Raw genomic sequence first — 72,089 nt, 5'->3', positions numbered from 1 at the left:
TGATCTGCCCTTTAGGGACTTTGCTGTTTATGCTGCATCGAGATCTGAACTAGGGTTTATAGGATAATAAAGCTCAGATTCTATTTAGTGATTTTTGGATCAAATAATAAGGAAAAAGCTTCTTTGTTAGGTAAAATTTATTCTTTTTATTTGTTATCCTGGCTAAAGACTTGGAAGCCTGAAAAAACTTTCTCCCTTGACGAAAATTTGTGCCCCTCTATCTTTTATAAGTTAGGAAAGGACAGTGTATCCCAAAGTCATTTTTCTCTCCCTCCCCTACAGTTTAGACTTTAGAAGTATGTGCTGTTATAAACTATCAAGCAGAGCTGGTCAGACATCTGAATAATCATCTTCATCATCATTCAAGCCTTATCCCAACCATATGTGGTGGGCTAGCTGAAGAATCTTGGTACTTTATGTAAATGCCATGGATGTTTTAGCATTATATTGCTTGCACATCCTAGGCTGTGCTTAGTCTAAGCTACATTAACTACTTTTTGGAGACCCTGATGCATGACATGACATACAATGGGTGTTAGATGCAGTTATAACAGGAATCACCTTAATTAAATGTTTCTTTGGGTAACCTGGGTCAAGTGATAGTATGTTATGAATTCTGGCTAGTTTCATGGTTTTACTGGTATCTGAGATGTGTAGTGTCTGAAATTGAATGTGGAAAGGATTTCTAAATTCTTTTGTTGAACGAATAAGCGTAAGTTTATTTCTTTTCCTTCTGCTCATCTATTGCCACATGGTTTATCAGTCAATAACACATGGGGGAAATTGCCATTTGGTTCCAATTTAAGGAACTCTAGTGAATGAGTGATAGGGATCAATAATCGAAAATATACAGCTAACAGAAGAAGAACCTATATGGGAAATCTCAGTTCATAGTGGTGAAGACGTTACACCAATGAGTCCAAAATCATGGCAATGGCCTTTATAAAATTTTAAATATTCTCATCAATAAAAAAATTAAGATTTTCCTAAAAGAAATATCCTCTGTTGGCCTCCTGTTTTGCCATTGCATTGGCTCATCTATGCTCCCATTTGACTTTTAATGTTGATGTCCTTCTTAGTGGTTTAATCTCTTTAATCATGTCCCTGTGTACTGCCACAGAACTAAATCTATTTGTCTTAACCATTTGACTACCACTTCAGAATCTCCTTCCACTTCCAAGTTCCTATATTTAAGAGTTTTAGCCAGTTTCAGTCCTTATAGGGCTGCTGTTAATTCTGCTTTTGTTGAACTGCTCTTTCCAATTGGGCTAGAATATAATGCAGTGATGTCCTGTTCCAGTCCTTGTGTAGACCTCCAATACCTGAGGGACCAGGATTACCCCTACTAAACCCATCAAAGTTTAGTTTAATAGAATTCATTCATGAGGTTCCCACCTTCTTCTAGTGATATTGATAGCTGAAGATATTTTGCTATCCACTGGCCAATGCGAACCTCTTGTTATATCATCTAAGGTGAAAGGTGTTTCTACGAAAAAATGTGAAATGATGAATGAGTCTTGTCTCGAGAACCCAATTAGCCACTCTGATAATGATGCTTTCTGTGATGGAATTTCTTGATCTCTGTCATTAAATATCTTGTTTTGGTGTTTTATAAACCCCTTAGATATCTTTAATACATAATGTTGAAGATCAGTTCTTTAGATGCTTGCATGTTCTTCATTACATCTGATTGTTGAGGCTTCTCTGCATCTATGATTGTATGACATAATCTGCTTATGCCTCTGGCTGAAACTATGAAATAAGATCAGATTGATGCATACCAATTTTTGCTTTTCAAACTGTTGTCCATCTTCTATTGGGCTTCATAGAACTTATTCTACCTATCAAAATGAAGCTTTGATCTACAAAGTTTTATTGCACCTCTGCTTACGGCCAATTTTGATTGGTATGATATAGCATAGGCTATGTGACATTGACACAGTAGGCATTAACTTGTAAGTCAACTAGTGGACCATCTAATCAATCGAGGGCCAGATTATTGCATCACTAATAGTCAGTCGATGCTTATAACGCATGATGTGGTCGCTTAGGATGATTAAGCATTGACTAGGTTGATGATGTAATCAACCACAAAGTCATCTTGAGGCTTTATTTGTTTGTTTATATTTCTAATTATTTGAAATGACATGGAGTATATTTGTATTTTGTTATATTCATGGTGTTGGTTTAAATATGTTATGGAATATGATTGAATAATGGTATATACAAAAGGAAAAGACATAAAATAAAAGAAGATAGTGGAGTCCTTTTAAGTTTTCTTCTTTTCATTGGTTGTGCTGGTAAAGAGTTGCGACAAACAAAGGGTATCAAATAGTCATGGCTGTATTCTTTCTTTGGAAAACAAAGCTGATTCCACATCCTATTGTATCTAGCCTACTTTTGTTTTTTATAAATAACCATAAGCTTTATTAATTAATTATGAACATTAGTTATGTATAGATTTTACATTCAACATTCAGAGAGAATAGTAAATAACCATCTCTCCCCCTACACTTTATTACAATTGTGCCAAAAAAATGTTCTAGACCCACCTATTGTTTTGCTAAAGCATCAGCCATGCCATTCAATGATCTTTGTACCCATTAAATCTGTATGAGGTATGAACATATTCCTTGTTAGCCATCCAAGTTTCTTGGTTTCATTTCTCTAAATCCATGAAGCTGTCTCATTGTTGAGTAGCCAACTAATCATCATGTTAGAGTCCCCATCAATGATTAATTTTCTCAATTGCATTTCTTTTGCCCACTGTACACCCTGTAGAACCACCATTAGTTCTGCTCTTAATGAGTCCCCTATTTCTTGAACCTGAAAAAAATGCGATGTGATCCTCTTCGTTCCTAAAATCATCTGCAACTCCTCAATGTCTCAGATCCCCCATGCTATCATTTTTTTGATAGGAAATGGTAACTTAAAACTTGTACAAGATACACAGGTCTAGTCCCTAAAAGTAGGGAATCCGATCCCCAAAATTAAAAACTATTACAAATTAGCCCAGAACAAGTCACCCTGTTTGTCCCTTGTTTGGCTAAAGAATCAGCCAAACCATTTGCTGTTCTAATCAATCTAACCAGTAAACCAACTTCTCTTGAAAGGCTTCTAATCTCCCTCATGCTTTGCCTATGAACCCACATTCCTATACTACCTGTCCGTAACCACTCAATCACCGGCTACGAATCCCCCTCTACTTCAATCAGTTGGAGGCCCAAATTCTTGGCCAATCTCAGCCCTTGAAGAAGGGCTAGTACTTTTGCCCTTAGGGAGTTACCCTTTCCTATTGGTCTAGACTCTAGAGTATAAAGCCACAATCTTTCCTTGTCCACTTCTTATCACACCACCTATACCTAAAGGACCCGGATTGCCAAGGGAACTTCCATCAAAGTTTAGCTTATATCTTTGGCTTATTGGAGGTGTTCAACTCTCCTAAGTCACGGGCTTAAATGATGAAGAAGATGCCGCTGCAGTCCAATTCCTCAAAATATCATCAAAAGGGAAATCCTTGAACAGTTCCAAGGTCTTTAACCAATGTGCAACCTTAAAGGTAATGCTGTCAATAAACTCTTCTACTGAATTTGCAATTTGAATCCCCTTGTTGGTGCCACCAATCTTCTTTAAGTTGCATTATTTTTTGGTAGATGCCTGTGTCACTTCCCCCTATTTTCTTATCATGCCATCTATTGAGAAGGCTGAAAATGTAGCCATAAATTTGATCCATTGAGCCACCTTGATTGTAATGCATTCAATTCTCCTTAGGGTGCAACCTGGGTGGGTTCAGGTTGGGCTCTTGTTAAAATTTGAATGTGCCTGGCCAGCCCAAGGTGCACCCCTAATTCTCTCTTGCTCTTTAAAGATTCTTGCATTTCTTTCTTCTATACAGTTCAAATGAGTGCTGCTCTAGTGCATCTTGACATAATTCTTTCCTGTTTCTTAGGCCACAAGAAAGTTGATGAACAAAAGAGATCACTCATGTTGAAAGTGAGATTCCACCTGCACCCAAATAAAAAAAAGGAACCATTCCAAAATACAAGCAACAAATGGATACGGGATTAGTAAGGATAGCGAGTCTTACAATTTGTATTGCATAGAATACACCAGTTAGGAGACAAAGCAAGAAATTAGGCCTCCTTTTGTGAAGCATACCAAGTGTATTAATTTTCTCATGGAACACTTCCCAATAAGAAGCACCAATTCTTGGAAGAATAAGACTACTCTACACCTCTCTCATAGGGAAAGGCTGCAAAGTAAGGGCAGGGGGATTTAACCCCCTGAAAAAGAAGGTACAAGAGAAAGATCCTGAGGAATTAAGAGGCCAAATATGATTATCTGGCTTGGTAGGACCCAAGAAATTCCCTCTTATTATTTGCAACATGCTAATTACACTAGAAAGTTCAGAGTCCAAATGCCTCTTCTAAAACCCAAATTTCATTCAAACCCAATAGAAGAGGAAGATGAAACAATAAACTTTGCAAAAGGTTCTCTTTTACAAGTAGAAGGTGTAAACAAGGTGGGAAATTGATCTTTTAAAGGTGAATCCCCCTCCCAAAGAATACCATGAGTTGTCTTTTTTGGAGAAACTTCTGTAGCTCTAGCAGATAAACCAGCATCCCATCCATTATCCATCAAACCATGGACACTTGCCACCACTTATCACCTGTCCATTGGAAACCTCCCAGGTATTTAGCCTAACTTTTTATTTGTTTGCAAAATGAAGGCTGTAAACTAAATGTTCAATATCATTCTTTTCTTACGTAATTATTGGCTATATTAACCTGTTTATGAGATCACATTGGTATCTTAATTTTGGAAGATATCTTTTTTAGTTTCATTTACTAGTTAGCACCCAGGAACCAACTAATCATTGCATCCTGGAGAGGTTAAACAACTAGTTATCACCTAACTGCATTGATTATACTGTTGATGGTCTTGGTGAATCTAATGCATGCTAAATTTTCCTCGTTTCTAGAACTTACAAATATGCTAAAACCTAAAGCAGTCAAGGTGGTTAGACTCATTTTAGTTTTCTCCAAATAATGGTCTATTGAGGACAGTTGTTTGGTTGGATGATGGATATACTAAATATCTTCTTATATTAAATAACATCTTGGCACCTTCTTTTTCTTTCTTTTTTGTGGTTCATACAAGAGGCTCCTTTAATTCAAGAAATTTGTTGCTTTGTCATATGTATATTTTCTGTTCATTAACAATCCTTGATTGATCAATGATTTTGCAATGTCTGCTTTCCAAGACTCTACTGAGTCGTTGAGCATATTGAACTTGAATGCAGAGGATAAACCTGCCAATCCAGATAGCTTGAAGGAACAGGTATTTTACTTGACCCTGTAAAGTATCATTTCCGTTATGCTGCTAACTTCATTTCTTAGTTAAGATGCTTTTCATAATATTTTGATTTTCATATATGATCAGCCCCATTCAACTAAAGAAGAAAGGATGGTGCCTTCTAATCCTTCTCAGGATGCAGCAAACGTAGGTTCTCCAAGAGATGCCACAGGTCAGGCAGGATCTTTGGCTGCTGCTGGAGATTGTACTGCTGCCTACCCATCCAATATCTACGCTCCTCAGGCACAGCCATTCTACTATGGAGGTTAGTTTTTATTGCAGCAATGATCTGTATGGAATCTAGAAAATTGTGTTTTTATGCATCACTTGGTGACATCTGTAGGACAATGATCACAATGCTGAAATGTATATTTATTTGTAGGGACAATGCAAATCAGATCTAAAATATATCCATAGAAAAGAATAGAAAGGATATAATAACCTAGGAGTAAGCAGACTCAGCACCTATATAGTCAACACTTTCTAGCTTGAAGGAGCTGCACCTTCAAAAATTTCTGGAGTATGCACAAAACAAAAGAGGCAAAGCTGCTTGTAGGATGGGTAAAATGCTAAATATAAGGAATTTAATAGTGGAAGGGGAATCCAGGACTGCTGGGTTGTTTGAAGAATGACTGACAAAGAATTACTGAACCATTTGTTCTTGCATTGCAGATTAGATGATGGCTTGGGACTGGGTTAGAGGAGTATTTGGGGTGGATTATTGTCCAGAGTCTGTTGAAGCCTTTTTTTTTTTTTTTTTAAGAAATGGCAGTTGGATTAAAAAGAGGGTATATTGTGTGTATATTGCCCCCTTAGCTGTCTTCCGTGCAACTTGGACTGAGGGATACTAGGGATTTTGAAAATACATCTCAAATTGTATTTTCAATTCAGCTGAAGCTGAAGTCATCAATTTGGCTTTAGGTTTTGTTAGAAATTGGTTGTCTATACATATTGAATTTAAAGAGGTTACTTCTGATTGTAATTTTTTGAGGATGGCCTTTTTTTGAGGTCATTCTCTTTTGGTATGTACAGCTTCTCATTGTACAAAGGACCTTTTACATCAATACAATTACACTTCACCTTTGCTAAAAAAAATACGTCTCAAACTGAGGAAATGATGGTCAGGAAAATACAATACATGCTGTTTTCTTAGTCATTGTAGTAGCCTATTCTTATTTTCTTCAGAAAGATGCACTTTGTATAAATGAGGTGAACAATGGGCAGTAGCTTTATATATCCACAGTGTGCAGACCCATGATACTCATGGGGTTGTTGTAATTTTGTTTTGTTTCTGCAGTTTAATTCAATTCCATAAGATGGATAAAAAGATCTGCTAATGGCTTGATGGATGGATTATCTAAGCAAGGAGTTCATAAACAACAATTGTGTTGGGCTCAATTATAATAGGGTGATGGGTTTGTTGTTGTGAAGGGTTATCAGCACAACCTCTTGTTGTATTTTCTCTCTTTCTGCTCAAGTAATTAATAATTTTTTTTTTGTGTTGCTGAACAAAAAAAATCTATACCTTTATTCAAAAGAGGAAAAAACATGGCAAGGGAGGTGAAATACCTAGCAAGCAACAAGGCTGCGTCGCTGATTCCTTAGCAAGGGAATAGGTAAATAGGAGCAATCATTCTTTGGGGGGGGGGCGGGGTGCATAACCCATTAATGGTGTGCCAATTTGAATTGTTCAACTGGGTGTCCAGGTGTGCCAATGTTGTAGCACTCACTTGCAAGAGTAGGGGTGGGAAGAAACCAGTTAGATTGTGGATGTCCATGGCTGGGTTTCAATCTGCAATAATTTTACATGAGTTTGTTTTTGTTTGGCAGTGCTGCTGTTTGCTTTTTTTTGATAAATACTGTTGTTTGCTTTTTATTGCATTTGTTGGATTGTAATTTGTGCTCCAAACCTTGGAGCAAGCTTTGTACTATCTTTCCAGCTGCTTATTTTCGAGCGCGCTGGTTCTTTAATGAATTTATTGTTGATTATCAAAAAAAAAAACCCATTAATGGTGTTTGTGAAGAGTAGACAAGGGATTCTGTGCTAGGGGCCAACCTAACACGAGGGATTATCACTTTTGTACATGGCACTCTTTCAACATTCATAATTAATAAAAGCTGCTTGTAAATGTTTCAGCCTTATTAATTCCCTTACAAAAGTTTCATTATTAATTCCCTTACAAAAGTTTCAACCTTATTTACAGATTAATGGTGTTGAATGTTCTTATTAGTTATTACAAAAGAAACAACATATTCCTAACTAAAGGGAAGTAAATATATTGATTTTAAGATACAAAGAAACAACATTTCTCTATGATATTCTAAATTCAAAATAGGAAATAACTAAAGGCAAGTAAATATATTGCTAATTAAATTCAAAATAGGAAATAACCTCAAAGACTAACAAACTTGGCAACTGAGGGGGTATTTGCTAATATGTATGATTTTTGTTTTTTGTTTTCAAAATGAAAACAACTGCTACATGAGCAAAACCAAGCACCCTCTATCTATCAAAAAAAAAGCACCTCTAATATTTTTTTTTTTTGAAGAAAGGTAAGGTAATTTTATTAAAACAACAGAAATTACAGAGGGGCTCCAAAAACGGATCTAGATTACAGAGAACAAAGCCCAAAACTAAATTACAGCTCAAACAAACTTCTAGACCTCAGCTGTGCACCAAGATATCTGGATTGGAACCCTTTCACAGCTGAAGTCCAAGACACATTTACTTCCCCACACTACAAGATAAAAGACTGTCTACATCCTTAGACTTGTTTTGAAAAATTCTTCTGTTTCTTTCTGCCCAGATGGTGCCGATCACTGCTGCAGGAATAGACAACCACACTTTTTGCCAACTTGGAGAGGCCTTGAAGCTCCCAGCTTCTTAAGAGATCCATTACTTTACTTGGCATGGCCCAGGAAAGTTCCACAGAAGAAAGAAAATGATCCCACAAGGCTGTTGAGACAGGACAATGGATAAAAAAATGGCTGTTGTACATTTAACCATGCACGCTAAAAGCACCCTCTAATATTCATAAAAAAACCCAAACACCCTCTAAGAGATCCATGCACGCTAAAAGCAAATTTTATATTCTTCTAAAATTCTAAAATAGAAGACTTTGCAAATTTTTGCCAGCCAAAACATGCAGGTTGGTCTAATACACTGCATCATATAGAAACTTTGTACATTTAACTTCTACAATGGGGCCCATGAATGACATCATGCCCACAGCAGAATCCTCTTTTTTTTTTGTATGCATATGTTTTGATGTGGTTCCTTTTTTATTTAGATATTTGATATTTTCACATTATCAACAGATCAGGTAAAGGAGATACTACAGATTAAAACAAAATAAAAATAAAAATTATCACCTGTTAGGGTGATTGTAACTGAGCAATGATGTGTATTAGACAGCATAGAAATGAAAATGTTATGGTGATAAACTGATGATCTAGGCCCCCCATGAGAGATGCATTCATTTAGTACTTTAGCCTAAGGAACTTGGTGGGCCCACAACAGGATTTTCTTGATTCCAAGAATGTCCTTTTGGCTGTGTTTGGTAGAAGTGCAATTTTATTTGCACTAGTACAAATGCATGGGAGTGCAAGTGGAAAAATGCAAATTCTCATTTAATTTTGTTTTGGGTTTTATTTTATTCTGCTTCATATCTTAATTTACTTCATTTGTACTTCAATCAAACAAAATAAGCTAAAATTTGAAACAAAAATAGGTCAGAATTTACATTCAAATCATTTGCACTGCCATAGTTTTGCATCAGTGCAAAGTTATTTGCATTGCAACCAAACACTGCCTTAAAAACAGTTAATAATTATTCATTATGAAGCTATCTAAATGGGAACAAAAGTTGAGTGCAGATTTCATAAATGAGTGTGTGTGGTCCATTAATTAGCTGATTCTTTAAAACCGACTTAACTTTTCCTTGTTAATCAAACAAACTGCAGAAAGTGAAATTTCATTTTTTTTTTATTTAGCTTATGTTTTCTTGGCAACTAAATGACACCCTAGAAAACAATGGCTTAGTTGATTTAAGCTTGTAGGGTACCTTAGATGGGTCACATTACATGGGCAATGGCAACTGTAGTGTTTTTTTTGGTGTGCCTGTGTGTGTGTTTTATGGATTGGTGAATATAGAATTCCATCATTGATTGTGATATTTTAGGTTTATTGTCTCAAACAGGATATTAATATTTTCTTGATTTGTAATTACAGGTTATGACAATATTACCGGTGAATGGGGGGATGAATATCCTCCATATGTTAATGCTGAAGGCTTGGAAATTGGATCACCTGTAAGTGCAATCCATCACCTTTCCTTCTCCATAGTCCATACGATCCTTTCCTGATAAATCTCACCAAATGTTTCATGTTTCAATTTTTTTTTTAGGGCATCTACAATGACAGTCCATCTGTTGTGTTTCATACTGGTTATGGATACAGTCCTCAAATGCCATATGGGCCATATTCCCCAGTTACAACACCTCTGCCTTCTGTTAGGGGTGATGGCCAGCTTTATTCCCCCCAGCAATTCTCGTTCTCAGGTCCACCATATTATCAACAGCCGGTTCCTCCTAGCATGCCATATATTACTTCACCAACTCCAGCCTCCCAAAATGACCTAACAGTACCAGTTAACATTGACCAGCAAGGTGATGGCATGCTTTTTGGGCCTAGACCTGGCTACCCCTCTCCATTTGGATCTTTTGGTAGAGGAGGCAGCTTCGGTGGAAATTCCGGCACTCCTGGTTTCTATGATCTGCGGCAGGGTTTTGATGGTTTTGGTTCCAGTGGACCATGGTCAGATTGGTCAAAATCCTCAGATGGACAGAGGTCTTTTTCTCCATTGTCCTCACCTGCAGCTTCTCCACAACCAATTGGTGGCACACTGGGTTCATTTGGGCACAGTATTGGAATGGTTTGTCTCTAGTCGTTTTTTCTACATGTAAATGAGAATGTAATTCTGAAATTATAGGGTTGCTTCTTTTGAAGACCATAATTTGGGTCATTGTTATCGAAAAATATTACTTACAATTTTTCTCTTTGAAGCATGCAATGGTTTGTCTCTAGTCCTTTTTTCTACATGTAAATGAGAATGTGATTCTGAAATTATAGGGTTGCTTCTTATGAAGATCTCCATAATTGGGGTCATTGTTATCTAAAAATATTGCTTACAATTTTTTCTTTGAAGCATGCACCATTGCTGGTGAGTTTGAGAACTATTTTTTGATGAGTTAGTTTGAGAACTATTATGAATCCATTATTTAGAATTCCTGCAGTGTGCTACATTTACATCCTGGATGTAGGATGCCATGCCATGATACTTGTCAGGAGCTTTATCTATATCCTCCGACAGCTTCAGTTGGTACTTTAAGCAAAGAAGAAACTGATTGTAAATTAGCATATTACTTGGGTCACATAGCTTTTTATTCCTTCTAGATCATCAAAGATCAATGGCATTGTCTGTAATACAATGATTCCATAGATCTATAGGTACTTAATTAGAAATGGCATGGGGAGCAAAGCTGAGTTTGGATCTAGTCCCAACAATTGGTCCCAACCGCCATTGCAGCCATGCATTGGGAACATCTTCCTTGTCCTTCATCGCGAGATGTTCCCGATGTACAGCTGCAATGGCTGTTGGGACCAGATCCAGACTCAGCAAAGCCACTGCCATGATTACTACAGAACAGCATTTCTAGTGAAAAGACTGCTTGCCTTTTGAATGTACACAACCAATTAGGCTTGGTGTTTTCAGTTTTCAAAATAATATTAGTAATGATCAAAATGCAAACATTCAATAATAATAAAATATTCATAAAAAAACCTCAATATTAATAAAAATGTTATTATTGTTATTGTTATTGTTATTTTGGTTCGAGGGCAAAAATTTAGCTTACCATTTGATCTTTGACAGGCTCCTCAGCAACAAAGACCATTGTATGCATTTGGATCTGGAGCTAGCTCATACTCAAGAGGTTACCCAAATAGTGGTATTTATCAAGCTTCTGGTTTTGGAAGTGCACCTATTTCCACTTTGGAAACAAATGGTCGGAACTGGTTGGCAATTGAGAAGGGCAGACGGCGAGGAAGAGGGAGTGGTTCTTTGTGTAGCTGTAATGGCACACTTGATATTCTAAGTGAGCAGAACCGTGGACCAAGGGCCTCAAAGCCAAAAATCCAGACAACCAACGAACATGGATCATCTACAGATAATAGTAAAAGTGGTTTGTTAACTGTTGATGCCCATGGCGAGTCATATAACCACCCAGATTTTGTTACAGAGTACAAGGATGCCAAGTTCTTCATAATAAAATCATACAGTGAAGATAATGTTCACAAGAGTATTAAATACCGTGTCTGGGCCAGCACACCAAATGGTAACAGAAAATTGGATGCTGCTTATCGTGAAGCTAAGGAGAAACAAGGGACCTGCCCAGTTTTTCTCTTCTTTTCGGTATACTTCTTAACATCCAGATCTCAAGGTTTAAAAATGAGCAAGTTATAAAAAATTAATATCAAAATTTCAATAAGTTATTGAACAAATAGCTTTCTAACAAAAACTTTATCTTTAAGCCTTACTGTCCTTTTCTAGTCAGGCCCTCTACTGTTTTATAGGCCTTGGATGCTCTTGCATCATTTCTAAGGTAAAAAAGGCTGGGGGAAGATTATACTATTGCTTTTTTTGACATGAAGTGGGAAATAATTACATTAGATGAAGCTGGTATATCATTATTTCCACCTCTACTGATATCTGGTGTTCTATATTATGCAGGTGAATGCTAGTGCACAGTTTTGTGGGGTAGCAGAGATGGTGGGACCTGTAGATTTTGATAAAAGTGTTGATTATTGGCAGCAAGATAAATGGAGTGGGCAGTTCCCTGTCAAGTGGCACATTATAAAGGATGTTCCCAATAGTCAGTTTCGTCACATTATACTTGAAAACAATGATAACAAGCCTGTAACAAACAGCCGGGACACTCAAGAGGTAGAATTTCAATTCTCACCTCAACATTCTCAGAGTAGAAATGGACTGAAATATTTTTCATGGTCATTTCAGATTCATACTTATAATGATAGCAAGCCTGTGTCAACATTGATGGTCGTTTCTTTGAATGTTGTTACCTTTGTCTGCTTCGCTGCCACTGTTCTTGCTGGAAACAGTATCTTTGAGCTTCTGTGGCTAAAAGCAGATGCTAACGTGAGACTCTAAAAGTAGATTATTAAGCATCATGGTGACATCTAGTTTTTTATTGTAGCCATTGTTAAAACCTTTTCATTCTTGGTGGCATGACTTACCATATAAATATCATTAGTAGGGTTCTTTTGGGTCGCCTTGGTGTTCAAGTCAGGGAAGTTCATTGGGTCTCCTCTCACATTGACAAATCCATTTTCCCTGTATGTATAGGTTTTGGATGGGAAGTATATGGACTAATGAGTCAAGCAGGGAGGACCCTGTGGACCAGCACAGGCTGTCGTACATAGGCAGCCAATCTTTTCCACCCATGTGATGGGCATAACCTTGGAATTAAACCAATTGAATTCTCCTAGTTTCCAGTGTATGAATTCCCCCCCTCCTCCCCCTAAAAAAAAAGAAAAAAGAAAAAAAGTGTTCTATTTGAAGAGAAGAATCCCAAAAAAACTATTTTACTGCCCTGGCATAAGAGTCCAGCATAATACCAAATTCAGAATACAAGATTTGGCTTCTCACAGGAAGCTTAAAACCCTTTGTTTTTCCGTGGGAATAGATCCTCATTCTTCACCTCTGAGCACTTATTGTAAGCCTCATTTCCGAGGCTTATGTATGCATGATATACTGTTGGTTGTGTTTTATTTGTTTGCTTTTGATGTAGTGCCCATGTGGGTTTTCCTGTCGACCTTAGTTTCTTTTCTTATCTAATACCAGTATTTTTTGCAGGTCAAATTGGAACAAGGAATTGAAATGTTGAACATTTTCAAGAATTATGAAACTGATGTTTCCATCTTAGATGATTTCGATTTTTACGAGGACCGGCAGAAAGCCATGCAGGAAAGGAAGAAACAGCAAGCCAGCTTGATGACTGTCCCTGTTGGTGGTGGCAATGAGCACCGGAATCCAGTCTCACTATCTAGTGACTTCATAAAACAGATGTCCAAGAGCTTTGCTCAAGCTGTTAGGTTGGAAGAAAGTGGTAAAGAAGACCTGATAACAGAGAAGGGTGGCTCTGCTGTTGCTGCATCTGTGGGTGCTGGAGTTAAATCTGAGGATGTAAAAACAGCAGGGACGGTGGTTTCAACTGCACAAAGCAGTTAGGATGCTGCAATAGTGGGCATATCGGGCGGGGGCTGACTGGGATTCGACACTCTTGCTCCTTCCATTTGTCTTTTTTTAAATTATAATTGTTGTGTGAAGGTGGAAGCTGTGTCGTATTGGAATTCATTGGAGTGCGTTGGCATCTGCATGGAAGGCTATATGGATGTCTACAGGCTGACGCAGTAGGTTGTATAGTATGTGCTTGCCTGCTGCCTTTGCAATTGTAATTTTAGTTTTCCTTGCTTTTTGTTGTGGGTTGGAGCTGTAATTGAAGCTGCTGGTTGATGTAAGTTAATAAAGAATGCAGCAGGAGCCCCTTTTAGATATGGCGAGTAGTTCATGATGCACTAGTGGACCTTGACTGTGTTGCTCTTCCTTTCTTTGGTTCTCTTTTTCTTGAAGTTTATATTTTTTTCTTCTTTTATTATTAACGCTTACATATTAATAATATTAAATCTGATTGGATAATTGAAATATCAATTCTTTATTGTCGAAGGCCTTGACCCAGTTGGCCCACTATTCCACTATACCAAGAGGGGGTCTTATACTTATCCATTGTTAAACTACCGAGTGCCTTGATTTTCTACAACAATATTCGAGGGTTACAGACTTGCAGTGACGCTTCTGTAAGGGCTTGCTGACTTGGGCCTAACTGATTGTCTTAACTCCTAACAAAGGCCATAATACTGTTGTAGATGTTCAAATTTCAATTCAGAGATAATGTGTGGTGTTCGGTAGTCAAAGACTTGAAGAGTATCACAGCTTATTGATGATTATCATGCGACAGGTATCGGTTTTCAGGATCATCCAGGTCTGTAAATTGTTAGACAAAACATTCCGTATTCCGTATTGATATTTTGAACCTCCCATTTAGAACTCCTGAATAACAACACAGCTGAAAAAAGAGGACGATTAGTTTGATAAAAAACAGAAAAAATAAAGAAAATGATTAGTTTGGAAGTTTTTATTGGCAGAGTTGTGGTCATACAAATACAAATATGTACAGTGCAAATACATATAAAATAACACAAAATACATGATTTTGTACTCTACATATTTGCATTTGTACTCCTTCCTAACTGACCCTAAGCAGAAAATATGATTATATATAATTATACAGAAAATAATACTTTAATAAATACATAATCTCTGGACACGAGTGCATAGATAGTATTAAAAATTTAAGACATTAAAACCTAAAAAATAAAATATACATAGACTCATGTGATCCGTGACCCATTGTTTGGGTCAAAACTCAAAAAGGTTCACAGTTCAGCCACCTAGGTCAATTGGTCCTTTGATCAAGTCACGGTTTTTACCAATTCCTAGGTTTTGGGGTCAATCCGAACCAAAATTGATATCGAATGATGGATTGATCGGTTTGATTTCCTGAGTCAACGATGATGTAAAAATATTAGAGACATTAAAATAAAATAGTATAATACAATTGAAAATAAAAATTTATATACATAGTATATATAAATACGTGGTCCATGCATTTATATTTGTGGGCTGGGCAGGGCCGTGCCTTGCACAAGCCGTTCACCACCAAGTTGGCTTTGTGTTTTTCAGTGGAGCCTTCATGATTCCTTTGAATTTTGAATAATACCGATTGCACACTACAATGTTGTCGACACCAAGACCCAAGTGCCAATTGTGAACAAGGTCCAAGGTATCGATGAACAACTTGACAGATGGCCCTAATCTTTAGTATTTTGGTGTATTATCCGGTTCAAAAACAATACATTTTTTATGATAAGTTGCAATACTTTGGACTAGATCTGGCAACGGGTTGGATCAGGTCAGGTTGGGCCAAGTGATTTTGGGTTATTTCAAAGAGGATTAAGTTTTGGGATGGGTCAGTAAAGGCTAGATCTAACCCTAAATATTCATGTTAGGATTGATCCATGGGTCAGATGGGTCAATGGTTCAACAACCCGGATCAGTTAGTTTTTGATTAAATCAACGGTTTTTTATTAAAATATATTGGCTATTAGGTATAACCATAACAGTTCGAACAGTTCAACCATCCGGGTCAATGCCAGTTTGAAAATACTGGTCAGGGGTCCGGTTCTTGGGTCAAATGGTTCAACCGTTCGAACCGAACAATTGGCCTGTTCTGACAAAAAAATAAAAAAAATAAGATAATGGTCAAAACCGTCGAACGGTTCAAATGATTCAACCGCCTGGGTCAGCGATTTGCTGACCAAATCAACGTTTTTTTTGCAAATATCCGATTTTGAGAAAAAAACAGAACTGATCACCTGACTGATTCCCGGTTTATCCGGTCTGACCGTCTGGTCCGGTCTAATTTTAAAAGCCATGGAAAATAGGTGATCCAGTAGTGATTCATGACCCAACCCAACCCAATCCGACCCAATATCTTTTTGGGTCATGTCACCTAGTTCGGATCACTGGATAGAGATCCTAACCTACTGTTTTTTCGTCTACATTGAACCTTAATTGTAAATGAGAGTGGTGAACTCCTTTTACATATATGGCTGCAAATTATATACAATTGTTTGAATTTGAGTCCAGGCTTGTTAAGGGTGACATTTATTTGATCTATTTAATAGGTTGAATTTGAATCTGATCGTTTGAGTGTAATGTTTTGTCTCCCAAAGAATTGTAGGTTCATATTTTTCATAAAGTTACATTTTATTTATTTTTTAATAGTAAAAAAGTTTTTTAATCATTTTCAGTTTAATTTATTAATGGCATTGATATCCGGATTCAACTTGAATCCAAATCGGAATTAGCGAATTAGGATCTGCTCTTCACAGAGTGCACCTCATACCGATCTTGCAGGTACATCCTATTGTGCATTGAGAATATCTCCCATGAATAATAATATAAAAGTATGGGAAAAATTCCCAGATTGGCGCGAGAAGCACTGCATGAGGAGCAGATCCGGATTTGGATCTAGCTACATCTCATTCAATTCCTATCCATATATTAACCAGTCAAAATTGGATCTATCCAGGGGCAGAGCCAAGTTATTGGGTGGGGGGAAGGTCCTTGGCCCCCCAAAACTTTTTCCATCCCTATACCTTTAAGGGGCCATTCTATTTTTGGCTTTTGAGAAGGGGAAAGTTGATCAATAAGATTTTCAGAGGAAATGTTATTGGGTAGGCAAAGTCACATTAATGCTTATTTATCTCAATCATGACTCAATTTGATTTCTTGAAATCTTAATTTTAACTTTAACATAATCCATTATTTTTTTTTTGTATATTAATCAAATCTGTTTAAAATGGATTTTCAGGTTGGATTTGAAATAGAATGACTTATTTACTTTATCCAGGGTCGGATTGGACATTGCCTCAATCTTAACATAGCCTGAAGTTAAATAGGATTCATGTTTTTTTTTTTTTTTTTTTTTAACTTTAACCTTAAGAGAAACTTCAAACCGAACTTTTTGGTTGAATTTTAGTTGGAGAATACATCTCATAGGCACATAGAAAATTTCATCTAGTCTCCAATTTTCATTCTCCCTCATCTCTCATTCTCTTGCCCCCTCCCCCCAAAGAAAAAGAAAAAAAAAAAAAATCCTGGCTCTGCCACTGGATATATCTATATCCCATTCCATAAGACTTATTTCAAAGAGATTGGGTATTTAGTGGCAACATAGAATTTTGGTTTCCTTGCAGAATTTGGGTTAGGGTAAATTATTGAAGCCTCCCAAAGTTTGGTAATTGCAATTATCTTCCCTGAATTTTCTAACATAACTGTAATTAGATTCCTTTTGTTAAAGTCTTTTAACACGAGACACGAGACACGGAGATATCAATAATACCTATGCAATTACTATTGAGACTAGTTTCTACAGTAAAAAAATACAAACTTTATGAACAAACAACAAAAAAAAAAACAGAATTTAAAATTACAATTTTACCTTAGAGTGATTGATATGAAAAACAGATTTGAAAAAAAATCAATTTTAAAAAAAAGATTAGATTTGGAAGGGCTTAGAATAATGTGTTATTAAATGATTCTGGGGTCTACTTATAACTAACTGTGTCGAAAAGTTAAGGGAAAGTATCAAACTTAGGAAAGATTTTAACAATTTACACATTGGGTTATAATGGGGTGAGTCGCAGATGAATTGGGACGTGCATCAATTGATTTGGTGGGTTGGGTATTTGGATTGTTAATGGTATTCATTACATCTGCTTAATGGGCCCACCGAATAGGGTCATGTAGTGATGGGTTGGTGTTGGTGTTGGTGTAATGGCGTTGGTTGATGGTGGGTCGTTTGATGGTGAAAGTGGCAGAGTGGTGGGCACCTGAACTACTGTAACTTTTCCACATGTAAACTTTGTTGTATCTCCAATGATATTCATCCATCTTTCATCAATTCCAGGCCAGTTGGCCTTTAATTTTGATGAATTTTCGTTGATTAGTTATCATCATGCTTTTCGAACCGCCTTTGACTCGAACGGTTGGACTGTTTAGCCTGGGTGTTGTTTAGGCAATCGGCTCTGTTTTATTCCAAGTCCAGTTCCTGGCAAAAAACTGTTGAATCAGTTAACGATTCGTTAATCCAAGTGGTTGAACCGTCGATAAATCGACCCATTTGATGGTTTTTGGTCATTTTTTTTTATTTTTTTTTAAATTTTTATCAGAATGAACTGTCTATTCGAATCGGATGGTCGAACCATCGATCTAAAAACCATTGATTAGAATAGTTCCATTTCCAGATTGTTTTTTAAAACCATAATTATCACAAAGCTTTGAGTTAAGAGATGGTCAGTTTTTTCTCTCCTTTTTCTCCTTTTCAATCTTAACCTCACAAAATGAAATCTAAATTACCTAAAAGCATTAGAATCAATAATAACAGCCTTAAGCTGGTCATAAATGCTAAGTGAGAGATTGAATGGTTATGGGAGATGGGGCCGATATCATTTTTAATTCTATAGTCCATGCCACAACAATCGTTGGTACTGTATGGGAAAAAAACAGATTGAAAATTTTCATTGAGGTCTGGATGCGGAGGTAAAGACTGACTCGCTTCGTGTATGTGTTTTTAACACTTGGGATTTCCTACTCACTTTTTCTATCTACTTTTTACCCGTAGTGAGTTGAAGCCACACATCTCTCAAAATCTGGTGCCTGTAGGGTTTTTTCTGATTGAGCCAATATCTTTTGCATATAAAAGAGCTTTAAGTGTATTGAGCACTAGGATTTGTGTGAGGCTGCTCCAACTGGTACTCCAGTTCTACAAATTTAGTAGATTCTGTTCATCCCTTACCCGTGATATTTTATGTGCGGTGGAGTTATTTTTCTGATTCTCTTATATTTCTCTATTTCCCGATTAATTTAGATATTGGGTTTATCATTACACCACACAACCACATTGACCATCATTGTTGCATGATCAAAGTCTTTGCATTGTCCTGTAATTTCTGGTGCATATTATTGACTCTAATAATAAATCTTGATAAAGCATGCAAGAGAACATTCCACAACAAACCACAAGTTGAAGAGGAGTGGAAGGCCAAAACTAGAGGAAAACAAAGTGAGACGAGAAAGAAGTGATAGACCATGGAAGCTACTCTATTTCTCTAGGTCTTCCATCTCCAAACCCTAATTACCACTGTAGTTCACCTGTTTCAGCAGTCTCTTCAATCACTTCTGATGAGGCCCAATAGGATGGCCCAGTTTCGGCCAGACTGTTACCCAGGTGGCCAAGTTTTTCTCTATTTCAATGAGTATGTGAGTGTGTGTGAATATTATGTAGCAAGATAAATAACAAAGGGTTCATTTGGTTTACAGTCGGAATCGGAATCAAAATTCTGTGGAATCCGAATTGGAATGGTCCATTCCCATAATCTGTTTGGTTCAGACAGGAATGAGAATGGGAATTAAAATCAGTAGGAATGAGATTTCATTCACAAGGGAGGGGTAGGGAATGGCCATTCCCTCAAATGGGGAAATGGCATTCCAGCAGGAATGAAAATGGGATTCTGATTCTGCCCAACCAAACGGTTGGAATTGGAGACCCATATTCCCATGAACCAAACGGGGCCTAATTGTCAGCACAATAACATTGAAACTTGAAAAGTGAAGAAAGATAAAACAAGAAAAACCACAAATAGAAGGCATACAAGATTTTTATAGAGGTTCAACAAAAACCCATGCCTATGTCCTCTACCTAGAGGACTTTTGGGCACTAGCAACACCTTACCACTAGTAGACTTCTAGGTGCCTGCAATACCTAGGAAAAACTTACAGGGGTGCCTACTCCTATTCAATCGATTGAGGCTTGTTTAAACATGGTATGTTAGGGTTAGTTGACTATGCATTTTTGGTTAGTTGACTACGTTTCTTAGATAAAGCATTTCTATGCCTCAACTATCATAGTGAGTCAACCATGCATTTTGGGGTAGTTGGTTATGTTTCATAGTCTGACATTTCATGCCTTGATTATCACAGTTAGTGTTAAACAACTTATGCCCTTAGCTTCAATCGCATTGTGTACAGATACATTTATTGAGAATGAATAAAAGTACATTATTGTTTCATGTTGATATTTGTATTTTTCTATGTATTCACCCCTTAAATTAGATACTTATGAGACTCATGTTAGTTTAGAATGTTCTTTGCCGTTGGATAGACTTGGGAGTTTATCCTGCCAAGGCTGACACTGATGTGCTGCCAAAGAGATTGGAGCAATTTGCCTCAACTGCTAGGGTTAGACCCGAAGCACATGTAGTGTGTGTTTGGATGAAACACTGAACTCAAATCATTTTCCATTTATGCCTTGGACCTTGGAGATTGATGGGCAAAACTAGAAAGTTACGCATAACCCCTAGACTTGATTATGGTACTACACTAGGTATTGGATTGGGCTGTCTTTGATATGCCAACCAGTGAAATCCATCAAGGGTCAAAACCTGAGTATGTTGGGATAGTATGAGAATTCATCTGAGTGAGTGATCATAGTGATAGGATTGGTCCCTTTGTCGGACAAAGTAAATGATATGGCTTACACTTTCTTTGATAGAAATCTAAACTACCGGTAGTGGATTTCAACTGTGTTTGAGATTTGGTTTTCCAAAATATATTTATCTGATATATATTAATGTTTTATGAAAAATGTTTGCAAAAAGGTTTTAATTCTCGGGATTCATCTGAGTAGAAAGTGTGAAACTGCACCTTGCAGCTAGAGGAGAGGTCCTTCCCTATTGGACAGTGTTTGATCATTATGAGCCGAGAGGTTAAGTGTAAGAAACCATTACAAGACTGATTATCTGGTGGGCTTTATCTTACTTAAGTCCATTATCCTTGGGTTTTCATAGGATGACTAATTTCAAGGATCATTTAGGTGTAAATGTTGGGCCCATATTGAGCCCATAATGATGTGCTCAGGTGTTTATTGCGTTTAAAAGTGAACTTGGCCAAGCCTTTTATAGAGGCTGGGCTAAACCCATGTGGACTTATGTGAAGTCATTGTGGGGTCTCACACCATACAAATCAGGACTAAGTTGGCATGCAACATCTTGGGTTGTGAGCCTTTGAAGTAAATGGGCGTAAGGCCCATAATTAATAAGATTAAGTAAACTGTCACATGACAACTTAAGTTGTCCTATTCTCTGGGTCAAATATGGGTTTGGAAATGTTTATGGAGCATCCATCCTCTTAAGAGGATAAGACTTATCTCTTAATAGAGTCCAGATCCAAATTAGATTTGGATAATCTCCTAATTTGATTAGGAGAGTGCTCCATAAGGAGATAGAAAGGAGAAGAGGGCGAACCAAACTTGAATACCACTCTTTCTTGTTCTTTTTTCTTCACTTTTGTCTTCTAAGAAACCTTATCACAACTTAGGCTTTGAAGGGATTGATAGAGATCGGTTTTTTTCTAATTTTTGCAAGAAAAATTCAAAGAAATTTTAGGCTCACCTCCTCCAATTTGATCCAAGCAGTTGGGTTGCAATTTTGCTGAAAACTGTATTGTTGAATCAGCTTCATTATAGGTGTCATACACTGTGCCATCTTCAATGGAAGTTGGTTTGAGGATTTGAGCGTGAACTTTCACCTTGGTATCTATATTTGTGGTATCTGTTTCAGGTATACATCTCCTTTGTTTGGTTTCAAATCTAGTCCGGTTCAGTGCAAGATCGATATGAAAAAATGCAGTTTTTCAAAACATAGGGAATTCGATTCTCATAATGGTTAGAAAAAAATTTGAAAATTTGCCCCGCCATCTAGCATGGTTTGGCCATTCATATATGGATCCTAACCCTTCCAATAGTGGTATCAGAGCACTAGGTTCATCTCTTGGACTAAACCAAACCGGATTTGAGTAGTTAGTAGAAACCTCTGAGAATTTGGTTCTTAGAGTGGGCCAATGATCTGAATTTTTTTTTATATACTCTGATATATTATAGAACCGTTCTGTTTTGGATTCTTGAATTTTTGGGCTAAAAGTATGATGGAGATGGAACTCTTGATGGTGGCAAGATCAATGTACACTAAATTTATTAATTTGATTATTTAGTTTGTAATTAATTATTTTTCTTTTTCTAGATAGAATGCAATAGGTTTTTATGATGTAAGAGATAGAAATTAGGGTTTCTATTTTTTTTACATCAGAAAACCATCGGAGCTTGAAGACAAGATAGAGATTGTAGATGGAGATCGATTTGCAAATTGTAGTTTCGCAGGGATGCAATTTTTGTCTATATTAGATTCAAACCATCAAACTATCAGCCATAGCCATTTATTTTTGATTATCTGCTATTTATTTGCTGCATGATTGTGAATCGTAACTGGGAATTTTAGATATGTGAATTGATGCATGTTTTGGACACTAAACCCTAGGCTGATCCGACCTAGTTTTGGTCCAATCTTGTTGGGCCAAACCAATGGTTCTTTGGGGTCTGATCACAACCCCTATTATGACCACTATTTAAGTGACCCAAAATCAATTTAAGCCAAGGGTTTGATGGCATATTGCATGGACCAATTCAACCTATATTTGAAAAACCCTTTTAAGTTAGACTAAAACAAGACTAGCCCATTTCAGCATAAACAACATATGGGTCGGACTACTTTTTGCATTTTAGCCCATATATCAAGATAAAATTATTAGATAATTTGGTCAATTGATGGGTTGATCATGTGTTAATCTAAATGGATATGTGTTTCACAAGTTTATTGATATATATCAATTATGTATGTGTATGTGATGTGTTGAATGGATGTGATTCGTTCATGGGCCATAAGTGCTTGACCCCTGTATTGACTTATGTGACTTTCCACGATCATCATGGATGAATGTACATCATTGCCATGATTCCCATGGATCATTGCATGATCTCCTTTTCTAATTGACCCCCTCAATAGCTTCCTCCCTAAGAGGAACCTCGCGGGAACCCTAGCCCATTAAGGGCCCATTTGAATCTGACTTTATAAGTCAATGTGAGCCACTGTGGTATGACCTAAATCTCACATAGAGACTGATATACACGTTCTCTCATTATTAATATAACTACAATGAGATAGCGGATGTCATAAGATGGAAGACTCTTCCCTGGTACCTTGGGGCTCCCGATATGACGGGTCTACACTTACTAGTTAGAAAGGTTTAACTTAAAATGACAATAAACCTTATTTGATGGAGGTCAAAGAGAAATCTCATTGGATGGGTGGATATGTGATCCTTCATAGAAAGTGATGGGGTTATGCAGCTAAAAATGTTGGCCCTATGCACCTATGTGATTTCTTACATTTCTAGGGACATGAACTATGTCCTCGTCACTGAGATAAGATGGAAATCTCAGAGATGAAACATTAAGAAAAGTCTATTGTATGAAAGATAACATGAAACAATATTAAGGTTGTGGACTAATTAATCGTGTCTTTTATTAGAAATGGCACATGGACAGCTTGCTGAATTGTTGGACGACAACAAATTGAAAGGACCCAATTATGCAAATTGGTTTCGTAACCTAAACCTGGTGCTCACGTCTAAGAAATTGGACAAGGTTACCAAAAATCCAACACCAGAACGTTTGGGTGTTAGGGCTTTTAAGACAAGAAGAAGAGAATTTTAGGAATGATAAGAGAAAATTTCTTCTATCTGGTGTTATGTTATAGCCTCCTTGGATAATTATATCTAAAGACAGTTTGACAAAATTGATATGTACAAATATATCTTGGATAGTCTAAAAGCCATGTATGAGGAGCATAATTGTTCTACAAGACAAAATGTTCTCAAATTGTTGATAACCACGAGAATGATCAAGAGCTAACCAATTCATGACCATGTCATGCGGATGATAGGTTATATAAATGAATTGGGGGCTCTTGGCTCCCAACTTGATGATGACATCAAGACTGATGCCGTTTTGAACTCTTTACCCTCGTCCTTCAATCAGTTTGTTATGAACTAGAACATGAGCAAGCTAAAAGTTGGCTTACAGGAGCTTAACAATATGTTGCAAAGAGCTGAAGAACTAATTAAGAAGGATAAACTGGTAGCCACGCTTATAGAATATGGAAAATCTGGCAAGAAGAAAATGAAGGGTAAGAAGAAGCCTTAGAAAAAGGGAGACAAATCGTAAAAGCAGAAGAGAGACAATCATTTGATGAATATCACTTCTATAAGTTGACTGGGCACTAGAAGAGTAATTGTCCTTAGTATCTAAAATCTCATAAGAACAAAGAAGGTAATTTCAAATCTCTTGTCACAGAGACCAATATATTGGTCACTTATGCATTCTGGTGAATTGACTTTGGGGCTTCCACCCATTGTAGGGGTTCAAGGAAAGCAGAAGGCTAATTGATGACGAGGTTATGCTTTACTTGGGGATAATGAAAAATGTGGTAGACCCATTGATTAATTTATTGACACAAAAAATGTTTGAGAAACACATGGACGGTATGGGATTGAGGCTTGTACCCGATTATACCTAAATATATTTTGCAAAACCAAATCTCAAACATAGTTGAAACCCACTGTCAGCAAATTAGGTTTCCATCAAAGATAGTATAAGCCCTATCGTTCACTTTGTTCGACAAATGGACCGATCCTATCACTATGATCACCCACTCAAGTGAATTCTCAGATTACTCCAACATACCCAGGTTTTGACCCTTGATGGATCTCACTGATTGGCATATCAAAGGAAATCTAATCCAACACCTATTGTAGTACCATAATCAAGTTTAAAGGTTATGTGTATCTTTTCAGTTTTGCCCATCAATCTCCAAGATCTAGGGCATAGCTAGAAAATGGTTTCGGTTTAGCATTTCATCCAAACACACACTGCATGTACTTTGGGTCAAACCCTAGCAGTTGATTCAAGCTGCCCCAACTTTTTTGGTAGCACATCAATGTCAGCCTTGGTAGGATAAACTCCCCAAGTCTATCTAATGGCTGAGAACATTCTAAACTAACACGAGTCTCATAAGTATCCAATTTTAGGGGTAATTACACAGAAACATACAAATATCAACATGAAATAATTATGTATTTTTATTCATTTACAATAAATGTATATGTACATCAATTTGATTAGAGCTAAGGGCATACACTGTCTAACAATTCCTAATGAGTAGAATGTCATCTATATATAGAACCAAGAATGTAGGCTTATCTCCCACAATCTTTTGTAAACAAAGGGTTCATCTGGATTTTGCTCAAAATCAAACTGTTTGACTGTTAAATCAAACTAGATGTTCCCAGCTTCCGGAAGCTTTCTTTAAATTTGACTACAAGTGAGAAGGTTTCCTCATAGCCAACTCATTTCTGAGTGTAAACTTTCACTACAAGCCGAGTTTTATAGGTGTTAACCTTTTCATTAAAGCCCTTCTTCCTCTTATAGATCTAATTGTAACCAATTGCTTTTACCCTAAGGGATGGATCAACAAGAATTTAGACTCTATTGGTTTTCATTAAGTCTATCTTGACTTTCATGGCATCTACCCGCTTCAGGGAGTCTATGTCTAACATAGCTTCCGTATAAGTCACAAGATCTTTCTCACTGCCCATTGCTTCCATCAAGTAACTTTCTTGATCATAGCTAAAATGTACATGAGGTTTAGATACCGGGGTAGATATTCTAAGCTAGACATTGCCATTTAGAACTTGTGGACTGACTCTTACTACCCCTGAGCCCTCCTCATCAAGAATGACTTCCTGATGATGATTGTTCATGATATAGTCATCTTCTAAGAAGTGGGCATTTCGACTAACAAATTCCTTTGTTCTCGTGGGTCATAAAACAGATACCCTACAAAGTCCTTAGGGTAGCCTACAAATAGGCAACGACTTATTTTGGATTCTAATTTGTCTGCACTTGTCTTTTTGACATGTTTTGGATAACCCCATTTTTTCAAGTGTCTTACACTTGGTTTCTTGCCAGTCCATAGCTCAAAAGAAGTCTTAGGAATCGACTTGGTTAAAACTCGATTTAGCACGTAGATCATAGTCTCTAATGTGTGTCCCCAAAAGGATATGGGTAACTCTGAGTGGATGAGGAATGATTGAATCATATCCAATAAAGTTTGATTTGTTGTCTTTGATAGACTATTTAATTATGGTGTAGCAGAGGAGACAACTGTGATATAATCTCATTGTCCTTTAGGTAGTCCTTGAATTCATCGGACAAATATTTACTTCATTGATCTGATTGAAGGGTTTTAATCAATCTCCCTAATTGTTTCTTGATTTCATATCTGAACTCGTTGAACTTTTCAAAGAATTCAGACTTATATCTCATTAGGTACGCATAACCATAATTAGAATAGTCCTCAGTGAATGTTATGAAATAAGAGTGTTGGTTTCGTGCCTTAACATTTATGGGACCACATACATTAGTATGTATAAGGTCAATTGTGCCTATTCTTTTTTCAGTCTTACCTATAAATGACTTCTTCGCCATCTTGCCTTGAAGGCAAGGTTCACAAATTAGTAGATTTTATACTATGAGAAAATCTAGAAAACCGTCATTCACCAATATTGTGATACGTTCTTTATTTATATGGCCACGTCGATAATGCCAAAAGCATGTGGAATTAATCATTTCTCGTGTTCTTTTCATGGAGATGCGTTTTAACGTTATTTTGGTTACAATTGTTTCTAGAGAAGGGTTGAGAACATAAATACCATTTTCAAGTTCTCCATGAGTAAGGAATTTGTTATTCAATTTAATTGTAATCTTATTACTAAATAGAATAACCATTCTTAAAATTAAAATCAAATTTCTTTTGAGTGATGAAACATAAAGGTAATCTTTCAAAGTAATAATCTCTTCTCTAAAATCTAATTCTACTATTCCTATAATAGTAGCTGCAATAGTTGCAGATGTCCCCAAGTAAAGTCCAACCTCGTCATCATTCAACCTTCTGCTTTCCTTGAACCCCTGCAATGTGTTACATGCATGAGTAGAAGCCCCAGAGTTAACATACTAGGAGGAAAAAGTGACCAACATATTGGTCTCTATGACCTGGGTTCCGTAATTACCTTCTCTCTTTTTCCTGAGGGTTTCTAGATATTAAGGACAATTCCTCTTCCAATGCTTAGTCCCCTTGTAGAAGTAACATTCTTCTGATGACTTGTCTTTCTTTTGCTTCCTTTGCTTCCTGCCCTTTCTCTAAGGCCTCTTCTTGCCCCTATATTTCTTCTTGCCAGATTTACCACCTTCAACAAGCATGACCACTAGCTTGTCCTTTCTAATCCGTTCCTCGGTTCTCTACAACATATTGTTGATCTCTTACAAGCTAACTTTTAGTTTATTCATGTTGTAGTTCATGAAAAACTAATTAAAGGATGTAGGTAGAGAGTTTAAGACAACATCCTATTTGCTGTCGGTTATCTTGGATAAAACCTATCATCTTCATGACATGTTCATGAACCGGTTGGTTCTCAGTCATCTTGGAGGTCATCAACAATTTGAGGACCTTTTGCTGTGTAGAACAATTCTACTCCGCATACATGGTCTTTAAACTATCCAAAATTTCTTTGCAGTTTTCTACTTTGTCAAACTGTCTAGATAGAATTGTCCATAAGGCAATGATGTAACATTGGGCAAGAGAGTTTTTTCTCTTCCCCTTCCTGATACTCCATTATTCTTGCCTCAAAGGTTCTATCAGAGGGGTATTTCGATGTTGGGTTGGTGGCAATTTTGTTCAGTTTTTCCAATGTGAGTACCAAGTTGAGGTTACAAAACCAGTCTACGTAGTTTGGTCCCTTGAGTTTGTTGTCGTCTAACAATTTAGTGAACTTTCCGTGTGCCATTTCTAACAAATTGGACGAATATATTAGTCCACGACCTAATTATTGTTTCACGTTGTGTACCATAGAAAGGACTTTTATCTATGCTCCATTTCCATTTGTTCATCTTTGAGATTTTCCTCTATCTCAAGGATGGAGACATTATTCATATTTCTAGAAATGTAGAAAATTAGAATGAGAATCCTCATCATTTATATATACTACATTCAATTTGACATCATCTACCTCAACATCTATGTTAGGGTTTTGTACACCCTAGGGACTCTAGGCCTCAGTCTCCCCAATCTCGACCTCGATCTCAAGGGCAAGACAAAGTGAGCACTACTCCAACTTTGAGCTCAATAACTCAGAACGAGAATCTAAAAAGTGGGAAGACAAAGAAGAGGAAGAAGATATAACTTAAAGACGAGGAAGGACGTACCAAAGATTTTAGAAAAATTGGTGGAGTCCTTGTCGCTTGGGTCTTCTCCTTATATAGGACCATCGACGACTTAAATTAATTAAGCAACAACGCTTCAGATCTTGCCTTTGACCTAACACTTGCCACGTGTCCCATAATAGAGGGGTCATTTTGACAAACACCTTGGAAAACAAAGTGTCGCATTTTGATAGACAAGGGGAGTTTTTTGTATTTTACCCTAAATTATTTTATATTAGGGCTAAGGGGCAATTTTGTAATTTTAAGAAAATTAGGGTATTTTTGTAATTTTGAGAAAATTGGGTCAAACCGGTCCAGGGGCTTAGACCGGGGTCCTGGTTCAATGATGGGTGGCTGAGATTTTGGGTCAAAGATGGAGGGTTGAGATGGGTCTAACTACAGAGGGGGTTTGTGTTAATGGCTAGTGAGATTGATTGAAATGGAATCTTTTTAAATGAAAGGGAAAATGTGGGTATGTTTGGCTAAAATTTGGCAAGGTGGAATTTTTGGGGATTCTAGGTTGATTAGTGGGGTCAGATTGGCCCGAATGGGCCCGAATCAGGCATATCTGGAAAGGGCTTGATTTGGCTAATCTAGAGCTTCGGAATGAAATCTATGTTCGATGAAGGGGTAAGCGAAGGTAGTTTTGGGTGAAGTTTCACAGGGTAGGGTTTTTGGGCACTCTGATGTGATTGGTAAGGTTAAATTGGGCCAACTGAGCTTGAATCGGACATATTTGGAATTTGGTTAATCTAGAATCTTAAAATGGAATCTTGGTACGATTGAGAGGTAAACAAAGGTGTTTTCGGATGAAATTTTACAGGTGGGTATTTGGAGGTATCTGGGATTTGATGATGAGGTATGATCGGTATTAGAGGTTCACGATCATAGGAATTTGGGTCAATGTGATGTTTTAGAGTGAAATCTTAATTTGACGGAGGGACAAATGAGGGAATCTAGGGTTGAAACTTCATGGGCAGGTGTTTTGGTGTGTCCGAAGTCTAAAGGCGTGGTCTGATCGGTTTGGGTTTGTCAAAATCAAGGTAATCTGGGTTCTGAGTGTTTAGGATAATGAGAGAGGTCAAAATGGAATCTTCATTTGATGAGTGGGTAAACAGGGGAATTTTGAGTTGAAATTTTATGGGTAGGTGTTTTGGAAGGTCTAATGGTTGTGTAAGATCTAGTGGTTGAGGTGTAAGTAGGGGTCGATTGGGGCCATCGGATTAGTATCAGACAGGTTTAACGTTGGATCTAAGGGCTCTCGGGGTGAAGCTTGGGTTTTTTGGGTTTTTGGGTGTTTTGGAGAGGTCCGATGGGTATGATCGGGTGTTAGGGTTAAATTGGAGGTTCAGGTGATGGACTAAGCAAAAATCGGGTGCTCACACTTCAAAACACACAAGGAGAGATAACTAAGCCTATTATATGCCACTTGTTGAATGTGATGTCTGAGCTAAAACAAGTTCGTTGAATCCTTGACAAAGAAACAATGATGATGAATTCAAATGTACGTTCTGATTGGTCAAAGTTCTCTTAGTATCATACCCTTCCACCATTTTAAATATTGCCTTTCACTTAATCTCTTATCGTACTTTATAAACCAAATAATATCTGTATTTCAAAACTTGTCTTAGTTATGATGGCCTTAAACTATGATTTTTTTTTTTTTTAACAAGACCTTTCTAAAACAAAAATACAGTTCAAGAACATATGACAGTTTTATGTGAAGGTTTCTAAAACAAATTAAAACAAAAACATTTCATGTTGTAGAATTGAGATGCAACTTGGGTCAGGTTGGATTTGAAATTTGTCAAATTTCCAATGGGCCTGAACCCTATTTGAGCCCAATGTTATGGAAATTCTTCAAATCATGCAACCCGACTTGCAGCTCTACACCACCCTAACCATCCACTCTAAAATATTTAGAAATAACTGATGGAAATGCTAAAAAATTAAACCTCTCCATATTTATTCCACATTGATTGGCTTGGCAACTATTATGTTTCTTCCAATCAAACACAACACATGAATAGCATATTAGTACATGAATCTATCTTTCTATTCATCAGCTCCAATATTAGTAATTTCTATGATGCCGGAGGGGTATGATAGTAAAAGAAATTTGACTGATCAAAATCCTCTACTTGAGTATTGATTTTTTAAAAACCAGAAATTCAAGAATACATTCTTGGTCTTAGCTTTGGAGGCAAAAAAAGAACATAAATTCTTTTCAGCTTTCCCGGTAAAGCTAGAAGGAATTTTCCACAAGAGACTACAATCAGACATTGGGAACATCTGAATTATTATTCATGGGCAGATGTTTCTGATGCATGGCTGTAGTTTCTCGTGAATAGTGTGCGTAGCATCTTTGTGGGTAGCCGATCGAATTTCAAATAAAAGAGGAATCATCCAAAAGATATTTGAGCAAAAAGTGTCAATTACTCTTGGGTGGTTGGTTGGCAATTGGCATCCCTTTGAGATGTAGAAAGGCAGCATCTCCAAATTGTGAATGCTAATTGGCCCGTATATTCCTGCTAACGGTGCAACTTGGGCAGGCTCATCCAACCTAGATTGACCCAATCTAAAATTTTGCATGAATTGAACTTAGATAAGCTTAGGGCCAATTTTAATACATTGAACTTATTAAGATCCAAAGTATTAGAATACCCCGAAGATTAAGGTCAAAACTATGAAGATTAATTCTCCTAATGGAAAAATGATTTCTCTTCCATTGACATTTGATCTTCAATCCTATTTCTACACTGACTTTTTGGTCAAAATTGATCTCCATTCTCTAACTTACATGGACTCTAGATTTTCCCTACTAGAGTTCTGAATAAGCTAAGGCTCCATTAGTGAAGAGTGCAAATACAAAAATGCATGGTTTATACACCAGCTTTGTTTGTATTTGCATTCAACATATTCACATTTACTCTTCCCAAACGGATAAAATCAAAATGGATAAAAGACAGGCATTTTGCTCTCTAAAAGATCTGAATTGCAACGGAAGGGCATTTCTGAATTCAATATAATCTCTAAGGCCTTGTTCGTTTTTCATAATGTCCCTTACTTGCGTAAGTACAGTTACCCAAGTAAATATTTCCTGGGAAACACAATAGGGTAAATTCACTTATCTATGTTCTTTTAATTCCCAAATAACTTATATAATAACTTTTATACCCATAAAAAGCAAATGTTAGAATAGACAAACTCATCCCATTATGTTTTGTAAACTTTCCCTCCACGTGAAAATAAGATAGTTAACTTATCCACCTAAGAGATGAGTATCACTTATGCATAAGAAAACTAACTTTACCATGGGGCCCAGTGCACTGAAAAACGAACACTGTAAGGACTCATTGACCAACTTTCCCCCTCCTATTTCCCCAAAAACGAATGGGACCTAAAAGCAACATATTGGTCTTCCCTATGCCCATCTAACAAACACAAAGGATTAGAGGCAGCTCTAACGTGACTAACCACCACAAAGATACTGGGAAAAACAGGGCTAAATATTCAATGATTTCTTTCTTATTCATCTATTTGTCCCTTATGCATAATGAATAAACATGGGCATGCCTAGCTATACTATGGTGTCATACCACAAAACTAATTTTTCCAAAATTTAAACGCACGGAAAGAGTAATGTAGATGGTATTGTCATTGGCAACTCCTTTTAATTCAGGTTTGATGTTTGGAATGACTAAGACCAGTGTAGGAAAGAGGAGAAAAGAAATGATAACAGACTGTAAATTGCGAATAACTTAGTACAGCAATGACACCACCATCCAACAGCAAACAAAAAAGCAGAGTAATCCGGTAAAGAACCTGCTTTTGTTAAAAGCAAAGCAACTAAGAATGCAGGCCCACATATAACAAGAAAGGGAGGATGCACATCAATCTCCTCTACTACTACTTCAGAAACAGCAGTCCAGTAAAATAAAACCAGAAACCAGTAGATACCAGAATCAAGCCCAGTACATACCAGAAACCGGAGACTGGTAGTCCTTGTAGTAACAATTCATTTTTGTTTCCTATCTGAAAAAAGAAGACTGGTAGATACACAGGGCTCACATAAAATCACCTTCTGCATTTTTATCTTTCCATTTTCCTGTTTTCTTTGTTCTTTTTTTTTATCTTGATTCTGGATCAGTCAGCTGTCATTGGTTGTGTCATGCAACACCTGAAACGGGCCTTGCGGACAGTAGTCATGATCTCCATCTCTGCATTCTCAAGCATCCTAACAACCTCAGTGAATGGAGGGCGAACCTCAGGGTTGGCATCCCAACAGCGTGTCATGATCTCACTTAGTGCAGGAAGACAGTCATTAGGGATAATAGGCCTGACACCCTTGTTCACAACGGCAAATGCTGCCTGCACTGCTGTCATATTCTGGAAGGGAAGCATGCCAGTGATGAGCTCCCACAGAACAATTCCAAAGCTGTACACATCAACCTTTTGTGTGTATGGCCTATGCTGGATCATCTCTCTGCAATAGCAAACAATAGAAGCACTCAAGTAGCCCCAATTGGAAATTATTTGTAATCAATCAACAACAAATCTGGAAACATAATTTGTTTGGAAACAAAGCAAAATAAACATTCAGCATTTGCAGGAAAAAGAAAAAACACCTATTTCACAACAAAAACAAATTGGAATAATGAAAACAACTGTTGTGTTTTGGATCCTGATCCCAAGAAAAATAATTGAAGGTCAATCAACAATATACGGAGAATGTTTCACCAAAACCAAGTCAATTTGGTTCACTTTAAACTGTCATTTTTTCAAGAATGGAAAGATTCAAAGAACCGAAGGTTGGATCTGCACACCAATTAAACCATAGCTTTCAGACTGAATCTAAACCTGGAAAATGCAAGGATAAAAAATTTCTTACTATCTCTAGTAGCAAAACAGAAGCTTCAAACATCAGTTTGAATGAAAATTCTGGTAAATGTGAAAACGGAATTAATTCATGGGAAGTCTAATGAAAGCTTCCAGGGCACCAGTATGGAGATATTTAAAAAAAAATTGTAAATATAAGATAAACTTTTGAAAATAGTAACAGAAGCATCCATTCATAATAAGACTCAATTTATAGCCATATTAGGAAACATAGGATTTAGTGTAAAGCAGATAAGGTATGAATATTTAAATCTGTGTATACTCCTTTCGTATTTCTTTCTTTTGACTACAAGGAAATTCTTGTAATTGTACTATATTTGCCTTTAATATCAAAGGGCATAAATAATATGCCATCACATAAGTTCTTACTAAAAAATGAACTTTTGAAAATGGTAGAATAAGAACGAGTACACACTTAAAACTCACTACATAACCAAAATAGCTAATTAAATATGAAGAATATACATCAAACAAAAAAAATACAAAGAATATAGGGCTAATAATATACACCATTACATAAATATGCATGAAGAAATGGTAATTGTAGAGAACACTAATGTGGACCCCGCTAAGGTGGTCCCCACTGTTCGTATGTCAGCAATAAGTTATGATTAGGATTAGTTCCTTATGATAAGAAAAGAATTTAGACTAGTCCTAATCTTATCATAAGGAACTAATCCACTGCTGACATACAAACAGTGGGGACCACCTTAGTGGGGTAAACATTAGTGTTCTCTACAGTAATAGAGTAATTTGCTACAAAACAAAGGTGACCCAAAGCTGGTCATAGGTTGGCTACAAAAAGAGGAGAATGGAATTTGGAAATTTGCTAATGAAAAACAGAAGTGGTTGACCCAGGGAATGGAGATTAAGTTGCAGTGGGTAAAGAGACGTGCTAATTCTTTTGCTGATACACTTACAAAGCAAGGAGTGGGAAGGGATACTTTGTTTTGGGCTTTGTAGTAATTTGATTTTCTTTTCAGGGAGGGTTAAGAGAGTTTACCTCTGCCCTTGCTTTCTTGTATCTGTTTCTTTAATGATATTTAATAAAGATTTCTATTATTGATAAAAAATGGTAATAGAGTAATTAACTTTGTATTATAAAGAAATACAAACACAAATTCATTTGAGGATTTATTATTTATCATGGACTTTCTCCTTTTATTAATTGAAATTAAATATCATATTTAAGTTAGAGATTCCTGACTTATAACAAAAAGACATCAGGCAAATATGTTATTTGTTTTAGCCTTTTAGGCTTGGAAAGACCTTCACTATATGAATTTGTTTTGTTTGTCTCTTAATTAATAAAAGAACAATTTCAAATTTCAATTTACAAGCTTCAAAGGTTTTAGTGAAGGCAACTCCAAGTTTTTATCCAATTATCAATGAACCCGGATGCTTGTACATGCCTAGCGTACTGGCATCAAACATGACACATACTTGATACATCATTAGATAATGCACAGACTCTTGTGTACTTTATAATTCTAAGACCTTTGAAATATGTAAATTGGTGTATTCTAACAAATCATACCATAAAAAACCAACATATTTTCATGTCCAATGACACTTGGTGATGTAGAACGGGTAGGGGTCCTACCAAATTAGGATCCGGTGATGGGCTTTGTGGGGATAAATGAGGGGACTGGATGATTAGAGATGAAGAATATGGATGAGAAAGCAAGTAGAATGCACTAAACAACCAGAATTCACTAAACAAGTAGAATGAGACAGATCACTTAACAGAAGAAATAAGAGAAAGAGAGGAGAAAAGAAAGAGAAAAACTTCTGACAACAAACTAAACCAATCTTTATTTCTTCAAATCACTCCTCTTCAAATCCAATTACAAGAGACTCTATTTATAAACTCAATTTACCAACTTGGATGTCTCTTTTCTGACTATTAGGACACTTAAATAAGGACTCCAACTCCTAAATTCTAATAACACTTTCCTAATCCAACTAAAACTACTTTAAATAGTAAGTCCGAGATTTACCGTGAATAGTAATTTCAAAATATCAATAAAAATCTGAAAAACAGAACCCTATTTTTAATCCACAACTAGAAAATAAAAAATAGAAACAGTACTAACATCCTATAACCCAAAAATAAAATTGGTTTGTTTCCCCATGAATACTTTCCTTGCTTCTGCCTCTTGCATCACTAAGCTTCAAAAACTAGATATAGAAGCATGGAAGAAGCATAAAAGGATGTTGAGTTCCATATCCATGTCTTGGATCTTGGAAAATGGAGTTGTGCTCCATTTCCCATAGTGTCTATGTCCATGTTCAAATCCAGTTATCATAACCAATAACCATAGTTCTCAAGGTATTGCCTAAGTGCCCTTGACTGGGTGACCTACCTAAATGCCTTGTTTGTTTTGTAGCAACAAGACTCCCATTAGGGCAACTAGGACCTGCCTAGGCAATAAAAATGACAAGGCAGATGCCATATTATGATATATTGCTACGTTTTATTAATATGTGTATGAATCATCCTTATCATCATAGCCTTGTCCCAACCATATGCATCTTGTTAAATTATGGTCATTAAATCATTTCCTTTTATTCTTACATCTTGACTTGTAGCAACAAGGTGCATGCTTAGGCAACAAAAATGACAAGGCAGGCGCCATATTACGATATCATTCCTCTCACACGCGTGCGCGCACATACATTATATAAAACAGCAGCTCCATCCTTGTTCTTTTTGTATTCTCTACCCTAAATTTATATCGTAGAAAACTATAGCCTCCTATAGTTTCTAATTGATATAAAATTGCTTTTTTAATTACATATTATATTAATATTTTTAAAAAATATTGAAATTAATATATGTCAAATATTTTTATCTTTCAGATATGATGATTTCCCTATTTTGAAAGAAAATCTCATCATCATCCATGTCTTATCCCAACTATATGGGGTCGGCTACATAAATCCTGTTTCACCAATCCACTGAGAGAAAACTTAATATTCTTAATTAATGACGAGAATTGCTATTTTCTGCTGAATGGTATATAAAACTAGGGAACTAGCCAAAAGTTAGCTCTTTATTTTATAAAATTCTTATCACCTAAGTGTTGCCTAGCTGCCCCACTGTTGTCCAGAATCACCTACACACCTTGACAACCATGGCCATAACATGAAAAATATTTGCAAGGAGAAAAAAGAGAAGGGCATGAATCTCCTGGAGGCTAAATAAAGAGAACCCTAGACAACAAACAAATGCAAAGAAACAAAAGACCTTGCCAAACTCAGAATACAGACTGAAACACTCAACTCCTATGCCAATTAAAGATGTAGACCAACATAGAATGTATATCCCCATTGGTCCCCCTGGCCAAAATGTTGGCAGAATGAGGCATTTGACCTTTTCCAACTTACCTTCTTAACAAAACTTAAAGACCCACTATTATCCCCTTTATACACACACACACATCATTTAAAACATACAAGCTTCAATTTCCAAAAGAAATCGAGCAGGGGGTTAATAGGGATCAGCTTTTCTGGGCTCAGTTGTAATTGTTTTTCCTCTTTCTTTGCTGCTGGTTGAGGTGAATCTCTCACCTCTCCCCAGGCTGATTGTATTCATCACCAAACATTGTTCGGAATGTTCCTTGCCTTGTTCTTCAGGCTTTAGGTACTCCTTGTACTTTAACTGCACTTCTTGCTTTTATAACACTGAGGTGTATACAAAAGGAGGCAGATCAAGGGAAAATAAAAAACTAAAACCCATTTACACCCAATCCCTAGGAAAGATTACTTAGTCTCTGATATACAAAGAAAGACTAACAACTACACCCTCAAAGTCCAACACAAATACACAAAAAAAAAAGAAGGAAAAAATCACATACCACAAACCACCACACAAAGATGGTTACCACAAACCTAGGAGATGATTGTCTCCAAGAAACACAACCAAATCACTCCTCCCAACAATAATTAATAAGTATATTTAATCTGCCCTCTTTGGCCCATCTTTGATTCTTCTCCAATCCTCTCTAGATGTATCTACCACCCTTGGGTATTCCATATCCTGCCTTGGGATTCCTTCAGTTTCTTAACTTGCTATTTTCTCTTCTCAATAATAGTTGGCATTTTAAGATTTTTATCCTTAAACATTAAATTACAAACTAAGAATGTAATAATATAATAACCAATTTACTTCTTTAACCTAATGGTGTTTTACCTACACCTTGTTTTATTAACAATGAAATAAATCCATTAAATTAAAGAAAGGAAGACGAATAAGATAAAGTATCCTCGTTTTTTTATCAATAACAGAAAAAAGAATTCATTAAACATGAAGAAGATAAAGTATCCTCATAGAAAAAAGAGCTCATTAATTCAATTACAAAACCCAATTAATGCTTTACAATCCTGTGCAAATTCTAATTAAATTAGTTTTATCACATCATTAATTCTTTCAGCGCCAAGGCTCAATCCATAATACCAGAGAAAATACTTGGCATATTAGCAAAAGAAAAAATCAGAGACATGGAATAAAACATCAACATATTTCCTAATGTTTTTACGACACATTTCCATTTCCGTGGGTTCTGACATGAATGTTACTAGAATAGACATTCCCCTTGAAAACTATCAATAATACATGGAGTACCCAAGTACATGAGGAGTTGGCAACAATATTGTAAATATATAGAGCAGCAGTATCATTGCCCAGCATAATGGAGATTAGGATAACTTGAAATTCTTTTTGGATAGGAGGTAGCCCCAATAGGTGATAAAATGAGAGAAAGTAGACTTGGATGGTTTGCTCATGTGCATAGAAGTGATTTGTTGCAAGTTGAAGGGGCTAGAAGGGCTAGGGGTAGACCAAAAGGACATGGGTAGTAGTAAAAAAAAATATTTAAGTGCCAATGATTTAACAGTGGATATGGCTTTTAACAGAACGGAATGGCGAAACAGGATTCATGTAGCTGACCCCATATAGTTGGGATAAGGCTTGGACAATGACAACAACAATGAAAACGATGATTATGATGTTTAGGTAATAGATTATTTGGTTGATCTATTAGAACCATTTTTTTTTGAACTTGCTATGTAGTTTTAATTCCTATAGACTTAAGCATATTATTTTGCCTACTAATGTCAATTTATTTGTTTACTTTGATGGTTAAGAACAAAATAATAATTTAAAAGGGTGCACCTATGCTTCTTTTTATCATTTCAAAAATACCATTTATATTTCTACATATTTTACAATGTTTCCTTAATGTTTGTAGTTTTTACAATATTTTCATAGATTTTTGTTTGATAAATATATTTTTCATACGACATTTCCAACATGTTTCCTATATTTGGATGAAGAGCATTTCCACAGACACTGACATTTATGTTTCATGGTAGACGTATCAAAAGATTATTCAATTTGCTTGCTTTCCAGATCTGTTGGAACTTGGAAGACTGTAAACAAGAAAAACTTCCATTTCAGTCTGTCTTCAATGGAGATGGAGGGTAACTGGATAACTTCAGGAGATCTATTTTGGAGTTGCTAATCCACCTTAAAAATATAGAAGCAGCAGCCCCAGATATCTAGCACTGATGTCAACCATCATCATCCTCCAAGCCATAAGAGCCACAAGGCCAACTTCAATGAACATCATTATTTTCTCTGTGTCTTTGAAGATGTGCCACTCTTGGATAACTTCAAGAGACCTACCTGGGAGACCCCAATCCACCATTATGATGATCATGAAAAAGAAGCTCCAGGTATCCTTGCCTAAGAGGCACTATCAGAATAGGCAGTGTTGTTCTCTTCCTCCAAACCACATGAACTACATAACCCAACTTAACCATCATTGGTGGTCCATTATTGATAACCCATCTCATTCAAAAAGAACTATTAATATCCCATCTAGTGCCACTAACCAAGTAACTGCCTCCACTTGGGAGGTTCAGAAAGGACCAAACCTTTTTCTTTGACATGTGAGCATGCATGACCATAAATCAACATTTCATAGAAAGAGCAAACCATGAACTAGCTCCTTCTAATTTTATGTGTCTATCTTCACTTTCTTAAATTATTTCTTTCACTATTTGTAATAATAACCATTATCATCGTTTGAGGACCCCAGACCAACCTACTTTGATGTTTTACTCCAATCTCTAATTCAAGTTTTAAATCAGCGGCATAAAATATCTACTAACAGTATATCGTTGAAGAGTAAAATTAGGAGAAGTATCGTCTATTTCAAAACTTTAGTTGCCTCACAACATGAGGTTAAATAAACCAAACAAGAAATGGAAGTTGTTAGAAGTCACAAACTTCAGATTTGCCCTCAAACTAATGAATGGGCAATGAGGAAAGACACTGAACTGGAATGTGAAGTAGGAAGGTCACTGGCTTGGGTTTGAATTACTAATCCATAACAAATCCAACTACAAGCCATTAGATTAGCATATGAGTGATCAAAAGATGTATCATATAACCACTACTCAAGATTGAAACAATGACCTCCTGCCTCCTCTTTCAAACCATTTTTAATGATATTAGGAACTTTATTCATTCAAAGAATGATAAGAAATACAAATTAAAGAATAACATAAGAAGTACAAGCTAAATAATATCCAAAAAAGACCAAATAGAACCTTTCATAATAAGAGGCAACAAGAAAAACAAAGAATCTGACACTATGCAGGAAAGGATGAACCCCAGTGCAACTTAGTCAAGTTTTAGCCAAAGAGTTGGTTGATCTCCAGATCCATCAAAATGATCCATTCCTTCCTCATGCAAGAGCCTTATATGAAAAAACCACAGATCCCCACTACCAATTCTAGACCACCTGATGCAGCAATATCATCTTGGCATAACGAGTTCAATACCTTTTGGAAACCTCAAAGAAAGACACACTTCTTCCAACCTTAATTTCATGAACTGATAAAAAAAATAAAGATGTAGCAACAACAAATAAAACAATATAAAGCCAATGAAATGTCCATCAGAACAAAAGCAAGCTAAAGCAAAGACTTCGATCATTCCCCATAGAAGAAATACAACAAATTTCTTGTTGATATGAATTTTGGTCAATTTGAGCTTTTACTAATCAGTTGATCAGTTTGAAATTTTTGAAAGTTACCTTCTAGTTTACTGCTGCCATAGGAATAGGTTAGTCATAAAAAAAGGTCAGATTAGTTTAAAGAGTTCTATTAAAGAGATTTTAGAATTTTGAAAGGTTATGGTTGCAATCACATCACTTGCCTTTCAGTGTACTCCACAGGGGTCTGATGGTGTATGTTGCTTGCTGACAATAGAATATTAATTAATAAGATTAAAGACGGGCATAGTGCAAAGAAAGAACAATTGAAGATGCTCCAGAATCCAAACGTTTCAAAATAAGTCAGACTAAGATGGAAAGTAGTAACAATATTGGTCATCGATGATCAAGAGATACCCCAAACTAATATTTTCAGGAACCTTCGATCAATTATCCACAACAAAGAGAAGCTCAAGAGGATGTTGCCTATAGAGTGGTTGTGTGATCAGACTATAGAAGTAAAGAGGTACATCTGGGGCATCATGTGGCCAGCATATACCAATGAGACTAAAGGAAAATTTTACTTTAATTCTATTAATAACATAGAATATACAAACATTATGTGGTGTATAAATATGTAGGCAATTGGGCAAAGTGATCCTCAAAGGGTGCCTTGTCACTTGGGCATCACCTTGACAACTATGAATTAGAATACTCAACAACTATGATCACAAACCTAACATACTTCCAAATATCCCCTTAAAGCAAGCCCATATACCTAAATATTTTATTCAATCCAACCCACAATCCTCATCCTCCCATGTACCATTAATTTTCCAACCTCCCCTTCAACTATCTAAGATCTCAGCATAGAAGCTGACCCAGGACAGAATTACAAATGTTCCCAAAACATATCTGTTCTTTGAACCCCTTGCTTTGCTAAGCTATCAGCCAAACTGTTGGCCGATCTCCTAACCCAACCCACCTGAATTGACATATTCCTTGACATCCATTTGAACCTTCTGAAATCATTCTTCAGCTGCCAGGTCACTCCTTTCCCTTTCTGCAACCATTTTATCACAGTTTTTGAGTCTCCCTCGATGATCAGTCTATTAATCCCCAACTCTTTCGCCTTCTCAACCCCATATACTGCAGCTAGAAGCTCTGCCCTGGCCACATCACCCTCCTCCACAGGACCGGAGAACAGAGCAATAATGGAACCATTATTGCTCTGTTCTCCGGTTCCATGATGGTTCCAACCTTGAACTTCTCTATCAATCACCTCCTCTATTATTGCTCTGTTCTCCGGTTCCATGATGGTTCCAACCTTGAACTTCTCTATCAATCACCTCCTCTAAATCTCTCTTCTTATCTGTGATGCTTGGCACCATTTATTGTAAACTTTATAAAACTTATACGTCAATAATGTGGACAGTAACCTATCAAAACTAAAAAACTTATCTTCTTCTCTGTCTTTCTAACTTTGTCAAATAGAAACTCTCATTATACTTTTGATGATTTGATTCTTCCTCGCTGTCTTCTCCAATATCTTCATTGTCATCACTCTTACTATTATCATCAGATATGCATACTGCCAACTTTGACATGTGTTTTTTTCCTGAATTTCCACATTGGATTATCATTTTTAGGTCCAATATTAATGTCACTTGGACCATTTATAACTTCAAATTCAGATGGCATCACCTTTTTATCTTCTCACATTTTCTGAAATCAGACAGACCATCCAAGTTCTACTATCCCATTCACCCTTTTTCTTACAAACCTTTTAAGTTCAAACATGCTCTTGGACCAGAGAACCCACTCTTTAGCAGAAAAAATCTTGGTTACATGTATTTTTTTATAGTGAATAAAAAAAAACAAGCCACCAAAGCAAGGTGCTAAGATGGCACCATGCCCAACAACTAACAAAAACAAGCCAGCAGCCCAGCATTTAACAGAAAGAGACCAAACCCAACAACCTTACCATTTGGTAATCAGCACCACTTCACCACTTTTTTGTTTTCGTTTTCATAAAAGGAAGAGACCCTCCCCCCCCATCAACAGCATCACCACTAGTCCTCCCCATCAAGCATTTCTTCCTGCCCTACACTTTCCTCATTCCAAGCCTCTCCTCCTCTTAATATAGCTTTTTTCATCCTCTCTTCTTCCTCCTCTCAAACTCTTCAAAGGCTCTTGGCAAATGCATTTCCACCCCAAAATAACAAACCTAAACACTTGCCAACCTCTACATTCTTATCAACCAGCTTCTCAATCTCCACACTTCCTCTCTTCTCTTTCCACTCCAATGAAACCTCTGCACCTCTTTTTTTCAGCTTCACTTCCACCCTCCTTTTCCTTCTCCGTAGGCTCTTTTCTTGTCTTTATTTCCCCATCAGGTAACGTCATCAACTGGTTCTCCATCTTAATAGACGTTTGATGTTCCTGAGCCAGCCCATTAGTGGCCTCTTGGTTCGTGCCTTTGAATTTTGCTCCCTTTCTCTTATACAATCTTTTGTACTTGTTAGTAGAACCTGCCCCAACCAAGCCCTCTTTCAACTGAGAGAAGACTTTTAGTGGCATGCACAATATGGGACTTGAACCTCGACACTTCTTCAACACCACCAACATATCAGCAACTTCGTCCTTGTCAGATAAATTCCTTCTCCAATCCAAATCTACACCTAACCTTCCAATTATCACTTCAGTGTTCACCTGCCTCTTGCTATCTCCTGACCAACAATTTTTTTCCACCTTTCTGCCATCACCCCCCCCCCCAATAGCCCCTTCAGACAGAGGCATCTTCCAGTTCCAACTTCCACTGATATCCTTGCAACATTCACTTTCTCGGTTTCTCCCACCTATTCCTGTCATTGAACCTTAGGAACTTACTACAGTAATCCCCAATCTCCTTGAAAGTCAACAAGCACCAAGCATGTGAAGGAATTCCCAAAATTCCAATCCACAATGCACTTCTTCTCCATCCATTATGAATCGTCCCTACTGCCATGAACCACCAGCTTAGCCTTAGGTCACAGTTCCTAATCCTCTCCCTTCTGCCTCCAAAACCCATGTTGCATCTCTTCTTGTGTGAAACATAAACAAAAACAAGGCCTCATATTCATCAAAAAAGGAAAAAAAATACAAGGCCCTATTCAGCTTTCATACACCCAAAACTCTCTCACCCCATTCAAGCACCACCCAGGCATCCACCTTTTCCTTTCCCAATTCAACGCAAACAAATCATCCCACTATGCTCGCATTCAAAACCTTCAACCTCTCGACCATCTTCTCTGCCTGCCTCACGTTGACCTGAACTCCATTTTGCATTTCCATCAGCTACCATACAAGGAGATAGACCACCCAAGTTCCTACAAATAACCACATCGTCCCCAATCCATATCAATCTGACTTTTGGCATGTTTTGATACATATCCCCAATCAGCTACCCCTTTCCTTATGTCTCAACACTGTCTAGAGAAGATGACCTGTCCTTAACTCAAACACTGTCCTTGAGAGCTGGATTTAGTACTCCTACAACCTAATCAATTCTCAATCTGTCTACAAGAACTTCCGAAAACCCATCTCTTGTACCTCCACCTTCAAGATACCATACACAAATCTAAATGCCTAATACCTAGGCTCTCCTCCTTGCCTTTTGAAACTTCTTTTTTCTTGATCAATCTTTTATTTTGGAACAGCAAGAAGGATTTTTATTAGTTTAATAACAGATTATAAGTACTTTCCAGAGTATAACAAAATTGAAAGTTCCCATAAAACAAGGATCGCTAACCCTCTTTTTTTGATACAGCCAGCTACAGTTTTGCCCAAAAAAAGAGAAGGCCTATCAACTCCCTGTTTTGCTAGGGTGTCTGCCAATCCATTTGCTGTCCTTTTAGTCCACCCAAAAGTAGAGTTAAAGCTCTTAGCTAGTGAGTCAATCTCCCTGAAAGAAAATCTTTACTTCCATGGTGCTAAGTTTATTTGCTTTGCCCAAGAGATGACCAAAAGTGAGTCCCCTTCCACTTCCAGCTCTCTAGTTTCTAACTGTACTGCTAATCTCAACCCTTGCAGGAGTGCCAGTATCTCTACCTGAACCAAGTCTCCATACCCAATTGGTCCTGAGAACAGTGCCACAATTTCTCCATGATGGTTTCTGAATACTCCCCCATATTCCAGCCCTCCCTGGGTTCCCGAAGGAGCTACCATCAAAGTTCAGCTTCAATTTGTTTGGTTCTGGTGGTTTCCAATCCATTTTGACAAATTCTCTATGCAAATCCATTTGTGCCACTTCCTTCCATTTTCTTATTATGCCATTTGTTGACATCTTTGAAGAAATCTACTGTTTTTACCCAGTGAGCAGATCTGATTTTTATTGTTTCAATTATTTTCTCCTTAGATCTGCTTAGAGGTGTAAAGTGGGCCATGCTGTGCCACGGCATGGCCCGTGGGTGGCCCGCACAAAGTGCAGGCCATGTCGTGCTGGCCCACAGGCTGTCACAGGCCGTGCCACTCTCCCCGGTGAAAAATTTGGGGATCAGCCCGGCACGGCCCACGGCCCAGGCCGGTGTGGGCCCGTGCTGTGCTGCGGGCTGGGCTGGCCCATGGGCTGAGCCTTGGGCTAGGTCGGGCCGTGCATCAAGCCAAAGCTATTTATTTAAAAAAATTGACAAAAGACTTAACATTTTAATTTTATATGAATTTTGTGTATAAAATTGCTTATATATGCAATAATTAAATAAATTAGTATAATAAAATTAAAAAATATTTATTTTATTAATATATTACATACTATATATTATTATATAATTTTAATTTATATAATATTATATAACTATATATAAAATATATAAAATATATATTTATATATATAATATATAAATAATATATATGGGTCGTGCTGGGCTGGGCCGTGTTGGGCTGCGGGCGGCACGGCCCGATTTACACCTCTAGATCTGCTCTTTTCAATGAAAATCCTTCGATTTTTTTCTTCCCAAATGGCCCAAACTATAGCTGCTCTTTTAGCATAGTTGTCAAGGCGACGCCTAGGCGGGCAACTAGGCGACTTTTAGAGGTCACCTCGCCTAACACCAATATGGTTTTCATATTACCCATATATATTTGTTTTATCTTTTTAATTCTTATGTATATTTATATCATTTTATTGGTTGGTTTTATCTTATTAACATACACCCTGTTGTATGTTACTTTTTTTATTAAGATAATTATTCTTTTATTAAAAGTATGCATATGTTACAAGTTTTTTGGGTTTGAGTTCTGAACCGAGATTGAGAAGAGAAGAGACAGAGAAGACCAATGACTAAGTTTCTGTTGTTTCAACCGAGTCTGAGAAGAGAAGACAGAAAAACTGACGACTGAGAAGAAAAGACAGGGTTGCGCTTCAACGTTCAAAATATTTTCCTGTACTTTTGCACTATTTATTTATTTTTTTACGAAACAGGGGCTCCGTCCCCTTATTTTTCTCCTTTATTGAGCTGCATTCAACCTTTTTATTGATCTGAAATAGGGTCTCTGCCCCTTAAACACAGTCCAAGTGGTCTTATTATTCACACATTTTTATTTTCTTATTTTTTTAAGAATTTTCTTTTGGGAACGAAACAGAGCCCCCTTATTTTTCTCTTTTTCTCACTGCATTTCTTGTTATTAAACATTGAAATTAATATACTATGCAAATGATGTATTTATGATGGTATGTTTATGTTTTCATATGAAATTTATAGTTAATTACTCATTTGAATGGTTTTATTAGTATAAAGGTATATTGGTTAGTATAAAAAGACTAATGAAGTAGCTTAGGAGTAGGGATCTTTAAATTTATGCTTTCAGATTCCATTGCCTAGGCACCTTGACAACTATGTTTGTTACCCTCCATAAACATTTTTCCCTTCTTTTTTCTGTTGCCGCAGAAAATTGGAACTAAATAGGCTGCCCACATCTTATGGGGGATCCCATCTGCACCCAAAGAGTGAGGAAAAGTAATCCCAAATGCAAGACACAAAAGAGCAAGAAATTAGTAAATGAGGAAGGGTTTTACCACTAGCCAAACAAAGGATGCGAACATGAGGGCACTTGGTTGGCCTTCTTTTTTGTAGCAAATCACAGGTATTAATCTTTCCAAATTCCAAGGGACAGGGATTTTCTTGATCAATCTTTTGAAAGCACTTCATTTATGGACAAATGCTGCGATAGGACAAACTCATCCTGTTCTTCAAACAAATTGCTTTCCACAAGATTCAATTACTTCAACTCCCTTGAGCCATCAAAAACTATCAACTTAGATTCTTTGTTTGGCACCATATTCATATCCTTCCTTCACAAATACATCCCACAATATCATTAAGACAGTCATCTTCCACTCCAACCCCAAAATCCTAGTCCTCAAAAGATGGAATGCTGGTTAAAGAACAATAGCCAAGGCTAATAACAATATTGACATAGTTTGAGGAAAGTTTCTAGCTAGGGAAATAGGAACTGCCTTCATTAAGGTTCAAATGACAGCAGTTTGGCTGATGCAATGGTCAAGCATAGGGTGAACAGGGATCAGCTCGTTTGGGAGTAAGCTTCCCAATTTTTGGTTAAAATTTGTAAGGAATTGAGTTAGGTAGCAGAAGCTAGCCTAAAACAAAAGGGTGCTTAGCACTTTGTTGTATGCATTTCATTTTTTTTTATAATTGTTGTATGCAATTCATTCTTCACATTGCAATTCTTAAAAATTGCATACAATAAAGAAGTACAAAATAGCTATAAGACCAGCACTATAAAAAACATATTCAGAAAATGAATGTGAAAAATCTAGAAAGGACAAAATTAGAAAAGAGCACATTAGATAGGACTTAAAAGTAGCCTCTACCAATGACAAGATAAGGGAAAGTTGACTGGGATTATTTGTACATGTGCATAAACTTGGTGCAAGTAGATGGCTCTAAATGAGAAAGGGGAAGGCCGAAAAAAGTATGGGCTAAAATAGATAAAAATAACCAGCTACTTAAATTTGGCAGAAAACAAGGCTCTTGATATAGCACAATGGCAGACAGGGTAGTTGAGCTGAGTATAACTAACATAAAATTCCCTAATACTTCAGATGGTTATATAAATGCATTATGAATAGATGTATAGTTACTAGTTTGAGTGGCACGTTAATTTGCATGTGAGGCCAAGGTAAGTATTGGCATTATATAACAAAGATTTCATTCACTTTTGTCACCTCACAGTGCTTAGTTGTTGCCTAAGCATCAACTTGCCTTTTCAGGCCAAAATGCTTAGGCATTACCTAGCCACCTTAATAGGTTATCCCCAATTGGAAGAGAGAAGTACATGGAAATTGAAGTGTACATTCAGCTTAGTAGTAAAGAAAATTAAAATGTCTACATTCATATGCATCCTGCACCAGAGGAATCTTTACTTCTTTGTTAACAAGCAAACCCTTCATATTGGAGGAAGGATGTCATTATTACATTTTTCAAACCACCTGTTGTTTACCCCCCCCCCCCCCCCCCCAAACCCAATGCAGATCCACTGGCTGAAGCAGAAACTACAGAATTCCATTATTTTAGCATGATTTACTACAAAACAATTCAAGCAGAAGAAGAGTAGTTTGTAAAATCCCAGAGACTTGAAAGAAAATTAGAGAAGTACTAAATTGGAAGTGCAAATAGCTAATCCACAAATTAGGGAAGAGAAATATGACAGTTCAAAGAACTATAGTGATGCAACAGTGTCCTATCTCTTTATAGCATTTCATGTCACTTAGTGTGACGGTGCAGAAGTACCAAGCACCTAACTATGATTGGTAGATATTTAACATGTTTTAACAACTGTGAACTGGTTTTTGTCAGCTATATGCTGTTAGTACTTGCTGTTTTGTTCCTTCCTGTGATATCTTAAAAGCAAGATATTTTCCATTAATTAGATCTCCTTTAACTATGGTTATTGATCAAAATAGATATTTGTCAGGCTGATCCAGGTTTCTAGATTAAAGCTCAGAAAAAGAATATGGGAATTGCTCATTTTACAACATTCTCATGTCTTGGTACAAAGAGGAGAACCGAGAGGAACAAATATTCATTAGGAAAATGAGTTCACTGATGAACAAATGGCATCAGCAAAATGTAAGGAAAAATGCCAATGCTAACATTAGTTACATGTCATTTAATCAAACCAAAACCTATAAACCTTTAGAAACCTTAACAAGGAAATTAACAGCAATAAATTAACTTCAGAAGTTAGGAACAACAAGTCTATTGGTGTTTTAGATTCTTTGGAAGTAGCCTCTTAAGCCCTAAATATATGTTATGTGGACCCTTTGAAAAACTGGACAAGGCATGAGTCCAAACTGGAGCCATCTCAAAGCAGGTACAAGAACAGCACAACTTTAAAATATATGATCATAAAACCACAGATTCTCATGCTAATATCTGGTAAAGATCAAAAAGTTGTAAATATTCAACTCATTTTGTGTATTAAAAGCTCATTTCATTAATTCAATTAAAACACATTATACAATATTGTTTTTATAAATGAGCTACCCCTTTTAAATGAGAGAACCCAATTAAAAATCTGCCCAGAAGAGAGAACTAAAAGGATGAGAGGAGACACCCAAAGACAATACATGTAACAAAACATAATTCTTAATTGTTTAATGTCGCTTGTGTTAATCCATTTACATTTAATTTGGTTTTTCATTAATAATCGCATTACTTATATAAATAAAAACATAGCACAAAAGAAATGAATGGAAAATACAAGTCAACAAATAAAAGGATGTACACTGATGAACAGGTCAAAGAGTAATACAAGATCTCCCTTATCCTATCAGGAACAGAAAGGACATATTAGTCTAATGGCTGATATAAGCATGGGGTCAATAGACATCAGTTTTTTGGGGGGCAAAAGCATAGATCTTTGTACTTGGGTATAGTTGGAATGCTCCAACATGTTGTACGTTTGTAACAAACTCAATGATCTCTATAAAATCATTTCAAAGGTTCTGTCAGAGAGGCTTATGCAGGTCTTACCCTCAGTGATCTCATCCTTCCAAGGTGCTTTTGTGGAAGGAAGGCAGATTGTGGATCAAATTTTAGTGGCTAATGAGCGTTAGAAAAGAGGAAGAGAGGAGAGAAAGATTTGATGGGTAAAGTGGATTTAGAGAAAGACTATGACCTAATGGACTGGAAAGTTCTTTTAGAAATACTAGAGAGGCTTGTTTCAAAGCAAAAAGGAGATCGCGGATTGAAGGTTGTGTTAGCTCAGTTCATTAGTCAATTCTTATCAATCATGTGGCAAAAGATTCTTCCCAGCCAAGCAAGTAATTAAGTAAGGAGACCCCTTATCGCCCTTCCTTTTCACCTTAGCACCAGAGGTCTTAAGCAGAATGGTGGTGAAAGCAGTTTTATAGGGCCTGATTAGGGGTTGGAGAATTGGTAGAAATCAAGTGGCTGTTTCCCATCCCCAATTTGCTGACAATACAATTTTGTTCTGTGAGGGTGTTAATCTATAAACGGTGAGAAACTAAAAGTTGTTGATTGACAACTTTATGGGTTTGTCCAGATTGAGGATTAATTGGAGTAAAAGTGGAATTGCAGGGATCAACTTGGAAGAAGGGGAACTTTTGAGGTTTGCTGAGTTATTGGGGTGTGAGGTTGGATACCAGCCTGTAATTTACTTAGGCTTGCCTTTGGGAGGGAACCCTAGGTCTGATGGGTTTTGGAAGCCAGTAGTAGAGAGGTTTGCTAGGAAACTAGCCCTGTGGAAAGTGGAAACACAATTACATTTTTTATCAGCTATATGACTAATTTTATTAAATTGAAATTAAATAAGATTAGTACAACTTGATTGGAAACGGAATTACATCACTGTAGGTGGAAGAATTACATTGAATAGAGTCACATTAGCAAATCTTCCCATTTATTTCCTCTCCCCACTTTCTGCATCCCAACTAGGATAGCAGGGCAACTAGAAAAATACATGAGGGACTTTCTTTGGGAACCGAGAGAGGAAAAAAAGGACCACATGGTAAATGGGAAGATTTGCTAATGTGACAGCCTCTCTGATGTTTATTTCCTCAGTGACATTTCTTACAATTACAACATCCTCTTCTGCTGTCAAATTGTTCTTCTCTTTACCCTTTGAAGACCCACCTGACTTTTCTTCCACCTCCTTAAAAGCTTCCCTTGCAAATTCCTCTCCCCCAAGAAAGAACAAACCCAGGGTTTTGCTTACCTCCACCTCTTTGTTAACCACTGTTTCCAAATCAATAGAACCTCCCACTTCATTTGAGTCCAGTATAGTCCGTTTATTTGCAATGGCATCCCATGTATTTAATACATGGCATGTAATAATGGGTACTCCATAGGTAATTCAGCCCAAGCATTTTGGTCAGTTAAATCTTGACTGGGTTTCCTCAGCTAATCTATACTACTTAATTATTCAAAATCTTTGCATGACTCCATAATTCCATATATTTGCTAGTTAAGTTGCTTAGCAAGCCTCCCTAAATGATCTAGGAATCTAACAGGTGGCAGAGTTTTGTTTTTTTTTGATGAATAGGTGGCAGAGTTGTTTAGGGCTCAAAATGTGTCCCCTGATTCCTGTCACTATCCTAAACCCATTGAAAAAGTTTTCAGCCCAAGAGACCTTACCACATGTTCTAGATAAGTTATAGTATTATGAGAAACTTCTACATTAAAAAATGAAAAGTTGGAAGGCTATTTTTAATAAACCAAAACTCTAAAGTTGGAATAGAGCTTATGTGGACTGCGGGGTTCAATACATATTCCTCTACATTGCTGAAGTAGGGCAGAAACATAGAGAAGCTCGTGTTTGTGTGTGCACACACACAACAAATTTACTATTTTATAAAAAATGTTGTATAACTTATTGCTACTTGCCTTACATCTATTTACATCCATATTACTGTGGAACTACGACTCCAAAAGATAGTACACTTTTTTCCTTATGATTTTGAAAATAACAAGAGATAACCTACACCTTGTTTTAAATAAGAAAGCCTAATCCCAAAAAATTAAAAAAAAAAAGGAATCAGTGTAACATAAAATAAAACTAAGAAAAAGAAATAGAAAACATGTGCTTTTTCATAGAAAATCACAGTATTTTCTTTTATTGGAAACAGTAACTTTCATTAAAAATAGCAGTTAAACACATACAATGTCGACCACTCAGAGCATGAGTGTTGACCCCAAATATATCTCAAAGCATACAATACAGCCCAAGAAAATCACAGTATGATTGCAATAACTATCCCTTATTAAGAAATAAAGTATTCATGTAACTCAATCAAGTATAGCTTAAATATGTATAACTCAAAACTTAAAAAATAAAAATAAAATGAGTATATTGTTAAAAAACGCACATAAATGGAATGTGACTCTTTATGGAGAGGCAGCACCTGGCGCCTCTCTAAGGGGATTCTCATGTAACCGATCTTTGAATTAATGGAATATGGCTCTTTACTTATCAAAAAAAATGCACATAAATAATCCTAAAATTACATGATAAATTGTGTACATCATTTCTGCAATCACCATTCAGACCATCTATACAACCTTGGCTACTGCTATGTAAAGGTAATGTTACGATTTTTTTTTCTTGATCAGCAAGATAATGTTAAGAATACTAATGCAACTAAATCTATTAGCCATGAATTTAGGTTCTCTGTATCGTTCCTGAAGTTAATGTAATTCATATCTGGAGGACAAATGCAAAACAGACAGCAAATAAACTCCCTATCATAGGGTGAATATGAAACAAATATTGAAATTTTATGCGTTCTAGAAAAAGCTGGTATGTTAGAAAAGAAAAAAAAAAGGAGCAAAGAAGCATAGTAGTTATCATTGATGCTACTGTAGAATTTGAAAATTATTGATAAACCAGTTACCTCAATTGAATGCATCACTTTTCACTTAAATCATTCTAACTGACTTTTCTCTTCTTGCATTTGGCATCTAGAAATGTGTGACTTTACACCAATTACAATATTTTTCCAAATAAAGTCTAACGTACAGGTACCAGCTACCTCATGTACTGCAATCTTTCATCTTTTCATTAAATTAACCAACAGGTATCAAGATCCTACAAAATCATTAATCAACTAAAAAGGTGGATGAAGCGATAATATCGATTGGGGGATATGAAGTGGCTTTTCAAGACAAGTATCATACTCAAACTGATCTTAAAGAAGATTCTGGATGTCACAAAAATAGGCATTATAAATAAGAATTATTGCCAATCTGCAGATGAAACAGCTGAATTCTGAAGTTGAATAAGCTAGTGGAGATTAAGGCATTTTCATAGATTCCTCTAGAAATAACTATGAATGAAAAGGAGAGCAGTCTGTAAACAATGAAATGAAGGAAAATCTAGAGAAACATTCAAAGACAGAAATAGGACTCTCAGACATTGAAGACATGATGCCAGTGAAAACTCAAAGAGAATTGTGGGAGCATAAAATATTCATACTTAAATTGTGTTGTGAAAATGTTAATGTTTTAATCTGATTACACCATACCGAAACCATCAAGTGGTGACATACAGATAAAGTGATAAGCAGAGTAATTTATAATAGAAGCATGTTATTTGATTAAAATGATAAGTAACTTGAAGAACCATCCAATAATTAAGAGAAAAGAAGATATCTCCATGAAGAGAGGATCAAGAATCTTACGGGGCCATCCAACGATATGTTCCCGTCTCTGGTGTCATTCCCTCTGTCTGAACCTCAATCCTTGCTACTCCAAAATCTGCAATCTTGATTGATTTGTCTGAAGAAATCAAGAGGTTGTCTGACTTTAAATCCCTGTGAATGAAACCAAGCCCATGTACATATGCCATCCCCCTAGCAACATCCAAAGCCTGCTTGACTGCCAATTTCAAAGGTACCGACCGATTATGCCGTCTCATCAAGAATTGTCGAACTGACCCACCCTTTGCATACTCTGTCACAATGCACCAAACCATCGGCTTACGGCAAGCTCCAATAAAACGTACTATGTTCGGGTGCTTCAGTGTAGCCAGCATCATGACTTCCTGCTGGAACTGTTGCTCCATCAACTGTGCCCTCTCTGCATTGTTCTCCGGTCTTTCCAATATTTTGATAGCAACATCCTCACCATTGTAAGTCCCTTTATAGAGCTTCCCAAAAGCTCCCTGTGCAAAAGCAGTCCCCATGTTAAGCTTCCTCAAATCGATTGTCCATTCATCATAGTTTTGTAGCCCTTCCGTGGGGAATCTGGTATCCATTAGGGCCTGGGCAAGGGCATCATCGCTCAGGGCATGTGAGACTCTTCCTGGACGAACACTGTAGCCTACAGAATTGTTGTCCATCTTCATTGGACGCAGCCCAGGGTGGCCCAAGATATGAGTGTGGGAGTCATTTGACCCAACACTACTGTTATCCACAGACATCGAAACCGAACCCCCAGCATTGCTGGTCTGCATGCTTCCAACACTGTCAATCGACATGTTGGAGCCTTCCCCAATTTTATGGTAGAACCCTGATGTGAAATCATAGTAATTGTGTTCATTGTTGTCGTCCCCTATAATCCCAGCAAATTTCGGACCCTCCACCATCTTCTCAACCAAATATAATAATCTCCTTCAAGTCCTCTTATTTCTTCAGCATCTGGTTTACGAAGCTCAAAGCCCTTCAAAAGAAAACCCTAGCATGCAACAATTTTTGATCTTGAGTTCTTTCTTAAGTTACATGCTGCAGTTTCCTCAGCATCGGTTCCTCCGAACAGAACTTCCACAAAAGCCCTAAAAATCAGTCATACAAAAATCCTTAGGAATAAAATTCTAAATTTCTATCTCCTTCTAGTCCAAAGGCTTTTCCTAGCATCAGGCATCATACCTTTATCAACCCGGGTTTACCAAGCCAGCAAAACCGAAAAACATGAACCGAAACCAACCGATGAAAAACTTGGAAAAAAGACAACAATAACAAAATCACTTGATAAGAACTAATCAAACGAACCAAAATCCTATTTTTTCCCAGTCGCACCAGAACAATAAACAAAGACGTCCCCGCTACATCTACATCAAATTCTATCAAACTGAAGCAGGAGAAAAAACAGAAACAAAAAACCCACCAAAACCCAAAAACCAAAATCCACGAAACCACAGTCAAGAACCCTAAAAACAAGCAAATTCACTGATCAAGACCTTCAATTCACCTACTATACTAATACATACCTCGATCAATAGGATTCTCCTCTATTGCTCTCCCAATTCGAGCTCCATGTACGATTCTGGGGGACGAACGAGGAGATCCGAGCTTTAAACACGAGAGAAATGACGTTTACGAGGAACGATTACCACCTGTTAAAGACGGAGACGACCAGTAGAAGAAGATGAGTAAGTCATCGTTACACATTTCCTTTTTAGCCTTGTTTTTTGATTTATTGGTTTATATATTTTTTCATTTTTTAATTTTATTCGTTATTAATTTTCTTTTTTTGTTATTATTTTATAATTTTATTTTCACCCTTGGACCAGATCCCATTTTTCTAAGCTACTACGATTAGTCTTCACGCACGCGATAAATTGGAATTTATCTCGATATATCGGGAACGATTCCAAGTTTTCGGATATATCGCCATGGAGATTCGACGTATCGGGGGATGTTAGAAACACGTAGTACTGTCCGAAGAATTTTTTAGTTGACCAGAATGTCCCTGTTTAATATATAAAATGACGCTTGTGCAACCACGAGATTCGTCATCGATTTTACCTTGAAGAGTTTTGGCTTTTTAGGTCAGTTCCGGAAACTTCGTGGGCGTTACGGGTTGTTAATTTGGAAATGGAATATGATCGTGGAGGGAAATGACCGTTATGTCCTCGTATGTATTTAATGCACACGATAAGACGAAGTTAAAAGGATTAATTTTTCTGAAAGATAAGTTAAAAGGATTAATTGAGCCCATGTAAGCAAGGCGGACCCAACGAGCGATGGGGCCCATTAACTTTCAGCAAACGTCTGCCACGTGTATTAATCATGAGCTGGCTTGTCACGTGCAAATGACTGGTTTAACCGCTTACCATCTTGAGTCCTGGTTTTGGGTCGAAAGCTGAGCTGGCCTTGGGAAGCTTGGCTGGCACAAGGTTGGGGACAAGCCCGTAATTGGATCTCATTGGAATAAACATTTGAGACACTTTTTTATTAATAATTAGTAAACGTTTACATGTATTGCATGTAACAATTTTAAATAACAATAATAATTTTATTAATTTTATAAGAATTCATGTAACAAAGATAAGTAATTAAAGCATGATCAATTTGATTGATTTAAATTTTAGGTTATACTCATAAGAAACCTTGCAATACAGGGGCTTTATTTATAAGCAAAATTGATGTCGAAGCTTCATGACACATTTTCAATTAAGGGTTCATTTAAGTCCAATTCAAGTATTATATTTTTGGGTTATGTCTTATTTATATAATCGTAATTTAAGTTGTGCTTTAGTAACAATGACCAATTTCATATGCTTTAGATAAATTTGTATTCTTTTTTATATCTTAATGTAGATTTTTTATTAATTTTTATTGGTTTGTTATTATTTTCGTATTGTTTTAAGGTAAAATTATAAAATACCTCCTCTTATACCTATAAACCACCTTTGTGGTTTGACCCTAATAAAGGCCTCCTTTATAGTTTTGAAAAATAAAAGTGCAAATACCTTATTTTCCTTGGCTTTTTAGTAAAACAGGACATTAAAGTTATCAAAATACCCTTATCATTGTTAAGGCATTATCGTACAAAATTTAATGTTTCAACTTAACCCACCATTAGTTTATTTTTTCAACAACTTTCAAAGAGTAATTCTCCCTACTCTTCTTGGATGAAGTAAGGTAAAAGGCCAAAGTGAAATAAAAGGAAGCAAATATTTTTTTTTCAATGTCTTTTAGTAAATTTACATGTGAACAAAGTTAGATAAGGGTAAATTTGGTATTTAAAAACAATGCATTGCATCAACATTTTTATTAGAATGCTACAATAAGGGAGGTTTTGTTAAGGTCAAAACATAGGGAAGTTTCATAGGATTGTTAGAAAACCCAAGGAGGTTTTTATAGTTTTCCCTATTTTAAATGAAACTTAAATTATTTTTTTTAAATGTAAGGTAATTTTAAAATTAACAGGTAATCTTATTGTCTGTTTTGTTTTTTATTAATGAAATTACCTTACCTTTTCAAAAAAAATTTTAAATTGATATTAAATTAATTAAACTATATTTAAAATTAATAACTTTTATTTTTATTAATCCTTATTATAACTATATTGAGTTTTTATTTTTTAGTGGAACTTAAGTTGGTTTTAAATTAGAAAAAATTAATTATAAAAATAATAATTATTAGATAGTTTGTACTAGTTCTATATTAATTTTAAATTGATATCAATTTTTAATTTATCTTATTTATTTTTATTTATTAAAATATTTTTATTATATTAATAAAATTCTTTTTATCAATAACAATAATTAATAATTATTCTTAATTTATTTAAGTAACTCACTAAATTATTTTTACTAGGATTAATTATTTTTATTATTAATTTCTATGATGTTTTATTCAATGTTTTCAACTTATCATTGACGTAGATTGTTAAACCATTAAAACCATCACTTGACCCTATTTCTAATTATGGGTTTCCTAAAACCTACCATGTTCAACATGTGTGGTTGAACCATTGGCCCTTTTGACCTAGTTATTAGGTCACATGCTACAATATATAATGTATTGAAAACTTTTGGAGGATTTAACTTTGCGCTTGGCTGTTTGGTTAGGGATGATCTTTTCTTATTTTGGATAACTTTGTGCAATCTTTGCAGCCTCACTATACAAAAAAAAAAAAATCAATTTGTTGGCCTCAAATTTCAATTTTTAGCTCTTGTACTTATAAAAAATAAAAAACAAGTAGACATTCTATTCTACATATATAAATGAATGACATGTCACAGTTTGACTCATCCAACCCAGACAATTTAGTCTTTGATCTGTGGCCTAGAGTAAAAACTATTCAACCTCCAAGTTAGTTTTAAAAAACCTCCAAGATTAATTAATTTAAAATTAAGTATTTTTTAAATGCAAATAGATTATTTAGCCTAATAATATATCATTGAATATCTCCATTTCAATATAATTAATCTTTATTAATAATTACAATTTAATGTAAATATATCTAATGTATATATAATTATAGTTAAATTGAAATGGATATTGATGAAGGGTAATTTGGTCCTCTAGTGATGTTGTGTCACATAGCACTTTCAAACTGTTGCATAACACCTCGATGCCATGTAGGCAGTGATGCATCCTTAACAAGTTAGTAAGACTCACATAAGATTCATGTACACACTTCGGCTGAAGTATACCAGGGACTTTGGCAGGAGGGCCAACCTCCCGTTAAGCATTCATCGACTTAACCAAGGTTTGAGGTAGCAACCTATGTGACATGGAAAATGACGATCGACTTTCGCTACGTGCTACTTATCATCTCCAGTTCCTTCGGGATCACGCCCGACCAATAGAACTAACTTCCATGTTGCCCGCTTCATAAATAATCAGATAAGCCTTATCACTATCCGCTGAAACCACCTCCAAGGGAGACATGCCGGTAAGCCATGTCCTCCCGGAGATCTCATATGCGCTACGTGAGACCCATGCCTATATAAAGGCACCTCCTTCAACCATATAAGATACACACGATTGTGCACTCAAGACGCCCTTGCATCCTAGCTTTCTTGCTTTCTTTACTCTCATCATTGACTTAAGCATCAAAGTGCCCACCCCAGGTACTCTGACTGTTCTCTTGCAGCTCGACTAACCAACCTCGCCAACCTAACACCAAAGTTGTCCTCCAATAGGGAGCTACCAGATCGTACACCATCAATTGGCACCGTCTGTAGGAATCGGTATGAAAAGCCAAGTTTTCACCATCTTTTTGCTCAAATAAGTTTAATGGCTTCAACAAGTAATAACAACAACATCAACAATGTCCAGATTGACAACACTTCAGCTAGGGGGCAGAATCTACTTGCTCATAATGCATTGAACCACATCGATTTTGCATTGAATCGGACCAAATTTGAAAACCAAATTGAAAGGAGATTATACCTGATACGAAGACCACAAATTACAGCTCTCAAGGTGGTAGTTCATGCCCAATATCAGTCCCAAAATTGTCCTCCAACTGAAGATGGTGCAATGTATAGTAGAAAATGATTCAACAACTCTGATTTTAACAAATCTGCTATCCAATTAACTTGGATAGAGTGGGATGAGTGAGTATGAGTTTCTTTAATGTTTTTCTTGCAAAAACATAAAAGAAAACTGATAGAAATCAATTCTTGAAAAGTCTAGGTCATGATTAGGGTTTCTTGAGAGACAAGAGAGAAGAATAGAGAGAAAGAATGCAAGAATTCAAGACTGGTTTGCCCTCTTCACTTTATCTTTTTATGGAGCAAAACTCCTAATCTAATTAGGAAATGATCTAAATCTGATTTGGGTCATAATCTTTATTCTTGAAAAACATTATCCTCTTGAAATGATAGATTCTCCATACCCAGATCCAAACCCAGTTATGACCTAAATCACATAACAACTTAAATTATCATGCGACAACTTAACCAATCATATTAGTAATGGGCCTTTAGCCCATTTTCTTCAAAGGCTCATGTCCCTAGGTGTTGCATGGCCACTTTGGGTCTGATATTGTAAATTGTGGGACCCAATAAAGGTCTCACACAAGTCCATTAGGGTTCGGCCCCACCTTTGAAAGTGATTAGGCTAAATTCACTACTCTGGGTAGTGAACCCCAGAGCCAATTAGTATGGGCTCAGTCTAGGCCCAACATTTACACCTAAATGATGATTGGATTCAGCCACCCTATGAAGACTCAAGGATAATGGACTTATGTGAGATAAAACCCATCAAGTAATTGGCCCTATACTAGTCTCTTACACTTGACCTTTCAGCCCATAATCATCAGAACACTACCCGATAGAGAAGGACCTCTCCCCTAGCTGCAAGGTGCAGTGTGTAGTGTTACACTCTCTACTTGGATAGATCCCAGGGTTAAAACCTCTTGCAGGCCTTTTTCATAAAATTAATATATATATTGCAAAACTACTGTTGATTATATTGCAAAACTAGATTTCCTCAAACACAAGTGAAAATTACTGTTGATTATATTAGAGAGAGTATATACCTTGATATTCACTTTGTCCGACAAAGGGGTTAATCCTATCACAATGATCACCCACTCAAGTAATTTCCCAACATGTCCAAATATTTGACCCTTAATGGATCTCATTAGTTGGCATATCAAAGGCAGCCCAGTCTAGTATCATAATCACCACGTTTGGGGTTATATGCAACTTTTCAGTTTTGCCCATCTACCTCCAAGGCATAATTGGAAATTGGTCTGGGTCTAGTGTTTCTTCCAAAAATCCATTGCTTGTGCTTTGGCTCTAACCCTAGCAACTGAGACAAGATGCTCCGACTATTTGGCAGCACACTAGTGTTAGCCTTGTCAGGATAAACTCCCCACGTTTATTCAATGACTGAGAACATTCTAAACTAACACAAGTCTCATAAGTGTCTAGTTTAAGGAGTAATACACAGAAAGCATACTAATATAAACATGAAACGGCAATATACTTTATGCATTTACAAATAAATGTTTATGTACATCAATCTGATTGGAGTTAAGGGCATACCCTATCTAACACTAGAAGTAAGCCAAACTGGAACGTCGTTGGTGCCGCATGTTGGCTTAGATCATTGAGGCCCCTTAGCCTAAGGACTTCAAGGCCCCCAATCTCAAATTATATGATGGCACCAGCGACACTGCCGACCATGTGGAGAGCTTCCAAGTTCTGATGCAGTTGCACGAAGCTACTGATGTGAGCTTGTACATGGCCTTCTTGACCACTTTCTGAGGCATAGCTCGAATGTGGTATTCTGGGTTGGTCACGATCTCTATTCAATCCTAGAGGCAGTTTGCAAACCTGTTTATGACTCATTTTGCCACCAGTAGACGCTGCCCCAAGTCTGCCACTAGTTTAATGAATGTTGTTCAACATCGTGACGAATCACTCAAAGACTACATCATGTGGTTCAACCTAGAGAGCTTGCAAGTTCTGAATCTTGGACCCGGTCATTCAACTCACTACAACAGTCAATGGTGTCTGACACCTTGACCTGTGCTGGACGATCGAGTTGAACCCCCTACCACCATGGAGGAGTTCCTTAATCAGGCCAACAAATACATTAAGGTAGAAGAGGTGCTTGGTTCCCGAGGTGAGCTAGGAAAAAAAAGAAGGTTGGAGGATGATTAGGGAGGAAGCAACAAGCACAAGAAGAGAAGTAGGTCGCCTAAGCGCAGCAAGTTGCCTAGAAGGAGCAGGTTTCCCCATCGTAGAATGAGGTCCTCTCCTAGAAGAAGCAGCAGGTCATCCACTCAGTGCTCCCAGGCTCGTCTTGTCAAAACCAAGAATTACACACCACTGGAGATAAAGTTGGCTGAGTATCTAAAGTGGTCGGCTCCTTTGAAGGGAAATCCAGCAAATTGGAACCAGGATAAGTACTGACACTTCCACAAATAGAGGGTCAGAGAATTGAGAATTTCCATAACCTGAAGCATGAGATCAAGGAGCTCATCAGACGAGGCTATCTGAAGAATTTTATCAAGAGGGATGACCACCAAGTTGAATAGTGAAGGAGAGAAGAGGCTCCACTAAGGAGAGAGTAGCCCCCACAACAACAACAGAATGATCCCCCACATTGTGGAGTGATCAACATGATTACAGGTGGGTCTTTAGTAGCGAGCTTCAACACCTCAGTTGGTCGAACCTTTGTCCATGAGTTGACCCATGAAGAAGAAAACCTGTTGAAGCAGTCGCATGTGGAAAAAGAAATTTGTTTCACTAAAGATAACACATGCAAGGTCTACTACCCCCATGACGATGCCCTTGTAGTGAAGCTCACCATCCATGACTACGAGGTGAAACATATTCCAGTTGACTCTGGCAACTTGGTGGATATATTGTTTCTTAACACATTCGAGCAAATGGGATTGCAATCGAAGGACCCCGTCCCAAGCAACATGCCTTTGGTCGGTTTCAGTGGAGAAGTAGTCTACCCTCTTGGAAGAATAAACCTGTCAGTAATAGCTAGGTCCCCGCCGAACAAGGTTAGATTTAATCATGATTTTCTGGTAGTAGCAACAACGTCGCCCTACAATGCAATCTTGGGCTACCCAATTCTACACGTCCTTAGAGTGGTGGTATTCACATACCACCTTGCAATGAAGTTCCCCATTGACTATGGAGTGGGAGTAGTGCACAATGACCAGCTCGAATCTCACAAGTGTTATGTGGCAGCTTTGAACTGCAAAGGAAAGCAATTGTTGGAGGTAGACCTAGAGCCGCTCCTAGAAAATGACAAAGAGAGAGAGAGCTCAATGGAGGACACCGTCCAGGTGCCGGTTCTTAGATACTGACTCCCAGAAGATGGTGCAGATTGGCTCTTGACTTGAGGAACCTTTGTACACTAAACTGGTAAGTTTTTTACGTTCTAATTTAGATGTTTTTGCCTTTCTGGTTGCCGATAAGCTCGAAATAGATTGCTCTGTTATTACTCATAAACTAAATGTTGGCCCCTTGGTTAGACCAATCAAACAGAGGAAAAGGAACTTCGCCCAGGAGAGGTGAAGGGTAATTGACGAGGAAGTCAGGAAGCTCCTTGTAGCAAACTTCATTAGGGAGGTCGAATACTCGAGTTGGATCATGAACAAGGTGCTTATGAAGAAGGCTAATGTGAAATGTTGCATGTGAAAGAGCCTACCCAAAGGACAACTTCTCACTCCCCATGATAGATCATCTGGTTCATGGATGCCTATTCCGGTTATAACCAGATCCAAATGGATCCTTCAAACCAAGAGAATATAGTTTTTGTAACCGAAATTGGTTTATACTATTATAAGGTCATGCCCTTTGGCCTAAAGAATGCCAGGGTGGCCTACCAACATCTTGTAAATAAAATTTTTCTGATTTGATTGGTAATAAGATTGAAGTTTATGTTGATGACGTGGTAGAAAAAAAGAAAATATTTAAAATCTTTAATCGCTGATTTAACCAACATGTTTGTCATGCTAAGAAAATTTAATCTAAAGCTCAACCCGAATAAGTGTGTTCGATGTCACGTCAAGCAAATTCCTTGGTTACATAGTGAACTGACGTGGCATTGAGTCCATCCTTGAGAAAATCTAAGCCATTTTAGATATGCGACCCCTAGGTCCATTAAAGAAGTCTAGAGGTTAATAGGTCAGATAGCTACCTTGAACTGATTTATGTCGAAGTTGGTTGGGTGATGCCTTCCATTCTTTAAGGCCATTAAGAAGGCCTAAGATTTTGACTAGATTGAAGAATGCCAGCTCGCCTTTGACGAGTGTTAACATAAAAATGTGGCTCACTTGAGTTGGATTTGGAGTTGCCATCCATCAATTAGACTCCATTTGGAAGGAGTACAAATACAAATATGTAGAGAACAAAACATTTTATTTTGTATGTATTTGTACTATACATATTTGTATTTGTACTCATTCCAAATTGAGTCTTATGGAAATGGAGGTGATGGGACATTCGAGAATGATTTTCAAAACCTTTTTTTTTTGTTTCAATAGTGATTCCAAAGCCCGAGGAACGACTACACCATTCCATGTAAGACTCAGATGGAGAGGGAAGGGGTTAGGCACCCTCTCTCGGGGTCCAATAGGTGGGGCCTACATGAAAATCCCAAACAGACATAAAACTAAAAGGCAAATATCCAAACCAAAAAGAAACAAACTAAAAGAAAACAAACAAAGAATAAATCACCATAAAGAAATTCCTCTTTATTTCTTTTGTATGCATTTTTTCCTTTTATGCTTTTTATTTTATTTTATTTTTGTCTTATTAATTTCTTTATTTTATTATTATTAATTATATATATTTTTATGTTTTTCTTTCTTTAAATTTTATCAATTATTTATTTTTGCTATTTTCTTATGAACTACTATTGGTATATTCGTATACCAATTATTTTCCAACCTACTCTTTTTCTCTAAATCTACTAAATCTGCCCAAGTTGTCAATATCCCTTGATTGCTAAGCTAGCTATAAATCCATCCCATTATTATCATTATTTTACTCATTTATTTTTCTTTATTTCATTTTTTTTTATTTCAAAATCGCATTACTCTCTGTAACCGACCTCCCTTCCCTTTTCATTCTACCAAACTACAAAGAGCCCAAATACCTCCTATTCTATCTCCTTATCATTTTTTTATTGATTTTTTTTATCCTTTTATTCTATTTGATGTCTTATTTATTAATGGAGATCGAGGTGCTGGCCAAATGGCTCAAGATAATATTCCCAAATATTATCAAGATTCTTTGCAAGAAATCGATGGTCCAATGACTAGAGCAAGGACAAAGAGGATGAAAGAGGCTTTACAAGGCTTAATCATGGAAGTGCATGACAAAGAGGCTGTTCTACAAGATTCTAAGACTGTTCTAGCAGTTCCCAAAGCTTCACCAAGGATAATCACCTATCTTTATGTGGAAGACGATGTGCAAGGCTTAGAACTTGAAGAACAAAGTTTGATGGGCTTAGCGCATGGACATGATAAGAAAATGCCCAATTCGCATGCTAAGATGTATTGATGGGCTTGTTTTGTCTTGTTGGGCTTGTTTTTATCTTGTTTTGTTTACTTTGACTTTTCTATGCTTAGTTGTCATTAGTTGTAGTCTTTTAGAAGGATTCCTATTTCAAAGCAGATTTGTTTTCCTAAATTAAAGGGATCCTCGTCAGTTAGGTGTTTCCTGATAAGATAATCATTAGTTAGGAGTTTCCTTATAAGATAATGATGTTTACATGCCTATATAAAGGCCACAACTATGTAAAATGAAAATCATCAATGATAGAGATATTTTCAGCAAGCTTAGCTTTGCCTTTTTGTGTTCTTGGTAGAATACAATATCTTGACTTATCAAGGGAGTGATCAACCTTTATGGCATCTTCAAGATTGGATTCTTTAAGGACGTAGTTTCCTTAAGGTTCTAATCTGATAAACTACAGCTTGTTTTCTAGCTTCTGGGTGCGCATAACAACTTGATTCAAGAGTTCCTAGAGCAGGTCGTCTAGTGGGTTCTTATCATTTATTTACTTATTTCTTCTCTTATTTTCCATAGAAAATACTCATATTCATCGAAGAGTTCAGATCGCTTACCTTCTCTGACTCCAATGACAGTAAAAGCAATCAATCCAAAAGAAAACAACATTTCTTGGAATAATTTCGAAAAGAAAAAACCAAACGAGGGAACTACTTTAACTCAAAACTGAAAGAGGAGCACGATTTAAACTACTGATCGACCACTAACAAAACAGATCACATGATAGATTAATAAGTTCAAAATGCAGCGTAAATGGTAAGCAATTGATTAGTAAAGCAATTAATAAATAATGAATTGATATTTAAATAATCATTAGAGAAAATATGATCAGAGAGAACAAAGTTTAATATCAAACTAAAAAAAAAGCTCAGAGGAACAAGATTTAACCCACACATGATCAGATTCAAATCAAATCCATGAGCAAGTCGAATGAGGGGGTGTGGAGAGGTCACTAGAGCTGGTGGAACTAGTTCCGTCAGCTCTCTTCCCCTCTCTCAAACCCCACTTTAGAAAGCAAAGAAGAGGATAAAAAAAGAGAGAAGTAGACCTAAGCAAGCATGAGAGAATGGGTTTACATAGGTTAAGATTTTACATAGCTTGATTCGGAAAAAAGATTCATCACCAGTTCTGGGTGGGATTTCAGCCTATGTCAGAATGGTGCAACAGGGGAGATCTTAGTTTGGTATCTTGGACAATGGTCATTTCCATTATTCCGTCTTCGTTAGGGACGACTTCGGCCTTGAGAACGACCATTATTGCAATCAATTTCGGTATGGCTTCAGCCTGAAGAAAACACTTGGACAATGGCTGCTACAACTGCTTACTGCTCCGCCGAGAGGAAGGAGAAGATTAGTTGATAGAGAGAGAAAGAGAGAGAGAGAGAGAGAGAGAGAGAGAGGGAGAGAGGGAGAGAGAGAGAGAGAGAGAGAGAGAGAGAGAGAGAGAGAGACCTGGCCCCTTATCACCGTTGCCATTGGTTCGTTGTCTCGAGAGCTTAATGACGATGGACGATATCTCTCCCCCAAATTAGAAAGTTACGTTTGCTTAAATAGTAGGATGTAGTGGCAGTTTTATATTTTTTGGAAAACTTAGGGGAAATTTTGTAATTTCAAAAAGGTTGGGTCAAATCGGGTCTAGAGGGTCAAACTGGGACTCTTGGGTGAATGGATGAGATTTTGGGTCAAAATGTAAAGGGTTATGATGGGTCTGACTGTAGAAAGGGGTTTTACATGTGTGGGCCAGTGAGATCGGTTGAAATAGAATCTTTTTTAGATGATGGGTAAATAGGGGTATTTTTGGTTAAAATTTGATAGGGTGGGGTTTTTGAGCATTCTGAGTTGAATGGTGGAGTCAGATTAGCCCAAATAGGCTTGGTTCAGGTAAATCTTGAAGGGTACTGATTTGGTCAATAATGAGTTTCAAAATGAAATCAAGGTGCGATGAATGGGTAAACATAGGTATTTTGGGATGAAATTTATAGGTGGGTGTTTTAAAGAATTTGGGACTTGGAAGTAATGTCTAATTGGTTCAGAAGGTCAAGATTGTAGGAATTTGGGTTAACGGGATGATCTGAAATGGAATCTTAGTTTGATGGAAAGGTAAACATGAGAATCTTGGGTTGAAACTTTATGGGTAGGTGTTTTGGTGTATCCAAAGTTTAATGATGTGGCCTAATCAGTTCGGATGTGTTACAATCAAGGAAATCTGGGTTCCGAGTGTTTAAGCTTACGAGAAGAGTCGAAATGGAATATTCATTTGATAGGGTAAACAAAGGAATTTTGAGTTGAAATTTGTTGGGTAGGTATTTTGGGAGGCCTTGAGTTTAATGGTGGTGTCTGATCTGAGGATTGAGGTGTAAATGGGGGTTAATTGGGGTCATTGGATTCGTATTGGATGAGTTTAACTGTGGGTTTAGGGGATTTGGGGTTGAAAGTGAAGGGATGGGAGATCTATCATATGGATGGCCAAACCCTGCAGGAAGGTTGGGCGGAACTTCAAAAATTTCTTTCACTCCCATATGGGAATTGTATTCCCTAATTTAGAAAACTACATTTTCAAGGTTCGTTCTTGAATCCAAACCGGACCAGATCTGAAACCAAAATGGAAGTGAGGGATATACCTGAAACGAAGTAGCAGTAACTCCCAATGTAGGTGTTTACGCCCAAAGAGAAGACCAAACCCGCCTCCATTGAAGATGACATATTGTATAGTGAAGCAGGATTAAAAGGATGGTTCTTTAGCAAGAACCTGAATTCTTCAACAAGAATCAAGGAAGAGCTAGTGAGCACGACTTCTGATTGCTTCTTATACCAAGAAACAATATAAAGAACTCTTCTTGATCAGATCCACAAGTCGAGATCGAACTGGGTAGGGGCGGCAATAACTGGGGAAGAATTCTGTAGTTTGCTATTTTTTTTTTTTAATTTGAGGAATTCACCCCTTATTTATAGTCTTCTTTGGATCAACCTCCTAATCTAATTAGGAGAGAGTTTCCTAATCCAAATCTGATATTTGGATCTGGATTTTTAAATGGATAAAACTTCTCTTATCCTTCAGCTAATCCTAATCAACTTAAAAGTTGAATTCGCCCCCTTTTTAATTTAACTAACTTAAGCCCAGTTAAAATTGGGCCTTAAGCCCATTAAGCTTATGTGCTCACTTACTCTTTAATCTGTTAGCCCAATTGGCTCTCTTTGTATGGCGTGTGACCTTGACATTGATATACACATCAGCCTTATGGGTTCAGCCTAGCCTTTATTACAAGACTTGGCCGAATTCAGTATATGTCACAGTGAACCCCTAAGTCCATCACCATGTGCTCTCAATGGGCCCAACATTTACACTAAATGGTTCTTGGATCTAGCTACCTTATGAAAACCCAAGAACTGTAGACAAATGCAAGATTATCCTATCTGACATTACCCTCAATGGTCTTACACTTCACCTCTCAGCCCTTAATGATCAAACACTGCCTGACAAGAGAGGACCTCTCCCTTGACTACAAGGTATAGTGTTGCACTCTCCACTCACATGGATCCTAGGAATTAAAACCTTTTGCAAACAATTTGTGAAAACATAATATATAAGTATATCTCTATATAAATATATCTTGCAAAACCAAATTTCAAACACATTTAAAATCTACTGCCAGCAGTTTAGGTTTCCATCAGAGAAATTGCATTTCCCCGATCATTCACTTTGTCCGACAAAGGGGTTGATCCTATCACTATGATCACCCACTCAGGTGAATTCTCGGACAGTCCCAACATACCTAGGGGTTAGGTGTGACTTTCCAGTTTTGCCCATCTATCTCCAAGGTCTAGGGCAATACTGACAACTGGTCCGGTTCAGGGTTTCAAGAAAACCCACACTGCTGCATATACCTTAGGTCTCACCCTAGTAGCTGAGACAAGCCACCCCAACCAACTTAGTGGCACATTAGTGTCAACTTTGGCATGATAGACCTCCCTAGATATATCTAATGGTTGTGAAGATTCTAAACTGATACGAGTCTCATAAGTGTCCAGTTTATAGGTAAAAAGACAAAAACACACTACAATAACATGAATCAATTATGTACTTTATTCGTTTACAATAGATGTCAAAAGGTACATCAATCTGATTGGAGCTACGGGCATACACTGTCTAACAAAAAGTTGGGATTTTTGGGTTTTTTGGGGTGTTTTGGAGAGATCGGAAGGGTTTGATCAGATGTTTGGGGTAAATTGAAGGTTTAAGCGGCATACCAAGCAAAAATCGGGTGTTAACAACGAGCTCAAAAAATACCTTTGTTCCCCGCCCTTGCAAACTAGGTTGGAACTTGAGGATGAATTGAAGCTCTACCTCTCTACGAAGGATAAGGTGGTCAACTTAGTCCTAGTTCAAGAAGTGGATAAGGTGCAGTGACCTATCTATTATGTAAGTAAAGTGTTGCACACCATTAAAACTAGGAACCCCAACATAGAGAAGTTGGCATTCCTATTGATTATAGTATATTGCAAATTGTGCCCGTACTTCCAAGCCCATACCATTGTCGTCGTCATTAACAAGCCTCTACAACAAGTTTTACAAAAGCCTGAGGTCTCAAGAAGATTGATGAAGTGGGCAATCGAGTTCAATGAATACGATATTTGATTTGAGCCTCATCCAGTGATCAAGGCGTAGCTCCTGGCTAACTTCGTAGCCGAGTGTATGTTCAGCACACTGACCCCTTAAATTGGGGAACCCACAACCACTTTGAAGGCCTCACTCAGTGCGACACCTATCCCGACCTGGGCTGAAGAGCTCTGGATCCTCCATGTGGATAGTTCATCCAATCAAAGAGGAAGCGGTGTTGGAAAGATCCTCTTCGGATTCGAGTTTCAGGCATCAAATAATGAAGCGGAGTATGAGTCACTCATTGCTAGCCTGTCACTGGCCAAAGAGGTTGGTTTAAAGCATGTAGTCATTTGTAGTATTTTCTAGCTGGTTGTAAACTAACTAAATGGGTAATACGAAGCTCGAGATCCCTCCATGTTGGCATACTTATACAAAGTGAGGGAGTTGCTCCCAAACTTTCTTTCCTGGCACATCTAGCAGATTCCGAGGTCCAAGAATGTTGAGACCGATGTGCTTTTTAAGGTGGCTAGTGTGATAGGCAACACTTGAAGGATCATATACATTGAAGACTTATCGCTTCCAAGCATTAAGAAAATAGTAGAGGAGGTTGTTCCCATCCTGGTAGCAGAGCCAAGCTAGGTAGATCCACTCACCGATTAACTACGCAATGGAACTCTTCCACCAGACTACAATGTGGCATGGACGGTTGAGCGATAGTCAACTCGCTATGTACTCTTAGGCGAGCAACTATATAGGAGATCGTTTACATTCACCTACCTACATTGTTTGTGACCTACCAAGGCAAACTAAGTGCTATAAGAGATCCATGAAGGTCACTGCAATAGACACTTAAGGGTAGGGCCCTGGTCCAAAAGGCCCTATGACAAGGATATTAGTAGCCAACAATGAAGGCGGATGCCATACAAGTTGAGTAGAAATGTGATAAGTGTTAGCGGCATGCCAACATACCCCAACAACCCACTGCCAACTTGAGATACCTAACCAACCTATGGTCATTTGTGTACTGACGGATTGATATACTCAGTTCCTTCCTATTAACAACTGGGTATAGGAGGATTCTGGTCATGGTGGTGGATTATTTCACAAAGTGGGTAGAGGCCGATCATCTAGTGTCCATCATAGTTTGGAATGTACAGGGCTTTTTTGGAAGGAACATCTCACAGAGCGATCTCAGATAATAGGAAGCAGTTTGAAGATATCAAGTTCCAAAATTGGTGCACCAAGATGAGTATCTAGCAAAACTTCACTATAGTAGCTCATCCTCAAGTGAACGGGCAAGCCAAAGTGACCAATCAAGCCATTCTACAAGGTCTTAAAGCTCGGTTGTCCTAAACTAAGGGTTTATAGGCGGACAAGCTGCCTAGTGTCTTATGGGTATATCGCATGACAATTAGGATGGCAATTGGCGAAACACCGTTCAACCTGACGTATGACACTAAGGCCATCATTCCTACCAAGATCATGGTGCTCACCTTGCAATTTGAAGTGTACAAAGAGGTTGCTAATGGCAATGAGCTACGAACGAACCTGAACTTAGTAGAGGAGGTCTGAGATTTGGCATATATCCGTATCACAACATACCAGTAGAGGGTAGCTCGGTACTATAACACCAATTTCAAGTTGGCAACCTTGTACTTAGGAAGGTTATGGTACTCGAACCGAGCTCAATAAAACTGGGTTCTAACTAGGAAGGCCCCTACAATGTAAGTAAGTGATCGGACCTGGGACATATGAGCTCGAAAATCTCGAGGGGAGGTAGGTCCCTTACACGTGGAATGTCGACAACTTGCGGAGATACTACGTTTGAGGTTCTGATAAAAGCTTTGACCTACGTATACCATAAGTCTAGTAAGATGTTGAAAAATTCTAAGTGTGGGGACAAGAGCTTGGCTAACCGAGCTCCCACCTGATGACCACCCGCTTTTGTGAACTGGTATAGCCAACCCATGTTATCTACATTTTGGCTAAAATCTGGAAATGGAAAGCCTGATCACTTTTAGCACCGAGGCTCCTTTCAAGCCGACTATTCTGAGCACGTTGGCGAACATGTAGCCAATCCACTTTGTATGTTGGAAGGGATAGAATCCATCTTATGGATGGCAAAACCATGCTAGATGGCTGGGTGAAATTTCAAAAATTTTCTAATCTTTTTGGGAATTGATTTCCTAGTGTTTTGAAAAACTACATTTTTTTTATCAATCTTGCACTGAATCAGACCAGATTTGAAACCAAATAAAAAAGGGAGATTATACCTGATAGAGATACCGCAAGAGCAGATCCCAAAGTGGACGTTCACGCCCAATATTAGCCGTAAAATTAGCCTCCAATTGAAGATGGCATAGTGTAGGGGAGAAGCTGGTTTAACAACACTATTTTTAGCAAAACTGCTATCCAACGTGCTTGGATCGAATGTGATGTGTAAGCTTGATTTCCTCAATGTTTTTTTTGCAAAAATTCAGAGGAAAATTTGATAAAATTAGTTCCTGAAAAGCCTTGGTCGTGATAGCGTTTTGGGGAGAGAAGAGAGAAGAGGAGAGAGCAAGAAAGTGAAGAGAACAAGTCCCATTTGCCCTCATCCTCTTAACCCCCTTATATAAAGCACTCTCATAATCTAATTAGGAGATTATCCAAATCTGATTTGGATCTGGACTCTTTTATGAGATAAGCATTATCTTCTTAAGTTGTCATGTGATAGCTTAACTAATCTTATTAGTAATGGGCCTTAGACCCATTTTTCTTAAAGGTTCACGTCCCTAGGTGTTGCACGACCACTTTGGGCCTGATATTGTATGGCATGAGACCCATCAATGATCTCACATAAGTCCACATGGGTTTGACCCTACTCCTAAAAGAGGCCACCCTATGAAGACCCAAGGATAATGGACTCATGTAAGGCAAAGCCCATCAGGTAGTCAGTGTTGTAATGGTCTCTTACACTTAACCTCTTGGCCTTTAATGATCAAAACATTGCCCGACAGAAAGGACCTCTCCCCGAGATACAAGGTGCAGTGCCACACTTTCTCCTCAGATGAATCCCGAGATTAAAACCTTTTGCAAACCCTTTTTCATGAAATAGTAGTATATAATATAAATACATTTTGCAAAGACAAAGTTCAAACACATGTGAAATCCACTGCTAGTAGTTTAGGTTTCAATTAGAGAGAGTGTAAATCCTATCATTCAATTTGTCCTACAAAGGGGCCAATCCTATCACTATGACCATCCACTCAGATAAAGTCTTAGGCTGCCCCAACATACCCAGGTTTTGACCCTCAATGGATCTCACTGATTGGCATATCAAAGATAGCCCAATCTAATACCTAATGCAGTACCATAATCAAGTATAGGGGTTATGTGTAACTTTTCACTTTTGCCCATCAATCTTCAAGGTCCAGGGCATAACTAGAAAATAGTTCGGGTTCAGTGCTTCTGATAAACACCCACAAGTTGTTCTTGGGATCTAACCCTATCAATTGAGACAAGCTACTCCAACTATTT

The 72,089-nt window shown here is 37.1% G+C and overlaps 2 protein-coding genes and 1 long non-coding RNA gene across 6 annotated transcripts in view; 1 reads left to right on the top strand and 2 right to left on the bottom strand.

Annotated features, from left to right (window-relative positions):
- Window positions 1–14,144, top strand: part of ECT5 (evolutionarily conserved C-terminal region 5) — a 15,173-nt gene extending 1,029 nt beyond the window's left edge. Inside the window, exons 2-8 of one of the 4 annotated variants that reach the window (XM_010253869.3) lie at window positions 5,264–5,340; window positions 5,443–5,620; window positions 9,587–9,666; window positions 9,762–10,289; window positions 11,289–11,828; window positions 12,147–12,359; window positions 13,290–14,144. In XM_010253869.3, the coding sequence (XP_010252171.2) occupies window positions 5,264–5,340; window positions 5,443–5,620; window positions 9,587–9,666; window positions 9,762–10,289; window positions 11,289–11,828; window positions 12,147–12,359; window positions 13,290–13,664 (1,991 nt within the window). In that variant the 3' untranslated portion in view covers window positions 13,665–14,144. The remainder of the gene's footprint in view (window positions 1–5,263; window positions 5,341–5,442; window positions 5,621–9,586; window positions 9,667–9,761; window positions 10,290–11,288; window positions 11,829–12,146; window positions 12,360–13,289) is intronic. The other 3 variants (XM_010253870.3, XM_010253871.3, XM_010253873.3) reach the window with 3 other exon arrangements.
- A 17,906-nt stretch (window positions 14,145–32,050) lies between these two features.
- LOC104593844 (serine/threonine-protein kinase STY13-like) lies at window positions 32,051–54,647 on the bottom strand. Its single transcript, XM_010253874.3, has 3 exons — window positions 54,453–54,647; window positions 52,927–54,017; window positions 32,051–32,812 (listed from the first exon to the last, which is right to left on the bottom strand). Exons 2-3 carry the CDS (start codon window positions 53,829–53,831, stop codon window positions 32,473–32,475), a joined length of 1,245 nt encoding a protein of 414 aa, XP_010252176.1. The 5' UTR covers window positions 53,832–54,017; window positions 54,453–54,647; the 3' UTR covers window positions 32,051–32,472.
- On the bottom strand, window positions 38,306–52,920 carry LOC148791932 (uncharacterized). Its single transcript, XR_016076056.1, has 2 exons — window positions 41,579–52,920; window positions 38,306–41,511 (listed from the first exon to the last, which is right to left on the bottom strand). It is a non-coding gene; the product is annotated as an uncharacterized LOC148791932 (long non-coding RNA).
- Window positions 54,648–72,089: the final 17,442 nt, after the last annotated feature.

The sequence above is a fragment of the Nelumbo nucifera genome, chromosome 5, assembly GCF_055504915.1.
Source record: "Nelumbo nucifera cultivar China Antique chromosome 5, China Antique-T2T, whole genome shotgun sequence".
Lineage (NCBI taxonomy): Eukaryota > Viridiplantae > Streptophyta > Magnoliopsida > Proteales > Nelumbonaceae > Nelumbo > Nelumbo nucifera.
This window is presented reverse-complemented; position numbering and strand designations above follow the sequence as displayed.

Excerpts from the sequence above, each read along its gene's own strand:
- LOC104593844 (XM_010253874.3), bottom strand. The coding sequence starts at position 53,831 with ATGGTGGAGGGTCCGAAATTTGCTGGGATTATAGGGGACGACAACAAT. Across the intron at positions 32,813-52,926 it reads ACATATCGTTGGATGGCCCC|AGAGATGATCCAGCATAGGC; the intron begins GTAAGATTCTTG and ends TTGCTATTGCAG.